We start from the raw sequence: 70390 nt of genomic DNA, 5'->3' as shown, positions 1-70390 counted from the left end.
AAATCTGGAGGTTCTGGTTATCACTTCCCTTCCTGGGGCCAACATTTGCTTGTTTTCCACGGACTCACTCAAAATTTGTGCCTGGGACTCAGGTTCCCCCTTAGACCCCCCCCCCCCACCCGTTTGTTGATGTCTTCCTTGCAGAAGAAGTGCAAAGATACAGAGAAACTGGGAGGATGGGGGTGTCTTTCTGTCTCCCCAAGATGACCAGGTTCTCTACTCCAAGCCTTCTTAAGGAGTTTAGGTCCACAGAAAGCTTGGTCCATCAAGACTGGCAGCTTACAGCGACGGCACAGAACAGGTACAAGATGGGTGTCCACGTTACGGTCATCTCCTCATCAGAGAGATGGCAGAGCTCTTGACTTCCAAAAAGAGATGGATGGATGGCTGTGACTCTGGACACACAAGGCAGACGTGATGGTGACGTGACTTGGGACGTGGAAGAAAGACGTGGAACCGGAACTCCTGAGGGGACACTTGAGGGGTGACATGGATCCCAGGCAGTAAGGTAGGTAGGGTACTCACCACAGGAAACGAGGAGATTTGGTGTGGTCCTTAAGAACAGTGTTAGCTTTCTCACCTCAGAATTGTGTGACCCAGGGACTCCAGATACCAGATTCTCAGTGGCCATCAAAACCAGCCTGGGACCACGCATGCTGGCGACTTTTATGTTAACTTGACACAAACTAGAGTCATTTTTACAGTGACAACTTTGAGAAAGTGTCCCTATCAGGTTGGCCTGTGGGGGAAACTGTGATACATTTTTTTTTAAATGGGTGATTGATGTGCAATGGCTCAGCTCACTGTAGGAGGTGCTACATCTAGGCAGGTGTCCCTAGGTGCTATAAGAAAGTAGGCTGAGCAAGCTGTGTGGAACAAGCCCATAAGCAACGTTGCCCCGTGGTCTCTGCTTTGGTTCCTGCCCTGGCATCCCTTAGTGATGGAGTGTGAACTGAGAATGGCAAGATGAAATAGACTTTTCCACCCAAATTGCTTCCAGTCGTGGTGTTTTATCACAGAAACAGAAACGACCCCCCACCCCTGTGTCTCACACCGCTGACGACCGAAAGTGTAGACATATGGGGGTAAGAACAGCAATGCCGGCTTCAGGAAGAAAAAAAAAAAAAAAAAAAAAAAAACGAAGGAACGGCACAAGACCAGTGTCAGGAGATGGGCTCCTGAGAGAGTTTCCACGAGGGGGTCTTGTAGAGTGTTTTTAAAACTTTTAAAATTATATTTATTTGTGCGTGCATGAGTGGAGGTCAGGAGACAACCTGCAGGAATTGGTTATAGTTTCCACTATGTGAATTCTGGAGATCAAACTCATGTAATCAGGCTTGGTGACAGGTGCCTTTGCTAAGCCACCTTACAAGACTTTTCGTTGGCTTGGGCAGACTGAAGTAATTTCTAAGAGGTTAGTCAGTTTCCTGAACATATCTTTGGTAGAGTTAATCAAACTGTCCGTGACTCTGCATGATCTTCTGGCCCAACCAGGGAGATGGTCACATGCTGTACACCACCTGAGGGTTGAAGTGTCCTCTGTCCAGCTCTAATCCTGCTTTGGGATTGCTGACATTGGCCCTCTGCTGGCCACTAGCTAGCCAGTGACTGACTGCAGGCATTGCTGGTCTCTGGCCTCAGACAATGCCTCCCTGTATGTTAAACTGCGTTCATTGTTCCTCACATTTGCATGGCTAAGTTGTAGTTTTTTAGAGAGACCTTTCCCCTTCCTACCTCTAAAGCCAACCCCTAACACAACTGCCTTGAAAAATTACCCACAGTTCCCTGAGTGCAGGCTATTGGAGGAGGGGGTGAGGGGGTGAGGGTGCTCGGTGAGACGCGTCCCTGGGCTGGTTACTGTGAGGGTGTCCCATTTCGTGCTTTCGGAAGCCCTCTTCTCTGTGGACACGCTGTGAACTGTGGTGCTGGTGCAGTGTCATACACTGTGATGGCCAATGAAACTCCATTTTGTGCTAGACATCATTTGGGGACTTAATAGACATTTGTCTCTGACTCAAGTTCCTGGAAGATAAGGCCCAGCCACCCTGACTCCTTGACTTCCACTCAGAAATGTACAGCCATCTGTTCTCATGATATGTCAAACCACTGATTTTTGGCTTCTGTAACCTACTTGTGCAGACGTTCAAGGACTATTTTGAAGTCAGCTTGACCATCTAATCTTGGCAGAAAAGAACAGCCCTTGTGGTTTTTTACTTTAAAAACCCATCTGTCACTCAACTCAGGGTGAATGTCTCTGATTTGGGTCAGAGACTGTGGCCCTGTTAGCAGCTTTAATAAATTTGGTTAGTTATAACCTGGATCAAGCCTGGGGTCTTTTCCTGGTGGTCTTGAACTCCACAACATCATGAAGCATGGGTGTTATGGCTCTGAGAGTTGTGATTCTTTTCTGCACACATATGAACCCCAAAGATCAGAAGGCTTTACTAAGATGACACACTGGGTGTTTAAGAAAGAGAGCTTGAGGCAGATACATTAGAGCTGGCTGAGATCTTACATCCAAAGCTACCATAGATGCCCAAGTCAGGAAAGTGGGGGACAGAGGACGGCTTTGTGACATCCTTTCTGGATGGAGTGGGGTGTGGGAGAAAAGGGCCAAGACAGCATGACGTCCATGTGTTAATGGTAGGAGGAAAGAGAGGTGGGAAGAGGGAAAAGCAGGAGGGGAGAGGAAGAGGAGGGTCCAGCCCTGTTACACAGGGTGGGGAGAAGGAGAAGAAAGGAGAGGAAAAAGAGAAGAGAGGGGTGAGGGGAGAGGAGAATTGAGGAGAGAAGAGAAAGAAGGAGGGAGGGAAGATAGAAGAAAGGGGAGGGGGGAGGAGAGGAAAAAAGAGAGAAAAGAGGGGAAGGAGGGGTAGAAGGGAGGGAAAGGGAGAGGAGAGGGGGAGGAGAGGGAAGGAAAGAGAGGAGAAAAGAGAAGAGGGGAGGGGAGAGAAGAGAGAGGACGGAAGGAGAGAGAAGAGAGAGGAGGAAAGAGGAAAGACGGGGAGAGGAGAGAGGAGGGGAGGGGAGGGAGAGGGGAAGGGTGGAAGGGGGAAGGGAGGGAAGGGGAAGGGAGGGGAGGGGGAGGGAGGGGAGGGAAAAGGAGGGAAGGGAGGGGAGGAGAGCCTCTGGAGTCATAGAGCTGTCCAGGGAGAATGGACTATGAAGAGAACCAAGAACAAAATGTCATTGAACTGTGATGCCTTCGGGAGAGGAATGAAGAGGAAGCAGAGGAAACCAGCACTGCCCTCCATCTTTCCTCCTCCGAGGAGACCCAGCCATGTGACGGGTGGGGGGGGGTAGGGAGGGCAGGAAGGAGTTGACTGGGGACACAGACGCACACATTGTTTTCTCCTGCCCTGACAGCTGTCATCAGTCAGGGGACCAGATGGAGAGATGAGGTAAGACTCTCCCAGTGTAGAAACTGCACCCTATTGGTGATGCAGGTACCGCTTGATACAGAATTATTCTTCAGAGCCAGTAGAGGACCATTAGTACTGATGGAGTGATTTGCTCATGGAAAGAAGCTTGGGTTCCCTCCCCAGTCACAGCCAGGGTAAGCCTCTTTATAATCACAGACCCAAGTAAAGAGTAAGCGTGGAAGCCCATCCATCAAATGTCTGAACATATTTGCACGCCGTAAATTAAGTTACTTTCACTGCCAGCCTGGGTTCCCAGCTGATGTCCCATCCTCTCCACTTCCAGGGTCATCTCACACTTAGAGCTTTCTCTCTCTTTCTCTCTTTCTCCCTCTCCCTCTCTTCCTCCCCCTTCTCCTCCCTCTCCTTCTCTCCTTCCCCCTCCCCCTCTCACTCTCCGTCTCTCTCTCCCTCCCTCTCTCCTTCCCTCTCTCAGATTTCCTGGGACAAGATAGGGAGGCTGGATCTAGGCTAGGGCTTCCAGCTGCTGCTCTCTGAATCCAGGTCAGGGATACAGCTAACAAGGTCTTTATAAAAAGGCAAGCAGGTACGGGTGTGCCAGCTCACCACCTGAGGATCTCCAGGCAGGTCTCAGCACATCACTCTAAAAGAAGGAAGGGAAAACAGTTATTTTGTGGAATTAGACTGGCTAGACACACGGTTCCGGAGACTTAAAAAGCACTATAAACAGAAGCAGTGTGTCTGGAAACAGCCCCATTTCCTTCACCCTCGGATTATTGAAAATAAAAAGTAGAGAAGATAGTTGCTAAGTAATAAAAAAGAACAACTGATCTGTGCTATACACACTGATGTATCCCCAAACATTCTTTGTGTGGAACCACACACTGACCAATCCTACTCGGGACCTTGAGCGAAGGTAAGCCAAGAGAAAGGCAGTGGCTTCAGCCCAAGAGGGGTAGGTCTTCAAGCAGAGACACACAAGACATCAGAGGAATTTATTTGGGGGATAACAATGTTCAGTCCTGGTTTTGGTGGTGTGTACCCAACTGTGTATTTGTAAAGAGTCATCATACCAAAAGCTTTAAAAATCGGGAAGAATGTCCCAGGGAATTTACCCTCCCAAGCCATGGGTCCGAACTTCCTCAGTTCTGAGGCTATGCCCGTGACTTTCTCCCTGACCCTACTCTCCCACATTCACTAGCCCTGGGCTGTTCCTGCACTCGCTGCCTGCGTGGGGGGGGGGGGCGCGGAATACCCCACCCCGATGTTTCTCTGGCATATTTTGAGTTTGGCTGTTCAGCAATTCCGTACATCTCTGTAGATCCGAGAACAGTTCTGAGAGCCATCTTTTTAAACAAAGAAATCAGTACCTCTTCCTCTGTGCTAGTAACCAGACAGCTGTTTCTGACGCCTCCCTCACTGCCTACGAGAACCTTTGAACAGGAAGGAAGAGGATGAGGTGGATCTGAAGCTGGAGCAGATTCCAGCATGTACCTGCCGCCTTGGGAACTCATGTGGCTGAGGCAACACGTACCCGGCACATGCTCCCTAACTCCCCCACCCCATCCCTATAAGCCAAATACTTTTGTGCCTTCAGCATGGTTTGAAAGGTCAGTCCTGTTCCTACACCTGTCTCCAGTAAATGTACTTCATAGCTACATTATCAAATCTTCAGAGGGAAAGGGTACATTTAAAATTATGCCAAATCCTCTTCCCTCGGTTTACTTAGTTTAGCATTGAAGGGATGCCTGGGGTGGGGGTGTGGGTGGGGATGGGGGTTGGAGGGTGGGGGTGTGGGTTGGGGTGGGGTGCTCTCAGGCCATGGCTCTTGTTGGTAAAGGACTCCTTGTAAGCAAAGGACTCTTCTTTCCAGGACCTAAGGACAGTGTGAGAAGGTAACAGATGGACATCTTGTTTGACAAGTCTGAGGGGACGACAAGGATCCCCTCAGCATCCGGGAACTGCTCTCTCGATGTCACAGCTCCCAGACAATGCGAGTTTTAGGAAACACTGAGATTCAGTTCAAACTCTGCGTTGCCTTTTGAAGCAGGCACATAGGTGCCCGTTTCAGAGCGAACGTTTTCTCCTGCTTTTCTTGTTTTCCAACTTTGAGATTTCTCGTTATAGATATTTTTGTTTTTCTGAAAAGAGGATACACCGGAAAGCCAGGCTATCAATCCCCCTCTTTTGTTGGGCAGATCTGCGGTGTCTCTTTGCTATGGAGGAATAGTTAGAGCAGTCTTCTCTAGTGGAGGGTAGAGCACACAGTACACCTAACCATGTGTGAGCAAACCGGGTTGTCTGTCCAGTCTCTTCTATGTCCCTCCAAGGCCAACACGCTAACCCCCTTTGTGCCACCTACACCTCAAGGACCATGGACTAAAGCACACTTATGCTTACAGGACTACCTCACGTGCAGAGAAAGGTTTGCTGCGGACACCGGTTACATCAAAGGGCTCTTCCTGACTGGGGGCCTAGGAACACTGAAGTCACCCCTACAGGCACATAGCGTTTCTGTGACTCAGTCTATGTTGCTGCAAGTAGCAAGTGGAGCGACCTTCCCCTTCACATAATCACAGGGAGAGTCAATGTCCTCATGTCAAGAGGGTCACTGAGACAGTGTGGGTGAAGCTGTTGCCAGGAGACACCATGGGCAAGGCCATGTGATGCCTTCACAACTGCCAGAGTGCCCGGCCTTTAGAAGAGTCTTTGGAAGTGACTCTGGTTCATAATCTTCTCACAAGCAGCTCTTTTGTTTTTCTTTTTGCCCACGATTTCGTGATCACGGGAACATAGTGTGAAGATATATCTTTCTGTACTTAGCCCTGGGTCCTGCAGTACCAGCCTAGCCAGGGCCAAGGGGCTTAAACAGTGACTCTGGGCAAAGCAGCCAGTGTGTATTCAGAAACCCTTGTGGTCAGCATTACCACCAGGACCCGCCATTGTTCTGGCCCCATGGTTCAATGCGCAGGCTGATGTGGCCTTTCAGTGAACAAAGAGGGACAAATCTCTGCCTGCTGTGTACTTTACTGTGCAAATGCTGGCGGGATTTCCCCAGAAAGCTATTCACTCCACAGTCACCCAACTGTGTGCTCACAGCTGCTGACTCCCAAAGGGAGCCACAGGTACTGGAGAAATAGGATTAACGTTGAAAGATCTGAGATGGTGTCAAAGGGAGCTTCTGGTCCTAGCTGGGGTGGGGGTGTGGGGGAATGAGGGAGATTAACTTTCTATTTCTGTGCAAGTGGCCACCCCCATCAGGTGGCTGAAGTACTTCAAACTCTCCTCCAATCCCCTGGCTCCTCCTTCTCACCAGCTCCACCCCTTCCCAACTCCTCTCCTCCCACCTACTCTCCAGAAAGGATCTGAAAAAGTCATCAGTTTCATTGTTTCAGGTTCCAGGGTAGCTGCCTTTATTCATATGGCCCTTCAGAGTTACAGGCACAGCTAATACTGACGCGGCTGCTTGTGTTGTGTTGAATATGAGGATAATGTGGAGGTTTGTAAAGCTCTGACCTGTGGGAATTCTATAGGCAACCATGTTGGCTTTGGAAACTGCCAGAACCAGAGCCAGGGACAAGACTAACAGGACAGGCAGGAGGCGGCCAGACTCCTGTGACAGCTAGATGTGACTTTTCTCAAGGTTAGGGGATGGGTTAGATGATTCCAACAGATTTCTTCCAACTATGAAGCATCTGCTAAAATTACAGACATGGACTGTGGAGGTGGCTTGGTAGGTAAAGGGCTTGTTGTGCAGGCACGAGGGCTGGAGTTTGGGACCCCAGAACCCACCTAAAAGCCAGGGGGTTGGGCAGCGCTACCTGCAATTCTGGCACTCCAGAGACAGGGAGTGTCTAAGTCAAGCTGACTAGCTAGATGCATGGTAAGCAAAAGACCCTGTGTGTGTATGCATATATACGTGTGTGTGTGTGTGTGTGTGTGTGTGTATGTGTGTGTGTGTATGTGTGTGTGTGTGTGTGTGTGTGTGTGTGTGTGTGTATGTGTGTGTGTGTGTGTGTGTGTGTATGTGTGTGTGTGTGTGTGTGTGTGTGTGTATGTGTGTGTGTGTGTATGTGTGTGTGTGTGTATGTGTGTGTGTGTGTGTGTGTGTGTATGTGTGTGTGTGTGTGTGTGTGTGTGTGTGTGAGTGTTTGAAAGGGAATTAAGGAGGATACTTAACCATAATCTAGAACCTCCAGAAGCATGCACATACATGTATATGTGCACCCCATATATGAACACACATTTGTACATGCACCCACATCATGTACACGTCATACGCATATTTCTGAAAAAACTATGGGATAAAATGGAAACGTGTAAAGCTGGCTCACCACATAAAAGACAATGAAGTTAATCCAGACAAGCAATGGCTACTTAGTAGTAGAAAATAGCGTGACTGTGGGACCCCTGCCGCCCAGTGGCTTCTTACTACTTCAGTCTGTATTTGCAAACTCTAAGCCCCAGACACTTTGTGATCCACAAGCCACTGATCACAGCGGCTTTGAGACTTGAGGATGTGATCAGTGAGGAGCCATGATCGGTGACCCCCGGGGAGTGGAGAGAGCCCTATGACCCCCGGGGGAGTGGAGAGAGCCCTATGACCCCCGGGGAGTGGAGAGAGCCCTATGACCCCCGGGGAGTGGAGAGAGCCCTATGACCCCCGGGGAGTGGAGAGAGCCCTATGACCCCCGGGGGAGTGGAGAGAGCCCTATGACCCCCGGGGGAGTGGAGAGAGCCCTATGACCCCCGGGGGAGTGGAGAGAGCCCTATGACCCCCGGGGGAGTGGAGAGAGCCCTATGACCCCCGGGGAGTGGAGAGAGCCCTATGCCTTTCTGCCTCAGATCTCATACATTGTTCCAGACCCACCGAATGCCACAGTCTTTGTATTCCTGCTTCCCGTTGATTGTTTCACTGTAAAGAAATGTGCCCAGGGACGGCAGCAGTTTATTGTCTAATGTCCCAAGCACTCAAAGGCAGGGACAGAGAAGGCAGGTGCTAGATAACCAACCATCTGGCCCCTGGAGGTGAGTTCCATGTTACTGAGTCAACAACATACACGGTGTCTTAAAACACAGGCACACAGAAGTGGTTTCGTGTCGCCCATTGATGAGACCACTGCCCCTGGAGGCTCACAGGAACTGGATCATACAGCTTTTCTCAGCAATTTGGCATTTGCTGACCAGAGTTTGTGGTGTCTTTACAGCTGCTGAAGTCAAGGCTAACACCCATTACATGTCTTTATATGTTGTCCGATTCGACTGCCCACAGAACAGGTGCTGTTCTCCTACAGGAGTTATCCATGTTAGATTTTGTGACTCTGAACTAATGGGACTCCACTCCCAGAGATGGACGGGACTCTAACTTTTGTGCCAGACTGCCTGTCCTTAGCAAACTGTGGATGATCCTGTAGAAGATCATCATTAAGAGGCATCATTATGTCTTGTGGGTGGAGACCTAGATGGGTAAGAGATAAGGCTGAAAATTGAAAGCTGGAGCGGCAGATGCTGGCTCTGTGTAAGGGGGAGATTGTAGCGTTCAATTCTCTCTGACTGCCAACATTGGAAACTAGTGGTCCACAGCCCGTCCGTGGGAGACACACATGCTTCCAATTCTTTCTTAAATTTTCTTTGTAGAGCCTGTACCCTCATTGCCAAAGCCTACAGTGTCCCCTGTGCTTTTGGCCTCACATAATTTGTTATGATTTGCCATACTCTGATGTAGGTCAGTCGAATATAGCAAATGCAATTAAGGATGACGTCACAGTATCAGACACATGGTCATTTCTTCACGCCCCACACAGAACTTAGGTCACGTTTATATTTATGTGACATTATTTGGTGTTATTAATACTGCTCTATGTTTAATCTGACTGCTCTACTCTGTAGGCTTGGTGTAGGAGCCTTGTTGAGGAAGTGGACTCCATATTCCGGAAATACTCAGTCTTGTCTCAGAAGAATGCTTGGGATAGGAAAAGGCTAACACAGTTTTAGATAGCGTGGCCTTTGTTTTCCTGAGATGCTGTTTCAGAGGAAGCATTAAAGATGGGAGAAGTAAACTCAGGATAACCACTTCATTGTTGGCGAGGGGTTGACAGCAGCCCTTGTCTCTAACAGCCGAGAGAACGATCCCTACCCAAAGGCCTGGGACTTCGGGATAGAGGACAGATTGTTTTTTGACCTTTAGTATCGAGTGCTTGTAAAATTCCTTTTAAGCAGAGTTAAGAGGTACACCCGTGGCTTGGACAGTAACCACTGCCTCTCAGAATCTGGGCATTAACTGACAGGCCTGTTGTTTTATGTTTCAGTGGCCGTCGTTTGCTTCCCCCAGACTGTGTGTAGCCACCATGACAGCACTCTCTTGCATGGCTGCTGTGAGAGAGGAGGCCACTGCCGACTGTCACCACAGTCCCAGTTTCCCCAGCGGAACAAGACTGGCAAGATCTCCGAGGTCATTTCCAGAGACTGCACTTCTAAAAACCATGTCAGTCACCTTGGGTATTGACTAACGTCTTCAGTGTTCTTTCTGCCCCAATGTGTCCAGTGAACACTTGGTTTGGTTGGGGCTCTGGTATGGGAGATAAGGTGAGTTAGCTTCTTGGCAGAGTGGTAAAGCCCAGAACTGACAATGCCATCAACTCTGAGGCCAGGGCCTGTGCAGCTCCTTTCTCCTCCGTGCCGCTCCCTTACAACAACTCAAATTTCTCCAAGTCCTCACTGACTACATGGGAAAAGGAGTTACAGGTGTGTAGTATGCACTGGGCACTCAGTGTCCTCACATGTCATTATGGGGAAAGCCCTAGAAGATATGAGCTTCGCCATCTCTTTTAGTGACAGGTGCTTTGAGCATTTCCCTGAGTTCTCAAATACCCTCTAGCACGCTACGGATGGATGCTGTGTCTGCACCAGGACTACGCGAGGCCGTGGGTTACTCAGAGCCTCAAGGCTCTGTTCAACTTCCTTCCAAATACCGGTAGAGTAGGAACAACTTGCAGTGAAAATCCAAAACCTCCGGATCTTAAATGAGGGGCATTAGGCAGAGGGCAGCTCAGCTACTGGAAAATAACAGCCCTGGCTTTATCGCTTGTTGTCAGTAAGTATCCTCTTTCTGGAAAGATACTCCAGTGAGAGCCTTCACCCCCACTTTTTACATGTTAGGGTCCTTCACCCCCTCACGCTGCACACAGATCTCCAGCTATTGAGTTGAATGGATGAGCTGAAAATTAAACAGTGGCTTCAGAAACATCAATGTCCCCAACAGAATTCAGCTTCTATTGGCCACATGGTGACTGTGGTCCATTTTAAAAAAATTTTTTTTTTTAAGTCTCAGTTTTCTCAATTGTAATGTGTAGACAGACTGTTACTCTTCTAGGGTGGGGTGAGAAGAAACAGATTATTAGTGTATGCTCTCCGTAAAGGGCAGCTCTGACTTTTGTTTGTGTTGAGTTAATGCAAACCGCAAACAGAAAGGGCCCCTATGTGAAAGTGGGATTTCCTGACCTTCAACTCAGTCTTACTTCAATGCACCTTCTTATCTGAAAGATGAACTGCTCCCTGTAATTGCCCACTGTGGAGGGAGCTCAATTGCTGGTCACTAAAAGCAATTAAGAGAAGGCACACCAGTCAGCGATGGGATGCATTCCAATGCTTTTATTTACGTGGCCTATTTGGACCACAAGCCAGCCAGCAGAGTTCAGCCCTCAGGGAGATCTCTGCATCCCACGCAGACCGTCACTCCACAATGCGGCGGAATGACTGGACAGCGGGGGATGCTGCACCCCAATCGATGGGCTTCCGGTACTCCTTCTTGTCCAGAAGGTACTGTCTGCCATGGTAGCTGGGCAGCTCATAGAAAATCCAGGTGCCTTCTAGCACCTTACAGGAGTGGATCTCTCGCAAGTGAAATTGCTCCATGATGGAGGGGCAGTCTTCCGTGGTTTCGTACATCTGGCCGTTGAAGTCACCCTTTTCAAAGATCTGGATCTTATACTGGCCTCCACTGGACTGAGAGCAACAAGACCAACAAACAGAAATGAGCAGCCATTGCTAGAGAGATCGTTAGTACTTCGGGAACTCAGAGAACGGCTTGGCGCACAGTCTCTCATCCTAAACAGAGGGTCACCAGAGCTCCTGTCCCCACCATGTTTCTATAAACATATACGAGGTAGGGAGAGTCTGAGAATATAATAATCAGTATTTAGTCTGCACTTAATCTCAGCCACAAGGCTGAGAAGTAATGCTGTTTAGTGTATCGATGAAGTAAACTAAGATTCGTATTCCATTCAACAGAGAAGAGCTAGGAAGATGTAGGAGAGGGTATGTGGGGAGAGGGGTTTCGATGGAGAGATGGGCCAACAGTTAAGTGCTTGCTGCTCTACCAACAGACCTAGTTCAGTTCCCAAAACCTTCATCAGGGGATTCACATCAGATCCACCTGTTAACTCTTGCTCTAGAGGACCCAGCACCCTTTTCTGGTCTCTGAGGGGACAAAAGTCGGCATGCAAACGTGTGCTGGAGCTCCCAGACTCACCAGATGAACAGCCCTGCAAGAGCCCAGGCGGTCATTGAGGCCCATCCAACGCTGGTACTCGGGGTACTCGCCCTGGGGTAAGATGTACATGTGGCCCGCGAAGTTGGGCCTTTCGTACACAGCCCAGGTGCCTCCTTCTACTCTAATGGAGTTGCAGCGACTCAGGTAGGAGCGGAAGTCTGCGCAGTCGCAGCCGCAGTCATAGCGGCGGCCTTGAAAATTTCTGTCTTCGTAGAAACTAATCTGCAGCACAGAGCAGTTAGAGCTGAGGATCTGGGCAGCTTTGCGCACAGATAAAAGTCACAAGCACAGTGTCACGGTGAAGAAAAACACTCCGCTCTGCTTTAATCTCACTTTTGGCCCCTGACAATCTTGTCAACAATTGGGATGGGGAGCGTTCTTACAATGGAGCAGAATAAAGAGTGTCCAGTAGTCTCCGCCAAGAGGCACTTTCAAGTTCCCATTGCCCTCAATTTACCACAGTATATTATACATGTCCGTCTAGGCGTCTGACCCTCTCAGCAGACTCCCTTTAGATTCTCCCAAGGGTAAAGACCAAACCCCCCTAACCTATAGATCGCCTGGACCCAGCAACAGCTGACAAGATGGCTACATCATGGATGAGCACAGGGCATAAGTACAGACGAAAGCATGTCTTGCGTGAAGAGGGACAAAGGTAGTCTTGCCTTCAAAGTCTTACCAGTTTCTACCGGGTATCTCGCGGCACTGGGAACAAGTTGCCAAGGCGAGCCAGACATAAGCCCGTGATCTGGAACTGCCCCTGCTCAGTCGGCCCCGCTACCTTAGGTAAGTCATTCCTGGAGACTTCACCTCCTCACTGGTCCAAAGTCACGACCCAAATACACTCACCGTATGTGTACAGTGGGGATACAAACCTGAGCTCAGCGTGTTTTCTGGTTGAAATGGGGCACACTAATAGGAATTCTGGGTGGGGTCTCATAAATCATTTCTGAATATCACTGTGAAGTAAAAAATAGATTTCCCCGTCCCGCTTCCCACCCCGCCTTGTCGCTCTGTAAAACCCCAATCAGAAACATCGCAGTTATAAGGCAAGGAAGCAGTGGCGTTATGCTGCCACCTTGTGGCTGATTCGATTTATTGACTTGGCAGACAAGCGTCATCATAAAGGGGGAGAAGCAGGTAGATTTTTTTTTTTTTTTTTTTTTTTGGTAAGAGTAGCAGGGCGAGTAGTTTTCCAGAAACAAAGAAAAGGGGGCAAGCTCGTTCAGATGCATAAAATACTCGAGGCACACAGCCCACCATAGGGACTGGGGACTAGTGAGTGTGTGGGGTTCCCTCTGTCTGTAAAGGCCAAGAGCAAGAGGATAACGCAGGAAGCCACAGTGGGAGAGCATTCTGAAGGGACCCAGGTGTAGGTGACTCATTAGATGGAGAAAATGGACAGATTCCCAAAGGGCACAAGATCCTTTCTCTTTAGTCCTGGGCTTTCCCGCAGGTGACACAACCATAGTCGTTCCATTTTGCCTTAATCTTTCCTGTTCCCTTCCCATCCCTATTTTCTCCTCTGTTTCCTGTTCCCAAAAAAAAAAAAAAAAAAACCAATCAAAACAACACACACACACACACACACACCACATTATTTCATTTTCTCTCTTCAATCTTGTTTTTCTGCTCCCTCCCGCTCTCATTTTAGCAGAGTGGAGTTAGAGGTATGTGATACCTGTTTAAAAATAAATGAGAGGGGAAAAACTTCCAGCACAGTGTAAGCTTCCTGCTGTAAAACAAGGTAAAAGGATCTTTCTGCAGAGGGTGGGCTGACGGTTAAGTGGTAGTCAGTGTACAGTTTAACTCAAAGTTGCCGATGAAGAAGGGGCTTTTACCAGGCTGGAGGAGCTACAGGCAACTAAATGGTTGCTGGGGGAATAAAAGAGTCGTATTTCTGGGTGGAGAAGACACTGGTTTTCAATCTTCCGAATGCTCTGAACGTTTACCGTTCCTCATGTTGTGGTGACCTTCAACCATAAAATTATCTTGTTGCTACTTCGTATCTGTAATTTTGCTACTGTTATGACTCGTAAGACAAATAAATGAGATGCAAGATATCTGCAGGAGGACACACACACACACACACACACACACACTCACACACACATGCACTCACACACTTGCACTCACACACACACACTCACACACACACATGCACTCACACACAACACACACACAACACACACCCACCCACCCACCCACACACACACACACACTCACACACACTTTTAGCATACCCTACACAAAACTAGAAAGGGGCTTGCTGGGAGTGGAAGAGGAATGGGAAATGAACACGACCAAAGTACTTTATATACATGTGCAAAACTGTGAGACACATTTTAAAAACCGTTTAAAATACATCTGGCTCAGTCTGTATGTTAAGTGTTTCCAGGGCTGTTTGGTAACCGACTGGCACGCTCTTCCCTGGGGCAGACTGTTTCTTCCACCTTCAGCGTTCCTTCATTGCCTGTAATTGTTTAGGGTTGAGGTCTTGTGAGCTCTCACCTTTTCTCCTTAACATTTCTATTACGGTTGTCCATCGTCATTTAGGCGGCCAACGATAAAAATTTTAAGCAGCAAGCTGGTTTTGTTCTTATGGACAGAGATGACTTCCAAAGGCCACTACCTCTTCAAGGACAGCTATAAGCCCGAGTACCGTGCAGGTCTCTTGCTTCTCATGCTGACTCAACAGTCTGCAGGACCCCACCCTCAAGAGACTGATTGTGAGTGATGGAAAACCAGTAACTTCTCTAAGAACGGGCAGGTTTCTATAGGACTTCATCTGTATGCTGAATTTGCTTTGGAGCCGTGACTGACTGAAAATGATTTTGTGGGAGCTATAGGAAAGGTATGTGCTTTAATTCATCCATCCCAGCATTTATGCCTTATCTGCACATTACACCAGTGTCTGAGTTGTGAAATATTCATAGGACCACCATGTTGTCCACCCTCCCGCATGGAACCAAGTGTGCACTCGTTTTTAATGGAGTTATTTCTGGCCTCCAGCTCATACTCTGTTCAGTGGATGAAGCTGCTCTGGAGGCACAGTTCCTACTTGTAGAGGAAATGTGAAAGCCACCCCTCCTGTAGCCATTCATGCTACAGCCAGTGGAGAGACTTTGCTCTTCTCACATAAAACTTGGAAGAGAAAAAAAAAGTGCTGGTTTTCCTAGAAACTACTACAAAATTCCTGTCACATTTATTTTTTTCAAAAATAGCCTACCAACCCAAGCAGAAAGAAAACTATTTCGATTTTCCCAGTGGCTAATGAATACATGCTTAACAAACCCTGTTGCTCTTGCTGAGCCTGCGGTGCCTTGGATTAACCCGGTGACAACAAAGGAAGGGCAGGGAGAAAGAACAGGAATTCATTTACACGGATGTCTATGCAACAGCCTTCCCACAAGGCTTTCCAGACTGTTCACCAGGACTTTGTCACTGATGCACATCAAAACACTGGACATCTGTCTGTCTGCTCTGTTAACTGAGAAACTCGGACACTCAACCACAGAACCTTAGGCTAACAGCCACCTCCTGACACCAAGACTGGAAAACAAACATTATCGCCTTCATAACTTCCTGCTCAGTCTAATGGTGAGGAAACCATAAAATGAATCTAGAGGGAGTTTCCACAACACACCTGGCTTGAGCTTTGAGGAGCGTTCATGTCTCAGAAAGGACAAAAGCCAGAGATGCTGCTGTACAGGGTCAGGGAGAGGGGAAGACCGGGAGCAAAGACAAATAATTAACTGGCTGCATGTGCCATGTGACTGTAACATGCTCTATCATACACATTTCTGGGGTAGCTGGGGAGAGGAAGTATGGTCTGGATGTCAGGGATCTGTTTATTCAAGGAGGGAAAATCTTCATCTTTAGGAGATACATGTTAAAATATCTCTGTCATCAATGCAATGAAGTTAGTTATTTTTCAAGTGATACAGAGATAAAATATAACCAGGTGTTACCAACTGGATTCACTGTGCATTTCTCTTCAGTCTCTCAAGCTTAGTAAGTCTAAATGCTTTCAAAGCAAAGAGTTGGAGGGGCCCGGTGTGGGGGATCAGGGGCACAGTGACTCTGCCCTTCAGTTACCGACCCCTACAGAAGCAAACCACCTGAGCAATCCCTTCCCACAAACAGTTGAGTCAAATGTTGGTGAGGATTCTGCCTGGAAACAAGAAACACTTGAATGAAGAAAAACTGTAAGATCTAGTTCACTGGACTGGGCTACCGACCGGCCTTTTGGAACAGTAATGCTGGAGGCTAAATTACAGGTAACAGAATGCCGACTACTGTTTTCTCCTGCAGTCTCCGCCACGTCCTATTCCCGTGAGATTTACATCTCCAGTTGCCGGAAGGCAGCCTTCGTGATGGTTCATATGGTACCTAGCACAGCACCCATTGCTAATGGCAAATCTTTCACATTGTGTTAGGTGATTCTGTTAGGCTAAAAATCAAGCCCTTCTCCATGTCCTGTCCCTGTCCCTCAAGCACTAGCTTAGTCACCTCAGGGCAAAGAAGCAAAAGCTCTGCTTTGACTGTGCTACTGGATGAGAAGCCTATTGGCTAAAAGGTCTGTGTGTGGGCTGCTTACCTTGGCTCCAGGTTTAGACATTGTAAGTGCAGAGGTTGACTCCCGCACTACTGAGAGAGATCCAGGGCAGCTCGGGGGCTCCAGGCACAGGGACATTTATACGGGATGGTTTCAAATCAAACATCTGCTTAGTCATGAGAATTGGATCCAAAATTTGAGTCAGTCATTTAGAGTCTATTGATGGTTACTAGCAAAACAATTGGGATTATGAAATAAAAGAAAGCTCCGTGGCCCTTTTAATGCTCACCCAACCCTGCTGCATTGTCAACTTTGCTGAATCAAGGCACCAAAAACCCAGCCAAAAGTTTTTAAAACTTCAAAACAACTTTTTCTCTGTGCAGTTTGTTTTCACAGCCAACAGCCTCTTGGACATTCCTAACATCTTTTCATCCTTCAACAAAGAGCCTGCAGAAGCCAGAGACCAACCTCTACTTCTGGGTAAGCAAACCCACTAAGAACTAAGGGTCATGGATGCTCATTTTAGAGGTTTGGGAGTCCCCGAAAGTCCACAAAAAATTTTTTTAAAATATGGATTATGTTAGATATATCAATGTTTGGCTGGGATTTTATTACTGCCATAAAACTAGGTAAGAAAATGTCTGTTTGGGCAAATGCCTGCTAATGTTTAGGGGTAAGATACTGTCTGCAACTTATTTTCCAGCTTTAAGGGCAATGACAGAGAGCCGAAGGCTGAGTATGGTGAATGGTAACATCTAGACACTCTCTCAGAGCATACAGGAGTCCAGTGGCCTAGCCTTTCCTTCCTCCCTCCTGCCTTCCCCCTTTTTAAAAGAGTCTTAATCTGTTTTGTATTTCTGGCTGGCCTGAAATCTGCTGTGCAGTTGAGACCAAGTTGACTTCAAGGTCATGGAATGTAGATTGTCCTGAAGCTGTTTGTATTTTAATGTTAATTCCACTTCCCCAAGAAGGGCTGCCCAGTCATGTACTCAAGAGGTGACGTCGTCTGAATCTTCCCATTTTAATTAGTAAAATAAGGGAAAGCCAGTGACTGGGCAGGGCGAGGTCTCAGAGGTCGGAGGATGGAGGAAAGGTTGTGGCAACATGGAGGTTTCCAAGGGCCAGCTAGACCCAGGTGGGATTGATTGGCATTAAATAGCTATGAACATTAAGGATTTTATAGCTCTAAAATCTCATACAGAAGGGCAGTTTGTATCTTTGTGTATTTGATGCAATCTTGTTGTGTAGAGGGTTTGTAAATTGAGAGTTGAATATATAAACCTGTATGAAAAGCTATCGGGCTATAGAGTTATTTATGGGATTTTGGGGTAGAGAAACACCCCAGGACAGAGGCAGAGAACTGGTGGTAGAAAACTGCCAGGGAAGGGAGTTGTACGGACAAGTTGGGCTGTGGTGGTGGCTTGGACTGGGCTCCAGAGGTGCACAAGGCTCTGTATCAGGGTTGGGCCTGAGGAGTGAGACCTCAGAGCTGATAAAGAGATAAATCATATTTATTTTTAAATATTTACTGCGACAATGGAATTACAGGCTTGCCTCACCAAGGTCAACTCACCTTTCCTTGAAAATGCCATTCAATTAGTGTGACTCACAAGAGGAGTGTCATGTATACAGGGACAGAAAGCTGCCCCTAGACTCTAGAACTTTCTGAGGCAGCTCTCTCTGCTCGCTACGCTGGGATTTACTCATCTCTAACTTAGGGAACGAGATGAAGACATCATACAAACTCTGAGAAACACTACGTCAACTCTTCCTCTTTTAACTTTCCCAGCCAAGTGCAGTCCAATTTTCCACCAACAAATCTCCATCTATAAATGTAACACCCACAAGAGTGTTCAGCTCAGGAAAGGCAAACCTGGGGTCTGGGGAGGCTCAGCAGTTAGCAGCGCGTCTGCTTTTGTAGAGGCCTGGACTTCAGGCCCCAGTGCAGCTCACAGCTACAGTGCACACGAACGCGTGCACGCATGCTCACACACTCTCACACATGCTCACACCCACACTAGGAGCGGGTGCTGTGAGGATAACTACTAGTTAATAACCAGTGGAGTGACTGGACTCATCTCTCACACTCGTCTTATAGAACAGAGCTTCCCAGCCACAGAAAACCAACCCTGGCACAGTACCAGATAACAACAGCTTTTATTAAATCTAAAACATCTTTTTAACAAAAGGAGAAAAATTACTTCCTAGAGTTTATTGAAATTTGAAGCAGACGGTAAAAAATAAATGTACACAAGTTCACGTGTTTTGTACATTAAGACCTAAAGCACATTTTATAAAACTATTTCTGCTGTAGTTATGCACCAGCAGACATTATGCCACTCTCCTCAGAGAGAGGAGCAATTTCCGCTTAATTAGTTACAAAGAGCCATACAACTTCCCCCCCTTTCCTTCCTTTGTGTGTGTGTTTGAGACACAGGGTCCTCACCATGTAGACCAGGCTGCCTGGAACTCGAGGATCTGCCTGCCTCCGAGCCCTGGGATTACAAGCCTGTACCACCTCACCTGGTCAACGTTTTTAACTAGGACAAAACCCTTTCACTGTACAAATTAAAATATGAAGTCAGCTTGTGAGCCTGTACTTGGTCACTAAGACACGTATACAGTGTTCCATTTCGGCACGACACGTGACATTCTGGCCTACAGGAAGATGCTTTTATGAAAGTCAGAAGTTTGGCTAAACTTCAACCTAAGTGAGTACAGAACAGGAGCCAGCAAGATGTCTCGAAGAGAGCAAAGCCTTGAGGTCTTGCATGCGGCGAGGACGCCTTTCCAGTGGGCTTCAGTGGAAGCACTCTCCATTCTTCAAGTTTCCAGAGCCCTGCAGGGAAGCAGAGGAAATCTATGTAGGTAAATTAATGTTCATGCTCTATGCAAATAAGAAAACTACTTTCACTTATAAACTCATTAAATTATGTAGATCGTGAGAATTCAGAGTGCTAAAATAAACTTTGTATCCCTTTTGGTGTTAGTGAACAGGGAAAACTATTAAGAACCCAAAATTGGTAGACTAGGGACTGACATGTTGGTCCTACCCCTTACACTGTTTCTCTGAAGAATCTCTGTATTTCCAATCCCAGCCCCACAATTGCTAACTATATATTGTGAAATTGTGCTTATTTTTAAAGTTTATTTTTATTTTATATGCATGAGTATTCTGCATGCGTGTGTGTATGTATGTATGTATGTGTGTATATGCACCACATACACACAGCACCGTTGGAGGCCAGAAGAGGGCATCAGATCTTTGAAACTGGAGCTATAGACAGATGTAGGTTAACATGTAGGTGCTGGGAATTGAATCTGGGTCCTCTTAAAAAGCAGCAAGTGCTCTAACCAGTGAGCCATCTCTCCAGCCCCTCCCCCCACTAGGTTTTGGGCATGGTAGCACACAACTACAATCCCAGCACATGGCACTGAGACAAGAGGACGGCTACAAGTTCAAGGCCAGCCCGCACTACACAGGAAGACCCTGTGCCATGAACAAATGAACGGAAAGAGATCTACACTTTAGAAAGGCGATCATTCTTGTCTGCACTTTGGAAAACTGCAGTCCCCTAAGTAGGTAAGCATATGTCCACGCCGCCCACTCCTGAGAATAAAGGCATCTCAGGATGAGAGCACGTGCTGTGCAGAGCCCTGTGATAAACAGGGGGCAGTGTTATCTGAAGCAGGTGCAAAGTGGGATGAATCTCATGAACGTATGTCCTCACAATGGACTGCTACCTAACCATAAGAAGGAACAGTCTTGGGCTGGAGAGATGGCTCAGAGGTTAAGAGCACTGACTTCCAGAAATCCTGAGTTCATTTTACAACAACCACATGGTGGCTCACAAGCATCTGTAATGAGATCCTATGCCCTCTACTGGTGTGTCTGGAGACAGCTACAGTATTATATATATATATATATATATATAAAGAGCAGTCTTGACACAGCAGGAAGGCCCCTAACAGGAGGGCGGACTGTTTGCCAGGGCTTGGAGGTAAGGGAAGCTGAGTGGTTAAAGGTTAGGGAACAACTGATGTGGGGCAGGGGAAGCTTTAACTATGTGCTTTGAGATACTCTGTTTTTAAAAGGTGGCAGTTGCATACATTTAGGAACATAATAAAATGCAACGAGACTTCACTCGCCCACAGTTGTAGCTCTTGGAAGGACAAGATAAGATTATTGCAAACTCTAGGGCTGTTTGGTTATGAGGCAAGTTCAAGGCCAACTTAGAAAGTTAGCAGACACAGCCTGCTCAGATAGAATGTTTCCCTAGCACGTGTGAGGCCCCAGGTCCCACCTCAGTACCAACAAAAGAATGAGAAAAAGAAGGCCCCAAACATCCAGGCGAATTTCAAGGTATATGAATTCTATCTCCAAAAATAAGCTTTCTCCTACCTTGGGTCCCCAGTCCCATCTCTGAAGACAAATGCTGTTTACATTTTTTATACTCTTTCTTTATGCATATGAGCAGTGTGACGGAGAATCTCACTGTTCTGGTTGGACCTCTAATGAGAATGCTTATCAAACACCCAGCACCCAGAGTTGCCAGTGTTTTCTAGCCACTGCACTGAGGAGGTTATTTACTGGCACAAAGGCAGCTTAGCAATGGCTAGACCACTGAAGAAAAGGCTAGACCACTGAAGAAAACGACACCCTCCCCCCAGCACCCATTAGCTTGCCCACAGACCTGCTGGGATGGGGGTGGGGTGGGGATAGTAAATCTTTATTATTTATTACTTATTACTCTGGAGTGCATTCATAATGTGTGTTTGTGTGCATGTCTGTCCATGCAGTGTGCCTGTGGAGGACAGAGGACAGCTTTGTGGGATCACTTCTCTCCTTCCATCTTATGTGGGTCCTAGGGACTCAAATCGGTTACCAGGCTCATGATACAGCAGGCCCTTCGCTCTGAACCACCTCAGCTGCTACATTCTCTATTTGTAAGCGAGTATCTCTATGTAACTGAACATCTCTGTATGTAAGCGAGCATCTCTGTGTAATGTAAGCGAGCATCTCTGTGTGAAAGTGAGCATCTCTGTAAGCATCTATGTGTAAGCGAGCATCTCTGTATTTAAGTGAGCATCTCTATGTAAGCATCTCTGCATATAAACGAGTATCTCTGTGTAAGCATCTCTGTATGTAAGCGAGCATTTCCATTTCTATATTTCCCTATATTTTTTACTTTTAGTCTTCAAAAACTTGAAAGCAGCAAGTTAATTTCTATTTTTAAAACAGTGTGTGGGTTGGGGAGTTGGTTCAGCAGTTAAGAACACTTGTTGCTCTTGTAGAGGACTCAAGTTTGATTCCAGACACTCACATGATGGCTCACAAGTGTCTGTTACTCCAGTCCCATGAGATCTGATGTCCTCTGCTCTCCGGACACCAGGCATACATGTGGTGCACAGACATTCATAAAGGCAAACCACTCATACACACATTTTTTTGAAAAATCTTTTAAAATATGCTAAAACAGCATTTGGACTAAGTAATTCTCAGCAAAGCTACCTCTAAATTCTCTTCTACATAGTTAATTCATGACTTTCTTTTAGTGTTCAGTAATAAACTATTTATTTGGATTAATTCTAACTAACTTATTAATAACACTCTGTGTGTGATTATTAAAGACCAGTTTTATTAGTTTTAGGAGACAGGAAAAAACACTAGAGAGGAGGAGTAGAACTTGATGCCTGGGCTGGAGAGAGAGCACCCAGCAGTTAAGTGCATACACTGCTGTCCCAGAGGATCTGAGTTCAACTTCCAGCACCAAAGCGGGTCAGCTCACAACCACCTCAAACTCCAGTTCCACAGACAGGAGTGGACACCTTTGGCCTTCTCTGGGCTCCCTCATTCAGGTGTACACATTCACATACAGACATACACATACCCATAATTAAAAAACAAAAACACAATTAATGAGGAAAATTATAAATTTTTGATGGTATACAAATTGCAAAGAAAGATGAAACTTGGTCATTATATTTGTCCAAATTTCTGAGATAGGCACCACTTGAACATTTAAGCTTTCTCATAAAAAAACATGAGGGTATGTGTCTACACGAGGGCAGGAGAAAAGAGAACACTGGCAGGAACATACACTGTGCCTCCTGTTCTGTATGCCATCAGAGTTCCCAGTGCCTACCCGTGGATCCATGTGGAGTCCTCTCCGGCCACTTGTTTAGAGGCTGCTGGAGGTGGAACGAGGCTGTCCAGCTGTTGCCGATGTCCTGTTCTGACCAACCACTCATAGAACTTGTTCTCCACAAGGGCCTGGAACTGCTTCCTCTGCTCCCTGAAGTAGAGCAAACAGAAGTAAGGAGACAAGCCCCAGCAGCCTGACTCCCACGGCTGCGCAGTTGCCCTTTACTTCTCCCTGGGTCAGGGCAGTGACATGATGTCTAAAGTAAAGAACACTGCAGGTTCTTACTGAGACAGAATGAACGAACCAGCGAGTGGCTGCGAGGAATACATGCATAAGGAAAAGAGACCATCCTGCTGTCCAGTCAACGAACTGTGATCTCTGTGGATGTGTCCCTGTCAACTATAAGCCCTGTGGGGAAGACAGGAAAGAAGCCAGAGAAACATACAGCATGAAGTTAAGCATGGAGAAGAAAACCCCTGGGAGAGCAGTGCCCTGTCACCCGAGAGTGCAGCATTACTGGGAGTGTTACTGTAGGAGAGTGACAGACCCCGCTCTAATGTGACAGTTGAACAGAAGCTACATGAGATGACGAGAGAAGCAACAGGACTGTGTGGAGCTACCTGACAGCTCAGTGCAGGCAGAATGAGAGGCGCATGAGAAGCGTGGCCCCACGGCTGGGGACAACTTGCACATCAGCCTGGAAGGACTCAATTCCACTGAACCCGTGGGAACAGCAGACAGGGCCCGCTGCAATGACTACTGCCCAGAGCAAGGACAGGGACCCACAACCCATGCACAGTTCCTCTCAAGTCCCGTGGTGAGGCTGTAACAATCACTGGCAAGCCCTGTCTTCTGGTGAGTGGCTGCTGACACTTGGTACCTTGAGATGCTCCTCATCCCGACCTGTATTTATGACAGATAAAAAACAATGTATTTGCTCTGCAGGAACTCTACTTCAAGTGTGTGTGTTCTTCAGGCCAGTAATCTGCAGTCCGATACTATTTAATGCTGCGCAGCAGATGTGAGGTGCAGGCCTGCAAGCTGCCATAGCTCAGGAGAGTGGGTGTTCTACCGTGCTCCCACACTGCAGAACCAACTAGGTACAGTAAGTGAATTTTTGACTTGTACTGAGTTTTGCTTTGGATGTAACTCTAGTGTAAGCTAAGGTGTATCTTTATTCCCAAAGTTACACTAGCTATTTTTTCAGTGTTTTTAGTATCATTATATGCTAGAATATACTTGCTCACCCACATTCCAGACTCTACAAATCTCCCTAAGCCTTTCATGTGTCTAAGAGAGTCTAGGCATTTAAATGATGGGAACATTTACACAGCAAGTGTTCTTTTTTCAATGAAGATTCTTTTTATACACTCTAATTCTATTACTGTACTCTGGTATCATACTAACGGAAAGGAACAGTAAGGGCACAGAGACAGTAGGGGCACTTCTAGAACAAGGCCAACAGGTAGTACTCGAATCCTGTGTGACTGAGTAAAGTACTTAATCTTAGTTCTCCAGTCTTCATCTGCAGTGGTTACAGCTATCAGAAACAATCAGTGAGTCAGCAAAGAGCTGTCAGACCAGGGCTTGGGACATCCTAAGTACTCAGCCTGTGAGCATCTCCCTCTCTACTGTCAGAGTGATGACCTCCTACCCAGGAGGCTCTGAGTACAGTGAGTTCACCAATCTGCTGACATCATCCATGGGGTGAGAGTCATATCCAGTGTTTCCACAGGTAACTGTAGTACTTTTTCGTGGATCCCCAACTAAGGCATAAGTTGTGAGTTGTCGATGGTATGTGTGTATGTGTATGTGTTGTATATATAGGTATGATGTACACACACCACACACACTTCAGTAGGAAGTGTAGATGGAGATTTACAAAAAGAACTTGGCCCAGTGCTCAACTGGAGAGATGAAGTGTTCTGCTGCTGTAGCATTTCCTTTTTCCCCTTAGAATCTCTAACTAATGAAATTTGCCCACCAACATATTTTTAAAAATGATTACTTATTCTAAGCATGAGTAATTTTAAGTTATTCACAGTGGTCTGTTGAGAAGAAAACTGGCTAATAAAAAAACTTACTAAACTGAGACTCAAGTTTTAGAATCATTTTTCACTTTCTCGTCTTCACAAACTTATACACAGAGCCCCACCTGCAGCCCAAGTACTTCCCGTCCTCTCTGCTCTCGCCCAGACACTGAACCACAGTCTGTCCCCTCTTCCAATTAGCTCTGACTGCCTAGGTACCAGCCCAGAGTTCGGTCTATTTATATCTGCCATGGCCTCTAGTGAGCAGTCTATGTGCTGTAGGCTTATAGATGCTCCCAAATCAACTTTCTGGACTTCATCCCACAGCTTAAAGCAAATACTGAAAGGCTTCTACTGCGGAATTCTAATGGAATGTTCATGGCTTGATCATCAAAATATGACGTAATTTGACTCAGGTCACTTGTTAAGCTTAGGGCCCACTGTGCACTCTGAATCCCGCCTCAAGGTTCTGTTTCTCAGATATCTGCTCCCCCGCTACTCTCAGATATTCAGACTAGTTCTCAAATGCTATGCAAACTTCTCACTCTGCAGGACCCATTACAAATTCTATCTCCTTGACACATCTTTTAACAGTTCATACCAGTGTCTTTGGACTCATTGTAAACTACTTGCCATGACTCTGGCTTCTGGTGTTCAAAGACCAATACACCTTAAATAAAATCTGGGCATAACATAATGCCCACAGCTGTGTGTTATCTCAGACATGTAATTTTTTAAAAAGCCGCTTTGGTGCCCCCTAAGTAAAATGAAACACAGTATTTTACACTGAAAGTCTAGCTTTAAAAAACACACTTTCATTATTTCTCCCACTTTAGCACGGATTAAGGGAGTAAGTGACAAGAACTAGCAAGAATCTACAGGTCAGCCTTGGGGAAACCACTTCCAAAAATGTGACCTGTAAGTCTGTGGCATGGTGGGAACCATGAAAATCTGTATTTTACACAAGGCAGCCACCAGTATAGAGCAGTCAGAGGATGCTAATAGCTAAGTCACTAGACTGAGCCATGCACCGCTTTCTAGACTAACTCACTTTAATTCACGCAAGTCTTACCTCTGCCAGATGAGTAAGCTGATTGTTACTGTGAGTCTTACCATGCACCTCCCACTAACCTTGGATTTGTCACAGGCTTGTGCCACAGAGCAATTTCAACTTCTTTAAGGAAGGGAGCCTAATACCTAGTACCTACCTACTCGCTACCATCTTCTATCCAGCCACACAGCATCTAGAAATCTAACCTGGGACCCAAGCCCTGAGAAGGGATGCACAGGTCGTTTTAATTTGTGGCTGGATACTATAAAGTACCCGAATTAATTTGTCTTCCCATCAAGTTTTGACAAATAGCAAAACACTGACTGTAGAAAGCACCTACTTCGTCAAACGAGCCTCCTTCACAGTCTTCTGCCAGGCATGTATCTTCTGTTCTCTTTGAGCCAGTGCTTTCTGGTAGGCAGAGGGGAGACCCCCAGGTATCTCCGCCGTGTCCCCTTCCATCTCAAAGGGAATAATAAATATGTAGAACTCAGAGGGAGGCAAGAGCAGGAAGACTTCTGTGTCATTTCCTTCTCTGCACACGACCATCGGGCTATCCCAATAGTTAGGCACTGTGGCGAGGCCAGTCCTGGCCATGTGGTCCTCTAGCATTGGGTAATGGGTATGAAAGGGGGCAAAGGTTACTGTCTGGTTTCCAGAGAGAATAAGTGGGCGTGAAGGTGTCAGAATGTGGAAGGTGCAGCCTGCGGTGGAAGAGATGGACACTCGGTGGCAAACAGCGATGACTTTTAGGTTCTCACAGTCATGTAGGTGAAGAGCCGTCTCCACAGGACCCAACACAAAGGTAGTATTCCTGCATTTTTCAATTGTCATCGATCTGAAAAATTTTAAATGAGTTAAATTCTTCTGAATGAACTACCTAGGATAAAATTGTTTCTTAAAGCAAAAACCCCAGTTCAGAGAAAGTATCAAAATATTAGGAAGCTATGCTTACCGTAAGGGGGAGAGCAGATAGATAAAAGACTCGTTGCAGCGGTGAGCCCTGACATGTGCTCCTACTAGAGTTTCTGAGCTCTTGGCCAGTGTCTGATTGTAAACCTGGCTCATCACCACAATTCGGTGCAACCGAGGGGCCATGTGTGCATTGCAAGCGATCTTAGCTCTTCTGGTCGAACCTTCAACTATTTAAAAAAAACAGAAACAATAAGGTAGTTTCAAATCACAGAAAACATGTGACCATGAGACTGTGCGTGTCTACACGTGTCCCTGCCTATAGCCCATTACATGTACAGAAATGCATTTGAGTTAATGATAAAGTAGTGTTTACTATTCTTTTTCTACATATTTGTAATCTTTCAAAATCCTCTTTAACAAATAACAGCCTCAAGATTTCCGGTAGAGCTAGGATGTGTTTTCTCGTTTACCTGCTAAGTTAGGTAACACGCCTAAGGTCTAATACTGGTGACTTCCAAACAGCTCCTCCTCCGGATGCCACTGTCATCGCAACCATAAAGGCCTCCTCAAACTGCCACACTACAAATTCCCCATCCCTCTCAACTCACTAACAGCATCATCCCACGACTCCCACTTGAGCTCATGTCTTCTCTCCCCAAATTATTACTGCTGGGAATGCATCTCCCCCACAGGGTCCCTGCGGACACAGCGATGTCAGCACAGTCTTGGTGCTCTGCCTGCACTTCCCACTAGCCACAGGACAATGTTTACTGCTGCAGCAGGATGTGGAAAGGATACACCAATATGCTAAAACTCTTTAAAAGATCTGGTTTTTAATTTCGCATGTATCATATACATAATACATGGTTATGTAGAAAAATAACAGTAAAAATTTAAATATTAATTTGTCAAACTCTTCGAATTTTAGTATAATCTTATGAGATTAAACTGTGTTAATTTTCCTAGCAGTGCCTACCCTATAAAGGTTAAAAAGCTCCCTTAAGCCTAAGTGTTTTTTATGAAGCTAAAGATTACATAGTTTCACCCACGTCTGTAGGATTCCTGACTCTCAAGGAGACTCTGAAGCATGGCAGAATGGCTGGGCTGGATATACACTTCCTGGATTGCTTAAAAAAAAAAAAAAAAAGACTTCAGACTCTGTAGATAATGTGCAATCACTCTGTTTTACAGTGCCATAAAAATATGAAAAAAAGTGCTTCTTTCTGGAGTTGCTGCTCAATGGCAGAATGCATGCTTAGGATACAGGAAGCCCCAGGTCTAATCCCCTAGCACGTCCTAAAATAATCTGAGAAAGATTCAACTTTCTGGGGGGCAAGGGGGTTGAGACAGGGTCTCAATATGTAGACCAGGCTGTCCTAGAATTCACTCTCAGAGACCAGGCTGGCCACAAACTCAGATATCTACCAGTCTCTGCCTGCTGAGGGCTAAGATTAAAGGCATACAACACCACGCCCAGCTAAACCAATATATATATTTTTAAAATATATGGATGCTTTCTGTGGGACTATTTTTGCAATTCTGAGATTGTGAAAACAATTCTACTTTATTTTTCCTCAATAACTTGGCCTGGCACCTAGCTTAGGAGCATAGATATCGGAAAGGTTTTCCTGACACTTGCCCAGGGGCCCACAAGTCTACAGCAGTAGAGCTATCTGCGAGCCACAGCTGGACTGCCAGGGACAGTGACACAAACAACGCTGGTCTCTTGTTACTATTCATGCAATATCTAGTTTAGAACAGAAGGAAGTCTATTCCTTGCTTGTGTCTATGCAGCTAAAAGCCACACGTCTCTACACCAACTCTGAGGTGCCTTGTTTGCCAAATTCTGCTGCTAAACGGAAACAAAAAGGCCTCCAGCAAACATCTGACAGCAAAGGGAAGAACTGGGAAAGGACGGACTATGGCTTCTGCCCCAGGTCACCTGAGGAAACTGCTCCACTGTGCAAGGCACATACAGAAAACAGATCCTCTTTTATGTTGGAAGTATTTTTGCTTACTTACTGTGGTGGTTTGAATAGGAATGGCGCCACAGACTCCTGTGTGTGAATGTGTGGCCCATAGGCAGTGAGTGGCACTATTAGGAAATGTGTTACTAGGGGATGGGCTTTTAGGTCTCAGACGCAGGAGCCAGTGTTTTTCCTGCTACCTGAAGATGAAGATGTAGAACTCTCAGATCCTTTCCCAGCACCGTGTCTGCCTGGATGCTGCCACGCTTCCCACCACAATGATAAGGGTCTAAACATCGGAAACCGTAAGCCAGCCCCAGTTAAATGTTTTCCTCTATAAGAGTTGCCATGGTTGTGGTATCTCTTCATAGAAATAAAACCTTAACAAAGACATTTACTTGTTTTTCTCCCTTTATTTTTATCTTATAGATGTGTGTTTTGCCTGCATGTTTGTTGAGAGACAAATGTGCTCTGCAGAGACAGAATCTCGCTATGTAGCCTACTTTGGCCTTGTACCTGTGATTCTTCCGCCCTGCCTTCCAAGTGCTAGATTACAGGCATGAGCCACACTGCACCAGGCTAGAAAACATCTGACCATTCAGACACCAGCAAACAGTAGGTTTCCCCGCTGTTCAATTTAACCTTAGGTAAAGCATTTTTCTTTAAATACCTTGATGAGCCCAAGCCAATTTCTTCCCAGACTTGAGGCAAGCAGATGGACCAAATGGATTTGTAGTCAAACAGGCTCTCAACCATGCTTCCAGCTTATAGAGAGAGAAAGTCTTGGAGGTCTTTGAGAAGCCACTTGCTGCGTGCAGTGGTTGCCACAGCGCAAGTTCATGAAGGGGATAGACCTTCTTGGCCCTGCTCATGGTGCCTTCAATGAGAAAGCTGAGCGCCGTGACCGCTTCTCGTGAGAGCAGACTGCTCTGGGTGGAGTGGAAGGATTCAGAGAGCTGTTCTGGGTCTAGAAGCAGCTCGAGGAGCTCTGACAGATGATCGCAGACAAAAGCCTGGTGACTGCAGTCATTCCAATTCTAAAGCAAGCAAAGGAAAAGCACTCAATTGAACGGAGGTGCTCTGTAAAATAAACGCTTCACATTTTAGTTACATTGCATTTGTAGGATGCCTCATTCTACAAAAGAAAGTAGGTGGCTATGTAAAAGTAACCTTGGTATGTGTAATATAGGCAAACTGACTCAAAGGCACCACAGGTTCAACATTCCTATCTAATATGTTGAGACCAAAACTGTTGTGGAGTCTTATCTATTTTTTATTTTATAAGTTCAAAGCAATAGCTTCTCTATCTTTCATCCCATATGTCCATTATATGCTCAAAGTAGTAGTTTTTATGTCAGAGGTTAACAGGAATTATGCCAACAGGCCATCTATCTTATAACTTATTTTTGAATAATTAAACTAGCTAATTTAGTCTCTGTTCTCACACGCATAATAGAATTACCCAGTCCTTGTTCATGACCTTAAATACCACGGTGCACACCAAGACCTGTGGCCTCACTCCTGGACCTAACCAGGAATCGATGTCATCTGTGATCATTAATTTGTTCCAAGCCTATTGTTCTTTTGAGTGCAATTTACAGGCTTATAACGAATGAAAGCTCATTCAACTTTTTGTTTATGACATATGCAGCCTTTACTATTTATAGGAGGAGGCACATTCTAATTTTTATTCTAACCTTAAACTTTCTATCAACGATCTTAACTTCTTAAAATTATTTGAATCAAATCAGAAATTCTGTAAAATCATTATCAGGAATTATAAAATCATCAATTCATTCAAACAACATTATTTCATGAAAGTCCATCTTCATGGGATCTGCAGGAAATTTGTCCAATAGAGCGGGCTAATATCCACGAATCAATCATAACATACTATAGGCAGGAAGGGTCTTTTGTTGCCCAGTCACACCATGTCAGAAAAATGAGGAATACAGCAATGGCACACAGGAGAATGTACATCAGCAGCAAGAAGCAATCCGGAGATGAAGCCCCGGACCATGTTTCCCAAGGTACACCCATCACAGCCATGCAATGGTGGGCTGACTCTAGGAAGGAAGCCAGCTTGTCCATCGCAGCTCCCCCTGCATGACATCTGCCAAGGGCTCACTAAAGAGCAGGAACTGAAAAGCCATCTGCTCCTCTTTCAGGGGCCATGGTCTCACACACGCCTGTTTTCCTTCAAGAAGACGCCATCTGTACTTGAGTTTCTAATCTCTCATACTTGCAGGTCGCTTGTGGGCTAGTCTAATAGGCCCCAATGCCACATAAGTACCCATCATTAACTACTAAGTTCTTCAGTCTAAAGGGCTGACAGCTTGAGGTCTTCATTCGGAAGCAGGCCAACCTGTGCACGGTATACATGCTGTCACTGCGATTATTCCGGACACACAGGCTGGAGGATCTCATATACCCAGGAGTTTGGGACCAGCTTTATTAATATAATGAGCTTCTGTCTCAACAAACAAAGTCAAAAGTGTGACAGTGAGTAAGTGACTCAATTTCCCTTGAGCCTTAGGCATAGGGACCATATTCTAGATGTACCATTTGGGGTGGACACTCCACAATCACTTATTTCTTGTATTCTGACCCCCTTTGAGTCTCTACAACAGCCTGCATTTGCTGCAGGATGCTACTCTGATGAGGGGCTAGAGATACACTTATCTGTGAATATAAAGGTAAGTGTTTAGAACACAGTTAAACCACACTGCTTTAGGATAATGCAGAGGTAGCTTCTTTACGGTCTGTGACCTCTCCAGCCACAGGAATTTAGTTGGCTTGGTCTACAGTACCAAGCATGACTTCCCTCCCTTAAATCCAAAGACTGGTTACTTCCGAGATTTAAGTCCCACTGTTGCACCGCTGGAGATGCCCTGCCAGTCACTGTTGGGGTTCACAGGCTCTGCACTGTGGCAGAAGGGAAGACCAGGACGCCTGCCGCTCTGAGGTCTCCTGTGTTCAAGCTACACTGAGTATGGCACACAGGCCCCTTCTGCTGCCTGCAGATCAAGTGTGACTATGGCAGACACCCTTACACACTGTGTGCCCTCCCTTATACTCTGGGACTGTGACAGACAGTGTGCCCTCCCTTATACACTGACTGTGACAGACAGTGTGCCCTCCCTTATACACTAGGACTGTGACAGACAGTGTGCCCTCCCTTATACCCTGGGACTGTGACAGACAGTGTGCCCTCCCTTATACACTGGGACTGTGAAGGACAGAGTGTGCCCTCCCTTATACACTGTGACTGTGACAGACAGTGTGCCCTCCCTTATACACTGACTGTGACAGACAGTGTGCCCTCTCTTATACACTGTGACTGTGACAGACAGTGTGCCCTCCCTTATACACTAGGACTGTGACAGACAGCGTGTGCCCTCCCTTATACACTAGGACTGTGACAGACAGCGTGTGCCTTCCCTTATACACTGACTGTGACAGACAGTGTGCCCTCCCGTATACACTAGGACTGTGACAGACAGTGTGCCCTCCCTTATACACTAGGACTGTGACAGACAGTGTGCCCTCCCTTATACACTGACTGTGACAGACAGTGTGCCCTCCCTTATACACTAGGACTGTGACAGTGTGCCCTCCCTTATACACTGACTGTGACAGACAGTGTGCCCTCCCTTATACACTAGGACTGTGACAGACAGTGTGCCCTCCCTTATACACTAGGACTGTGACAGACAGTGTGCCCTCCCTTATACACTAGGACTGTGAAGGACAGCGTGTGCCCTCCCTTATACACTAGGACTGTGAAGGACAGCGTGTGCCCTCCCTTATACACTAGGACTGTGACAGACAGAGTGTGCCCTCCCTTATACACTGTCAGTGGGAGCATAGACTTACAGACAATTGAGGTTTGTCAAAAACTAGAAAGTGGGCCAGGTATCATGGCACAAGCCTCTAAAACCATGACGTGGTAAGGAGAGAGACAGGCAGGTATTGCTGAGTTGGAGGCAGTGTGGTCTACATAGGAAGCTCCAAGCTATAAAGTAAAACCTAGTCCCTCCCACCCCCAAACCAAACAAAAACAAATTATAAAGTAAACCAAGAAACAGATCTGCAATATGACGCAGCTATACTGCTCCTGGGAATATACACAAAGGACTTTATGTCCAACTAGAGAGACACCAGACAGCCATGTTCTTAGTTGCTCTGTTCACAATAACCAGGAAAAGGAATCAACCTAGATGTCTATCAACTGGTAAACTTATAAGGTAAATGTGGTACACAATGGAAATTTAATCAGCCATTAAATAAACGGAATCATAAAATCTGTAGATTAATGCATGGGACTGGAAAATTATGCTGAGTAAGGTAATGTAGGTCCAGAAAGATTAGCACATCCTTTCACCTAGCTTCAAGTCTTTTGTCTTTTGTGTGTAACTTGGAGCTTCAGTGGAAGCCAGGAAACTAGAGAGGGGTACAGGATATCTCCCAGTGAGATACAGGTCAGGGAGGCCTCAGAAGCCTCCAAACAACACATGCCATCGCTGCTACCCTTGGTGACTTTGGGTAACCATCGCTGCTACACTTTGGCTAACCTACAGAGAAACCAATCTCAAACTGACCAGCCCCCCAGCTCACTGGCTTTAACAGTGCCTGAAGGTGCTGAGTATGCTGTTGGGAAAGAAACAACTTCAGTGAACCAGACCCTGAACTCTGAAATACTGATTAGCCAGGCAACATGTGCCTGAGGCCAGCAAGATGGCTCTACAGATAAAGGTGCCTTCCGCCAGGCCTGAAGACCTGAGTTCAGTCCCTGGAACCTGCATGACAAAAGGAGAGAACCACCTTTACAAGTTGCCCTCTGACCTCCAAAATGCTATGGCATACCCACAAGTGTATACAAGAGCTTTTGTATGGTATTATGGTTTACATTTTCAAATTTTTCAAAGTAGTTTTTACACACACACAACAACAACAACAACAACAACAAAAACAACAACAACAGATGAAAATGTTTCTTCTTCTTTACAATAGGAAAGAAAACCCAGTAAGACCCTTTCTAAGACTGTGTTTGAAAGGTGTGGAGAGCCGTTTTGGCACCTCTGGTCAGCTGGTGGTAGAGAAATACTAATTTTTCAGGACACCTAGAAGCTGACCGTAAGCAGGAAACTGGCTTTTGTGTTGCACCCCTTAAGGGCTAGAATTAAGCACAGGTGCATCTGAAGTTCAGAGCAATTCACTTAGGACTGTAACCTAGGGAAGTACATTTGCATGTGAAGCTCCTAGAATGCAGCTCTGGACAGGACAGATTCACCAGATGTAGGCTCAGCAGTCTCTGTCTTTTGAGACCCTCCTATGTCCCTGATCCTCACACCTGGCCTCCAGAAGGACGTTTACAGGATCTTTGATTGTTAACTTGCTTGATCCCTGTCTTAGAACTGATGTAATCTTTCTGCATGCAATTAAAGTGGTATATAAAAAGACTAATAAACAAAGGTTTTGCTTTGGCCACAAGGCTTAGGCCTCAAGTCAGGCTGAAGTCATGTTGCAGCTTTAACTAACCATGACTCCCTTTTCTTTCAATCCTCGCTCTGGCTCTGGGGGGAAACAAGTTGGGTGTCTGAGGTGGTCTCGGACAGAAAGGTTGTTAAAACACATAAAATTACTTAAGCAACTAAGCAACTTAAGGAAGGAAAAAAAGTTTTTTGTTTTCTTTTTCTTTCTTTCTTTCTTTCTTTCTTTCTTCCTTTCTTTTTTTTTTGAGTCTTACTCAATATCTTAGGTTGGCCTTGAATTCATAATCCTCCTGGCTTAGCCTACAAAGAACTAGACTTATAAGCATGCTCTAGGATGCTTGGCTTCATTTTTTTAGTGAAGAGGAAGCATTTCCTTTATAAGCTATGAGCAATACCTTATTGTGACAACTGGGCCTTTCAGTCAGGCTAAGAGACCGAGGTCTGCTCCTGGGACTGGGCCATTCTTCCCCAATCAATGATGTCCGCAGTGAGATCTTGTTTAGCTGCTGGATGTACAGGAAGAGCAGAAACTGCAGCGTGTCCACAGAAAGCTGTTTGGAAAAGAACAGATGGAAGGACAGCTCAACCAAGCATCAAGGTTAACCTAGATTCATAGGCTGACCACAAAAACTGTGGGGCATCCGTGTAACAACTACAGCTGGTCAACGTGGCAAAAGGAACTATGCAGTTTCCTCCTGCATGTGTGTTCTGGAGGGAAATGAGCCACAGGCTCTTGTAAACCTTAAAAAGCTTGTCTGGTAGCACATGTCTATAACCCCAGCATTTGGCAAGCTATGCTGGAAGGATTGTTGGGTTTGAACCCATCCTGGGCTACAGAGTGAGACCCTTTTAAAACAAACAGAACCATACACAACCACATCTAAAACCACTACCGTTCTGTAGCTGTCATCTCTTGAAGAAGGGCGGAGCTTGAAGCTCATGCGTTTCCTACTCCAGTCAAGTAATGGATCTGAGTTCACACTTGGCTCTTGAGTGTCCAGCCCAATGTGCTGGCTAGCCTCTGTCAACTTGACATAAACTAGAGCACCTGATCTGAGGAGCTGCCTTCATCGGCATGACCCATGGCCATGTCTGTGGGACATCCTCTTCATTAGTGAGTGATATATGAGGCCCAACTGGAAGTTGTGCCAGCCCTGGGAAGATGGTCCCAGGTTGTATAAAAAAGCAGTGAGCAAGCCAGGAGGCCAGGCAGTAGGTCACACTCCTTTCTTGTCTCTGCTTCAGTTCTGGTCTCTAGGTTCCTACTGAGTTCCTGCTCTGACTTACCTGGATGGACTGTAGCCTTTCAGTTAATAAACCCTTTCTTCTCCAAGTTGATTTTGGTGAGTGTTTTATCACAGTAATAGGGAACAAACATACCCAAGAAGCTGAAAACCACAAATTCCCACGATCGCTCAAATCCACTCAGCCAACTGTCAACTGTGAGTATGTGTATTTTAAAAAGTCAGGTTTTCGTATACCCAAGGCTGGCCTCCTTCTTTACTCCCTTAAGCTTTTTGCAGAGATGTAAGAAACCATATAAACACCACATACTCCTCACCCAGCTTTCCACCTTTAAAACTACAACAATATCATAGTTAGATATCAACATTCAAACAATCCAGAAGGAGAACACTTCCATCAATGCCACCTGCCTTCCCTATCACCTTGGCCTTTCCCCTGACCCTTGGCCTCCACTTGCCAACTCTTCTCAGAGTTGTAAGAGTGTTAAACAAGAGGAATCACACTGAGGCAGACAAGTGTGGGAGCTAGCGTAGCTCGGGATCATGTAACAGTATACTTAGCACGTAATTCCTTCAACTGCACACAATATGCACACACAACCCTCTTCACACGATGCACCCGGGCAACCTCAGGCCTCAACTCCCTCTGCACCAGGTTACTCATGCTCCCATATCTGAACAATACTGTTTCCCTGCCCTTGGTAACAACGAAATTTACAGTTTCTATTCAAGCATGTCCCCAATGTATACAGGTATAAATAATAGAAGGGCTGATCCAGCCTCAACTGGTTTTGGATGTATGCAGCATAAGGTAAAACTGTTCTCTAGCAACCTTTTAGGGAGACTCACCTATTCACCTTCTTATGCCTAAGCATACTTGGGCATGCATATGGTCAAGATCAGATTCACTGTGGGAGGTACATGTACAGTAGGAAAAATGAATATATGATCCAATCTACCAATCAAAATAAAGGACCACCCTATTCCCCTTAATAACCAGACCTTCCTTCCTTCACAATCCATAAAAAGCCCCCAGACTACATTCCAGGGCCCCTAATGTCTTCACTCAGATGACCTGCTGTCTATCTTGACAACGTTCTCTCTCTTTAAATCTGTACTATTGCTTTGCGCCAAATAAAATTACCTTGCTTCTTTTGTGAATCTTGGCTCTTATTTTCAATTCTTAGCTAAAATACCAAGAACTTGGACATAGCCAAGCTGGGCCTTGGCCACCAGTAACAATGGGGTAACTTGTCACTTCCTGTAGAGGACTGGCTTTCATAGCACAGATTAGTTCATCTTCTACATCTATTTTAATAGTGTCTGTTAGCGTTTCATTACAGCTTTAGCCAGTGTCCACCAGACTGGAAAGTCTTGCGTTTTCAGTTTTTATATCCACAGTAACTAGCACAGAAGGATTGTACATGATAAACACTCAAAAAACATGGAAGTTTCTTAACATGCTCTTCATCTCCACATTCAGACCCTACTGCTGCAGCTAGCATATGTCAGAGACTGAAAGACTCGTGTGGCTAAGGACTGACTGCAGTGTCCCCCGACTTGGTTGTGGGACAAACTTCTTTTCAGTTTCCAAAACCTTCTTTAGGAATGTATTATCACGATGCTGCAGACACCGGTTAGATGGTGAGCCTTCTCTTCTCTCGGGGCTCATATCCAGTCTCTGCTGCAGCCAATGTGCTCTGAGTTACAGTCAGTGGAATAGAGATGAATTCAGATTTGCCATGTGCAAGACTGATCCACAAAATGGAAGAACAGAAGCCAAAGCCTCAGGTCCTATTTGGCAGGCTAGGGCAACTGTACTGTTATTTGTAACTGTTTGATTTTCATCTTTCCAGAAATCTATCCATCCATGGAAGGGAAAAAAAAAATACGCTAACTAAGCCATACATAGAAAGTGAAATATGACTTCCTTTGTATCTTAGTGTACTTTTATTAGTATAATTAATATGCATGGTAACTTTGTAAAAGAAAAAGATTTTGGGCTCACAGCTTTGGAGGTACAAGGTAAAGGGGCATCTGTCTGGTTCTGGTCTCTGCTAGCAGAATCACAAGGTAGCCTGGCGGTATCAAACAAGAGTTGGAAGTGGCATGTATCTGTCTGCTCTCTCACAAATGCACCAGCATTACGTCTACTCCAATGACCTCACCTAATCCCAATCACCTTCCAGAGGCACCCATCTCTAAAGACTGTAGTTAGATTAGATTTTGGAGTGTTATTTAAAAATTTTTTTAATAGCACATACTCATTACTGGAACAAATGGACTTTGTTATGACATCATTATACACATAAATCATTCACAATAGTAAGAGATATCTAATTCCATTCTTCCTTTACAGTTCCATTAAGCATATATACATTTTCTTTACTCATTCATTTGCTGTGGACAACTAAACTGATTCTATATTTTGGCTTTGCTATGCAGTATAACCATACACATGGTCCTCAAGAATCTAGATTACTGTCTAGATACTAGATATCAATCCATTAGATGCATGGCTTGTATTTTCTCTCATTCTGTGGTGTCTGCTCGCTCTTCAAATCTCATGCAGTCTCCATTAGCATATGTCCTGTGCTCCCAGAATCCTTTTCAGCAAGTCTTTGGCTCTGTCTGCATCTTATGCTTTTCTCCTGTAACAGTTTTAGAGTCCCAGGTCTTTGGTGCATTTTGGATTGGTCTTGTTCAGAGAGAAGAAGGTCCACTTACTGAAGACAAGGGCAGCTCCAGTGTGCTTTCCACATGCCTGTTGAAGACGAGGAGGCTGTAGCTGTGCTTGCTTTGTTCTCTGGGTGCTCTATCCTACCGTCTACTGCTGGATCTGTCACTGTGGCTCCTTACTATAACTTAAGGTCGGGTATCATGCTATCGCCAGCCTCGCTCTTTCTCCATAGAACTGCCTGGTCATTCAGGGTCGTTTGTGCTTCTATATGACTTCTAAGATTACTTTCCCTCCTACTGTAAAGAATGTCATCAGAACTCTGATCACTTTTGGTAATGCTGTCATTTTTTATGACATTGCTTTGGTTTATCTGTGAGTGTTGGTACCATTTTTATTTTCTGTGTCTTCTTCAGTCCCCTTCTTCAGTGTTAAAGTGTTGATTATAGAGGTCTTTCACCTCCTTGGTTACATTTATTCAAAGGTTGATTGGTTGCTTTCTTCTTTCTTTCTCAGCAAGTTCACTCTTAAGATAAATAAAAACTACTCATTTTTGTATGCTTTTTTTGTATCCTGCTACTTTTCTGAAAGTGTTTGTCTGATGAAGTAATTAGAACCTTTTATAGATAATATATATGCATTTTATTTATTTATCATTTTGAGACCAAGTTGCCCAGGCTAGACTTAAACTCACCCTGTAGCCCAGGCTGTCCTGAACCTAGAATCCTCCTGGATTATCAGCTGAGATTACACCTGTGCCCTGAGACCCCACTCAGACTAAGTGTGTAACCTCTCAGTCCTTCACAATGAGAATTAAAACCTAACACGGGATACTGTGGAAGACGCTCTGAACATATTCCAACCACAGATCCTATGAATCTAAAACTCATTTAAGTGCACAGAAGCACAGTGAACAGTGACCGTCAAATGCTGGAAGGCAAGGAAAACAGGCAATGTCAAAGTTAACAATGCCTCAATCCTACAAGGTAATTTAGTTCTGTGGGTATGTAATACAGAACCATGCCTCTAGCTAACAGTACTGCAATAAATATATAAGGTTCTCTTAAAAAGTTAGAATGCGTGTGCTCTTAATATATACACTAGTAAAATAATAACATATGCGGGAGAAATTTAGGCAGGTGGCAGACAGACCTGTGGCCATTACCGTGGTGACGGCTTCAGAGTAAAGACCTGTTCTCCAGCTCATCAGGGGAGGGAAAGGCACCAGTTCCCCCTACTCTGTTGCTCTTCCTGTCTGTGACAAAAATAAACATGCTCTACAAAGAAGCTATTTCTTCCCACAGGAGATGTATACTGTCAAGCACACCCTGGAGGAGAGCCGTGGCTTAAGTGTAGCCTCTGTGTAAATGAACAAGAAATAAACTGTTGTTACCATAAGCCTCTGTATTTCCCTGTTTTGTTCCCTCTGCCCAGCAAAGCCATTTAACACTAAGTGCCTCCAAAATACAGAAACGTGGTTTCTTGAGTCATTGCTCACACAAGAGCCCAGAGATTCACCCTATCAAGTGCAGCTGTGTAGGATTGTTGGCCAAATGAGAAACAGTTGTTATCCTAAGCCACCGTTACTATAACTAACCTACTACATATAGTAATACTCTACCATAAGAATGAAAAACTCTCAAGCCCGTTTCTGAACTTGTATTCTGGCCTTTGTGCACACCAGTCATTCCTACAAGCAATAGAGTTCACGATGGCAGAGATGCTGGCCTCCGCGGTTTGGGTGAGTCATGAGGTGAAGCTGGTCACCAGCATGGCAATGCGAGGAGACAGTGGATCTGTGAGAGGTCTGTGGGCCCTAGCAGGAGGTCTCTAGGTCTTGCTGAGTGCTGCAAGAAGAGATGCAGTTCTCCCAGAACTCTTTGAGGTAGCTCTTGCAAGAGGGTTGTGCCCATAGCCACCGGGAGATCTATGGAAGGCAGAATTTAAAAGTAAACTGGAGGGCCTGGCAGAAAAATATTAAATCAACAGAGCTGCCAACAGAGCTTGCTTATCTCTGAACTGCAGGAAGAAGGGTTTAAAAGCACCATCTAAAAATAGAATCCTAATTTAAAAGAAACAAAGCAAAAGGATTTGAAAAATTTACAGATCCTCCAGGAAAGGAGCAAAGAAGTATCAAAGAAGTAGGGGTGCATCCAGTAACCTAGCAAGAGATCAGCGTGGATACAGTGAGGCCAGATGCATCAGCACAAGAGGAAAGCGACTTGGAGCTTGGAGGGCACCTCAGAAGTCTGCAGGGTTACCTCTCCCACCACAGGCCCAGGGCCTTAAGGGAAAGAACTGTCTCAGGAACAGGCCCCATGCACTCTCCATAAACTCTCACCTGCTGCTCCCTGCTTTCCAGAACTCTCTTTGGCCACCTCAGCTGTATCAGGCAGGCCCAGGTACAGCTGATAAACTCCTCCAAAGGAGCAAGCATCAGCATTTAGTGTAATGTATGCTGCAGGCATGTGTAACATTAGGGCAACAGAAGAAACACAACAGCTTCCACACAGATTTCAAAGTTAAGCAGGAGGGGTCCGGTTCTAGAAGGCCAACACTACTGAAACAGAAATAATGGGGCATCCACAGACCTGTAACTGGGAACTACCAGTCTACAGTGCTAACCCCGGAAGGCTGCAGTCAGACTCTAAACCGAGAGCTGAAGTATGTATGGGCTGAGCCTCGCAGAGTCATGGAGGAAGAGCTGCTTGTGGCTTTAGGGTGCATCCCCAACCCACCACAAGTGGGTTTTAACAACTAACGTCTGCTCTGTGGGTGTCAGGATGTGCTCTGGGCTAGTCACAGCTTTCTGTTTAACTATTCCCTCTGGGATAGCAACGTTCACCCACAGCACAGCTTATCCCACTACATACTATGAAGAGAAAACTTGATTTTACCATCTCATAACTGAAGAGTTTGCTGTGGACCTCCAATGAGTGACTACCATTTTAGTAAGTTAAGACTAGGGACTATCACAGAATCTGATTCTGTTAGCGTATGAGCTGTGTGGAGCAAGAGGCTTGACTATGGCTTGACTATGATTTGTCCACTCTGAATATTCATATTGAGATTTAATCCTCATGCTGTGAGACCAAGAGGGGAAAATGGGGCTATAGTACTGAGTGGAGGTTAAACAGGGCATCAGATCTCAGGACTGAGATTCAATACTGATAGCTTTCTAAGAGAGACATCATACACACACAGGCAAACACTGTCTCTTGCCACGTAATGCCTTCCCATACTGCTGCAGGTCTCTACCAGCAAGAATGCTACAGCCATACATGTGGCTTCTCAACCTCCGGTCTCCAGCACCATGAGCTACACTAAAGCTCTTTAAAATTGGCCCAGTCTGTTGCTTTATCTTATTAGCAACAGAATATGGGCGAATTACTAACAGTCCGGATAGTTATTTAGTCTAGCATACAGCAGATGTCATTTTCAATCAGTCTGGTTAGAATGAGGTGGCTGAGTAAGGAGAAGGCAGCAGACTGCTAAAGAGACTCCTGCGCGGGTGCCGCTGCCTGTAACATATCAGCCATTCATAACAGTCTCTTACCCCAAACATTATTAAAGTCAGTAGAAGAGTTTCCAGTTCACGCTTCTTTTAGGAGTGGGGAAAGACGGACGAGTAAGTAAGGACTAATTAATCAAACACATACATCAAAATACTTCCAAACTGGAAATGCTAAAATTCAAATGATATTTTAGAGTCACAATTGCCAACAACCTAAAACTATGCTGTTGGTACAAAAAAAACTAAAAATGGATTATTTCTTAGAGTAAATACACATAGATCAGTCCATACCTGATTTCTTTGCTTTTCAACTTCATCTTCAGTCGCACAATTGGACAAAGTTTCAGACCATTCCAGGCGTTCCTCAGGTGTCCTCACAGAAAGATTATCAAATATTTCAAAGTAAAGCCATGCTAGCTCCTTAGCCAACTGCAGCTTTCCACACGCAATGTGCCTCCAGGTAGGCCAGTACAAGCGGGGATATCCGCCTTCTGTGGCCCGAGTTCGCACATAGGTGGCTACCTTCCTGAGGTAGTGAAGACTGAATTTGGATGGAGGTGGCTCCTGCAAGGCACCCACTATAAAAGGTTCTGCCTTTACCCAGAGGAGAACTCCGGACTGATTCATAGTCTCTCTGAAGGCATCAGAACAAACGGGCTTCTTTGCATACCTAGAAAACAAAGTTTCTTTACAGACATGAAATAAACATCATTTACCCATTTTCTTAAAAAGTGATCCTTCCTTAATTATCTTTAAATAGCTCATATCCTCAGTTTAAACAACAGCTATTGGCTCTCATCAGAAACAAAAGACTTTTGGTCAAATTCTATTGCCATCTATTTGAGAAAGAAAAAAAATGAACACCTATACAGAAATTTATCTTATTAAAATTTGTTTGAAATGGTTAAGTATGTAAATGCATAAGTTCTGGGTTACATCCCTGCCTAGAAAATGAAGAAAAGGAGTGGGGGTGGGGACGACGGTGGCGGTAGCAGTGAAGGAGGATGTCATACTGTCACGGGATACTGTGATGTATCCCGGCTCTAAAGCACTAGTAGACACAAGTGTGACCAATGTTTACAGCAATATCACTTGCACACACAAGACAACTGGTTACTCGTGATTTGGATGTATAGGGTCACCTGGGTTCAACCCTCCAGATTCACATGCTGAGGAGGGAAACCCATTTCTGACCGCTATAGTTCCCCACCCCTCCCCAACTAAACAAATACAAGGAATTAAAGTTTAAAAGTATTCTCAAATATTTGAACAGGTGAGGCAGTCATACGCTCAGCACCAAGCAGCATGCATAATGTTTACAACAGCAGGTGGCACCCAAGACAGTGTAAGGGACCAGGGAGAGCTGGGGGGGGGGGGGATATCAGTGGACGATCAGTGAACTGGCTCTGCTTCTGCGGTGCTCAGTCCTGGTACAGCCAGCGTGTGCAGACTGGTTGCACACAGTCATAGGACACAAATGGGGTCACTCATGCCCACCCCAAGGGAAATTAGTTACCGGCTTCTGGTACTTCCTTGTCTTTTTTTCTAGATTTCAATTGTTCATGGCTATGATACATATATACAATTCTGTAGTTTTCAAGGTAGCCTGGCATTCCTAATATATTCCAGTTTACTTTCCAACACTTAAATAGTTCCCAGTTTTTCATTGGTTGTTGATAATGGTGACCAGAGGGACCTATTTACCTCTTATTCACCTTTATCTTATTTATATATTTCAGCTATTGCATATGATACTGATTATCATCTTCCTGCACATCATGTACTATGAACAGCTTCACAGTGATTTTTAGACATGCACTTACAAAATGACACTTCTGGAACTCCCGACATACATCCCCCTTCCGAAAACATCATGGTTGTTTTTGTGGCTGCATCATGGCTTAACAAAACACCCATCCTAGGCAACACTCCTTAGCACTGACATCTCTTGGAAAGGACTTTTCATATAACCAATGAGAAATTCTGTATTTTGAAAAGAAATAATCCAGCAGCAGAGAGGGCTCAGTGGTTAAGAGCGCCGACAGTTCTTCCAGAGGATCTGGATTCAGTTCCCAGCAACCAGGTGTATAGTCATACAGGCAGACAAAACATCCACACACATAAAAATAAGCATCGATTTTAAGAAACGAATCATTGACAGAGCACTTGCTTGCCCTGCAGGGTGCTTCTGTGGTCCACAGGATGCTAAGTGCTAAGGCCTTTCACCCCCTTTCATTCACACAGTCACCTACATCTCCCTCCTTCAGTCAGGAAGATATAAGGATTTAGGGAACTTGTGTAAGTTCGTGTATTTAGTTTGGCACACTTTGATTGAGGACTCTGGTCTACTTTGAGAAATTCATGGCGACAAAGGTACTTTGGGAAGTCGTACAGGGAGGATTTCTAAAAACAGTGGGTCTAGAAGATGATAACCTCAGGCACGAAGCCCTCAGACACCAGATGAAGGGACAGGGAAAGGTCAACTCAAATGAGATATGAGCGCAGGTCCAGTCCCATCCAGGAATGAGCACAGCTTCATGAGGAAGCTCCCTCGGTTTTCTACAAAACGGAGACAGGGTGTATTCCACGCACTGAGCACAGCGTGCTGACAACCCGCTATGACTCAGGGATAGTTGGTAGACACAAACCCGGGAGCTCCGACCTGGCCGCTGGCTCGGGAGGGCAAGGCAAAGGCCCAGGGACATTCCCCCGGGGTCTGCCACTCAACCGCTGTCCTGTATGGAGGCAGAATGGCTAAGGGCACTACTGAGTCCATGGGCTTCTGGACAGCCAACCGACTCTCCCCGGGAGGCCGCGGGACCGTTACCAAGACAGCACTCACCACCACCCTTCTCTGGCAGCTGCAGCAGGAGCATCCCCTTCACCCGCTCAGCTCAGCAGCTGCCACCTCTGCTCAGTGCGCAAGCGCCAGGCCCTCCACCACAGAGCCCTGGCTGACGGGGGCTAGAGCGACGCCTGGCTTGCTAGACCAGAGGCTGATTCCTGGGGCTGGGAATTTTCTGGCGCTCCCTTCATGCCAGGAATAGGAAGTTTTCTACGGTTCCACAGAATTGTGGTCCTCAACGCGGCTAGAACTGACGGATAATTATAACTCGAACGGCAATTTATAGCTAATTTGGGCTGGGTACTTGTAAAGTTCCTGTAACTAAACCGAGGGTGCAACCCAATCCTAAGAAACGTCCTCTTAACCAGCTTTCAATATTCCTGCTTTCCTAGTTCTTCATAGCTTCTCTAGGTGTGATAGGACATAAAAAGTAATAGTTCCCCTTACAAAAGAGAAACAGACCATAAAAAGTAGTAGTTCCTCTTAGGTAAGCTATCTTTTTCCCAGTAAGAGGGGCCCCAGCATAAAACAGAACTTCCCTATCCCCTCCAAGTACTCTGAGAAGCAAACGTTGAAGGGGGGGGAGGGTGAGAAAGAACACCATCTGCAGTAGTTAATTTTTGTCAACTTGACACAAACTGGTCATCTGGGAGGAAGGACTCTCAATTGAAGAACGGCCTCCATCAGACTGGCATGGGGACATTTTCTTGACACATGGAATATGTGAGGGTCTAGCCCATTGTGGACAGTACAAGAAAGCAAGCTGAGCAAGCCATTAGAGCAAGCTTGTAAGCTGCACTCCTACACGTCTCTGCTGTGCCTCCTGCTCTGAGTCAACCTTATCTTCCCTACAGAAAATGGACTGTTACTTGTAAACCAAATAAGCCCTTTCCTCCCCAGGTTGCTTTAAGTCACCATGTTTTTGCCACAGTGACAGAAAGTAGACTAAGACACCAGAAAACCTCTCTCTTCTGGGTATTCAACAAGAGCAGAATCCATCTTAAGATCTCTGCTCCAAACACTGTGGGAACCCCAAACACGTGTGCTGACACCTGGACAGTGTTTTTCCTTTAGACTGTAGGGAAGAACTTTGTGAAAGGCCTATGCGGCAAGTGGCAAACGTAGTCAGAGCCAGAGTTGGCCTTGTTTCAAGTGCAATGCCCAACATAGGGAAGAACCTGACAGTATCTGCCCCTTGGCCCCCGAGGGGCAGCCCAGCACTTGTGGCACCTCCTGACAAGGACAGCCAACCGACAGGCTCCATATCTGTAGCCCAACCCTGCAAATAGACTGTCTACGGGTGTGCTGGCATCTGAGAGCCTAAGGGACCAGAGGATCCAGACTGACACTATCCATCAGCCAAGAGACCATGTTTAGACTGTGCCTCACCAGCTCTCTCCCCTTTAGTCAATAACAGGTCCAGTTTACAGGCCAGTACTGTTTTCTCATCCTGGTCTTTTTTTCTCTTACTTCCTTTTCTCCTTTGAAGGGCTTTCTCAACACGGGCTGACCTGTGTGTTAGGGAATTGATTTGTGCTTACATGGGAACTCTCACATCTGTTGCAGGACTTTCAACAGCTGGTTTTTTGACTGGTTAATAAAGAGCCAGTGAGTGGCCAATGGCTGGGCAGGGGGATAGAAGCAGGACTTTTAGGATTTCTCAGCAAGAAACACAGGAGAGGAAGAAGGATTCTGTCATAAGAAGGGTGTGGGACAGACCATGCTGGTTAAGGCAGATTAAATATAAAGGTTGCTTGTGCAAGTCCTTCATTTATGAATCCAGAGCTCTTGGGCAGGTTTTAGAATGCCTGAAGTGTTGTGCCAAAATTTCCACTGAGTATTTTTTTCTAGTGTACAGAGTACATGGAGTGTTTTGAAACTGACTTTACTCTTCTACCAGATCAGAACTTGTTGTAGTCTCACATGTTTGTGTTTCTGTGCCTTAGTATTATCACCTGTGTTTTCATTATCCCCTCAATTCACCTTTATATCCTAGATGACAACTGTGTGTTTGATTGAAAACATCATTATGCATTTTACATTTACTCTTGTAAGAAAAGACACACCTTTGAAACAAACTGTAAGGAAACAGGTTGGCGGCATTTCCAGAGCCAGACAATTATAGGAATTCCGTGACAGGAACTCACTGCCAGTCCACCAGCTGCTCTTAAGGTTGGTAGGCAAGTGCAAAAGTTTCTCCTTCTTCAAGTGTTATTCTCCTCTTCTGGTTCAACAGACGTTTATTGCTCCAAACTTCCCCCATCCCACAAGCAAGAGGCTTCTGGACAAAAGGGAAAAGGCTGCTGGACATGGAGAAATCACGCTGGGGTTAAGCTGAAAACTTCCTCCCTGTTGGCTAGTTTGCACAGTGCTTGAAAGGTGCTGTGTCTTACCTACCACATGCCTTCTACTACAGCAACTTCTTTTCAGTTAGGCCTGCTCTACAGAAGGAAGTGGAATAAATTCATGGCTGGCATTGTCAGTCCAGTTCTTAAACTCAGTCAAAAGATTATGGCCCTAGAGAGAAGCTACTGCTGTGGATGTGCCAACTGAACATGATGTGCCTTCAAACGGCCTTTACACGTTTATGCTTATGCCCACATTACTGCTGCTGTCATCTCTGGACCACAAAACTTCTTTCTGAAGTGGACAATAGTTCTGTAAAAAACAAAAGTGGCCAAAATAGAAAAGAGTGACTGCTGAGTGCTTAGCCCTAAAAAGGCAATCTGTATCACCAATATCTACACCGTCCACACCCACATCATCTACAGCACCTACTCGCTCACCCAAGGCTCCAAGAACGCAGAGGAAGAAGACTGGGGAGAAAGGGAGTGTTAAGTTGTGGTATACCGTCTACCAAGTATGACGAGGCCATTTGAACTCTTGAACTCTAGACAACTATGATTAACTGCAGGAGATCTTCACACCCTGTGATTGGCCTGTTAGTGTTCTGTTACAGAGTGTGCCCCTCTGAGGGTGTATGGCAGTTAACTGTTGCTAGTGGAGGGGCTCACCAGGCTGTGCGCCTCCCAGGGGATCTTCAGGCAATTAACAGCTGCTAGGAAGAACTTTTCCTGAGTTTTTTCGGTGGCAAAACTGCCCAGTCCTCTGAGTAACTCTAGTTAGAAACACACTGGGTAGAACTGTGCCTTCGGTCGGGTAAAAAGCCCCCAGATAAAGTTCACACACACTAACCTTACTCTGCTTTTCTCTTTCCATTCACACCCACAGCAAACATACCTTGGGGAACTATCTTAGTTCTTACTTAGTACTATTAGTACTATACTTAGTACTAGAAGTGCCCCATTGCATCTAGAATGACATGAGCTGCTTTGTATTTTTCTGATTATTACTGTATTTTCATAGTGAACCTGCACTTGAATAATGGTTGTTTTTACAGATAACATTTACTCTCAGGAGTTTCAGTATTGTACCCAGAGCCCAAACACATGGGCCAAGACTTGGAGTCATTTATTTGAAGCTTTTGAAGGATGACGATTCCCAGACCACAGACACTCAAGCTATCTGTCACAAGAGAGTAAGCAAGGAGGCCTTCCATGAAAAAAAAACAGGATGATGGAGTTTATAACCAAAAGGTTACAGAAAATATCTGAAGGAATCTGTCATAATGGGAAAAAAGATAAATATACCCAGAAAGCCAACAGAAAGAATAACTATGAACAGAAGCTAAGTAAACAAGAACTGGAAAACACCACCACTACAAACCAACAAAATGATTGAGAATAATACTTATTTTCATTGATAATTGAATCTTAATTATCTTGATTCCCCAATCAAAAGACACAGGCTAGCAGATTGGACTAAAAAGGGGTGGAGGAGGGGATCTACTGGGTTTTTTGTTTGTTTGTTTGTTTGTTTTTGTTTTGTTTTGTTTTATTTTGCCTCCAAGAAGTGCATTTCACCATCAAGGACAGATACTACTAACCACCTCAGGGAGAAAGAGTGTAAAAGAGTATTCTAAAAATATGAACCTAGGAAACAAATGGGTGTTGCTGACTTAGTATCTGACAAAATATATTTCAAACCAAATCTATTCAGAAAAGATTAGGTTGCTTCATATTGACTAAAGAGCAATCAATCAAGATGTTACTATTCCAAATCATATATTCCCCAAACAGACCACCCAATTATATAAAACAGATACTTCTATAAATAAATAAGACCGATCTGAGAAGATGGCTCAGAAGTTAGGAGCACTGGCTGCTTTTCCAAAGGACCCAAATTCAATTCCCAGCAACCATATGGCAGCTCACAACTGCCTATAACTCCAGTTCCAGGGGATCTGACAGACATATATTCAGGCAAAATACCAGTGCACATAAAAGAAAAGTAAATAAGCTTTACAAAATGAATATATATATATCTTTAATAAAAGAAAGACATAGAATAGACGTGGACACAGATTAGCTCTAGCACAATGGATGAGTTTAAGACCGCACTCTCAACAGTACACAAGCTATCCTGACAACCAAGAAACAGAGGCATTCGCAGCATCCTACGCCAAACAGACCTACCAGACATCTACAGTCTCCACACCTCAGAGAACATCTAAGATACAGCACATAACAGCACACAAAGTACAAAGCAAGCCTGAACAAATACAGGAAAACTGAAATAATCTCATGTATGTAATCTGTCAACAATAGACTAATACTAGAAACTCAAGAGGAACTACAGAACACACACTAACTCACAGGCATTGAACAACAATGGGGAGAGGACAGTCCCAGAGCTATGGCTCAGCTACAAAGAGCATACACTGCTCTTACAGAGCACCAAAGTCTGGTTCCCAGCACCCATGTAGGTGGCTGACAACCAACTGTAATTCTAGCTCCAGGAGATCCCACAGTCTCTTCTGAACTCTAAGAACCCCTGTATTCACACACATACAAAGACACACGCATGCACATATAAGTTTAAAATAATAAACCTAAGACAATTTTTAAATTAACAGACTAGAATAATATAAATACAACATACCAACTAAGACATAATGAAGGCACTGTCAAGGTGGGAGATAAAAATCTTTTCAAAGATTTTAACTTACATTTAGTTTGTGTGTATGCACAGGCCATGATGTGCACAGGGAAGCCAAGGACAACAGTTCTCTCCATCATTTGCAGGCTGAAGACTGACCTCAGGTAGTCAGACTTGATAGCAATCTGCCCGAGCCATTTACTAACTCTCTCCTGTTGTTTGTCTCTTTGTTTTGTGCTACACACTAGCGGGCCTTCAAGCTTTGTCTGATTCCCCTTCTCTGCCTCTTACCTTGAAGAATGCTAAGATCACAGATGCCTAGCTCTCTATGAGGGTTTCAAGAACTTAGCTCAGGTCCTTGAGTTTGCATGGTAAATGCTTCCCCCCACTCCCCACCAAGCATCTCCCTGTAACCAGGAAATAAAATCGGCACAGTGAAGTGCCTACCTGCATTTTAAAAACCCAAAAACATCACACATATTTTAAAATTCACTTTAGGGTCTTAGAAAAACATAAGACAACCCTCAAATCAGCGGGTGGAAAGTAAGTAACCAGACAAGAACTCAGTGGCAAGATGGCTGCAATGGTCTGTTTGTAACTGTCAACTAGCCAAGCCCAGACTCAGCTGAAGCAGTCTCAACCGAGGAATTACCTAGATCAGGTTGGACCTGTGGGCATGAATGAGGAAGACTGTCTTGATTGTTATCTGACCCTTGCCCTGGGCTGGGCTCTGTCCTGTATACAAGGAGAGTAAGCTAGCAGACTTGTGAGCAAGCAGGCAACATGGGTACTTCTGTTTCCACTCCTGACTGTGGATGAGATGTGACCAGCTGCCTCAAACTCCTACCTCTGACACCTTTCAAAAACGACAAGACTTTTTAACTAACCTGGAACTGTAAGGTAATGAAACATTTCACTCCCTTATGGGTTTCCCCCTCCTTTCAGGTAATTTTTACTATAGTAACAGAAATTAATCTAGTACAAAACCTCAGCACCACTTGCCACCAAGTCTGGATTCAATACTTAGGACTGACAGGCTGGAAAGAAAATGACAGCAGCTGTTCTCTGACCTCCAAATGCACACTGTGGTACAGGCATGTGTCCACACACAAAGAAAAATGGAAACTGAAGGGGCATAGGAATGAATAAAATAGGAATGAATAAAATTGAAATGAAAAAATATGGAGACTCCACAGAATGACAAGATCAACAAATGCTTACCCAACCCAGAGGGAAGCCCCAAAAGAACAAACTCAGTGACAAACAAAGGAACTATGATATCAAAGAAATTCACATCTTCAGGAAAGCTTAAAAGAAGTGGATAATTCCTAGAAGTATATGACCTGCCAGTTAAACAAAGAAGAGATAAATAATTTAAACAACTGTATAACAAGCACCAGTGCCAAAACAGTAAAAATAACTCAAAACAACAACAAAAGAGCCCTGTGGTGGTTTGAAGAAGAATGGCCCCCACAGGCTCAGATATTTGAATGCTTAGTCACTAGGGAGTGGAACTCTTTAAAAGGAAAGGATTAGGAGGACTGTGTCCTTGTTGGAGGAAAAGTGTCACGGGGTGGGGGGGTGGGGGGGTCAACTTTGAGGCTTCAAAAGCCAAGACAGGCCTAGGTGCACAGCACTCCCCACCTCCCCCACCCCTCTCCCTCCCTGTGTGCCAGGGTGTATCTCTCAGCTACTACTCTAGTGCCTGCCTACATGCCAATATGCTCCTGGCCATAACATAATGAACTAGGCCTCTGAAACTGTGAACCCCAATTGAAGGCTTTTTAAAAATAAGAGTTGCTTTGGTCATGGTGTCTCTTCACAACAAGGGAACAGTGGCAAGCCCAAATATCCTAGATAAAATCATTGCAAAAATCCACCAAGCCTTTAGGGAAAACAGCAATATTTTTCAAAGTATTCCATTAAATAACTTCTTAAAAATAAAGTCAGTATTGGCCAGTCTCAGAGAAACAAATACATGTCTTATCTCATTAGTGGTTCCTAGATTTTATATAAAATCACACGTGTGTATATGGCAAAGCCAAACTGCCTGGAGAAACAAAAGGAATAACAGGACAGAGAGAAAAGGGTAAGAGGACATAAGATATACAACATACAGTTTGCTTGTACAACAAAGTACCATATACAATGAATATACACAATGAAAAATTTAAAAGAAAGAGGGTTGATTATTCTGAAACATGCTAAGATATTTAATAGGTGAGGATATGTATCATTAAATTAGACAACTTTGTAAGTTACCATAGTATTTTACTTGGAGTGCAATGAAAAACCACTGGAAGTAAAACTGCGCGGAGAGGCTTTCCTAAACAACTGGTTTTCTGAGATAAACAAAACTGGAGAAAGGAACAACCAAAGAACAAGCTCTACTCCTAGCAATAATAATGCTTTTTATTGACTGCATGCTTTCTATGTGCAACTCTGCTAAGAAACTTACAGGAAAAAAAGTAATTAATTCCCAACACTGCCAGCGAACGCTTTCTCTTAGTTCTGTCGAAAACTGGGGTGGGGATGGGGTTGCCTCACCGCTAAGGAGTGCTGGAAGCCGAATCTTAGGTCGGTCTCCACGACGGCGTCTCTACAAGGCACCAGGCCTCTTTTCGAGACTGTAATAGGTTTGCACTGTGACAGCCTATCCCTAAGCAAGACGCCCCACGTACTTTGACACCTCCTGGGGTTGCACCTCCGTAAGCAAGCGCGGGTCACGTGTGCACATGGCGTAGTTTCCAGAGTGGTAACCCCGTTAAGATCTCTCCCAAGCAATTGGTCGAAATCGGGAAGAAGTCTAGTGATTGGTGGACATTCGGGTTCCCTACAGCAGCGCGCTCTTTCTCCGCTCGTAACTCTCTCCGGCTCTCCGGCACTTCCGGGTGGCGCGGACCTCTGACGTTTCGTCTTCCCATTGGCCGGCGGCCACGGCTGCAGTTTCGTTGTCTGACTGGCTGCCCGCGCCGCCTCGGAGGTGAAGTGTACCGCTCTGATTGGCTGCGGAGTGGCGGCCGCGTGTGATGTCCCAGGCAGCGATTGGCCCACGCCTGGCTGCTCGCCGGCTCTGGGGCTCCCGGAAAGTGGCAGCTGAGGAAGGGGCGCGCTACCTGTCGCCGCGGCCGGGCAAGAGAGAGACCCGGGCGTGAGGCGGCCTCCTTCGGCCGGAAAGGCTGGTCAGCCGACACAGCGGCACGGGAGGTTGAGAGGGTGGAACCAGGGGACACTATGGCCCCTCAGAACCTGAGCACCTTCTGCCTGTTGCTGCTGTACCTCATCGGGGCTGTGATCGCCGGGTGAGGATGGGGGCTCCCGCGCGGCACGGGGCGCGAGCGGCGGCCTTTGCTGATATGATGCGGGTGACATCGAGGAGTGAGGGAGGGGCACTGCCGAGCAGAGAGACACGGGTAGTGTGGGTCAGACTGGCCGTGCAGGGCCAGGTTTCCCCACAGAAGAACGGGAGTAGGTTGCAGAGCCAAACATTGTTTGGGGATCACAAGGAGTTAAGTGGCTGTGAGCAGAAGTAGGGACACGGACGTCTGAGGAAAGGGGCTCCTGATGGAAATGAAGGTAATGAGTGCCTCGCTGGGTTTGAAATTATGGATACGTCCTTGACGTCCGAGTTCCAGAGTGGGACGGTGGGTTACCCAGTTTGTGACAAGCCTCTGAGAGGCTGACACTAAAGTGGTTGGGCCATGATGCCAGGTCAGATGAGGAAAGCAAGTAAAGAAACCACGCTCAGACTGAAGAAAGTTTGCCTGAGAGAGCAACCAGACACTTCAGAGTCCTCGTACTTCCCATCGTCTTGGGCACGCGAGCCTGAACTGTCTTCTTGCCTCAGTGTCTCTCTCTATGGTTCCTTCTGGAGCTGGATGGTATGAGTGAGAAGAACAGTTCTCTAACAGGCAAATAAAAACTAGGTAGTCTGGTTCCACTGTGAGGTCTATTACAAGCTTGACGGAACTTACCAATTTTCTGAAATCAGGGGAAACAGTGTGACAACCTTCAGGGAAAAAGAACAGGCTTAGAGTCTCTCCCAGCATTTAAACACACAACTCTATAGTTCTGATGACTTAGGATATGGTATATCAGACATGTATTCTGGAATGCTTGCACCCTTAATCCCTGCTTTGGGTGGGTGAAAACAGGTGGATCAGAACCCAGGGTCATTTTCAGCTACCGACTGAGTACCAGGCTTACCTGGCCTATATCACACCCTGTCTCAATAAACAAGTAACCACAAAAATAAGAACATACCAAAAGTTCATAGATGTCAGATTTTGACAATTTATAGATTGCTCACAATGGAAAACTCACTGCTTATTATAGCTTATAAAGTTTCATTCTTTATGGGCTTTTTTCTTTTTGTTTAAATTTTATCATTATTTCCTTGTGACATATTTTAAATTTCTAAAAGTTAACATTTCTCACTTTGTTGTTGTTTTTTTCTTTGTTTGATTAAGCCACAAGTCCCCAAGGTATTTAATACAACATCAACATAAAGTTTTGCAGTTAGGAGTTGAGGTATGCTGGTCTCTTGAACTCCTTCATGATCCTTCAGCCTCCACTTCCCAAGTGTTAGGGTTGCAGGCATGAGTGGCCATTCTTGGCAATTACTAGTATTTTTCATACTATAGCTTCACACTTCAGTCATTCATAAAGCAGCCTCTGGGAGAGTAATGTCAACGCTGAATTATATCTGCCCTCCCCCCCCCCTTTTCCTTGTATTTTCCTGAGCTGTCATTTAATCTTTTCCCTCTTAAATCTTTTATTTATTCTCTGACAATTTCATACACACACACACACACACACACACACACACCTACCCACAACATCCCCCCCCCCAGTACTTTCAATACTTGCCCTGGGCACACCCCAATAAGTTCCCTTCCTAACTAAATGTAACTCTCTGAATCCATCTGTCTGCTGGCATAGTGACTAATTGTACTGACTTGCTCACATGAAGGTCTTGTTCAGGTAACCATAACTTGAATGAATTCACGAGGACCATTTGCAGAAGGCAGACTTTTGCAACCCTCCTCCCCATCCTCTGTGTTTACATTCATTTTGTTCCTCCTTCCCCTGAACCTTGGGGAGTGTGGGAGAGGGGTGGAAGGTTGAAATACTTGTTCCATTGAAGACTAATCTCTCGGTGCTCACTTATTCTCTGTGCTTTGAACAGTGATGCTGATGCATTAATACTGCTCCTGTAGAAAGAAGCCTTTGTCCAAGGTGGAGAGTGGCATGAATATAACCTTATATTCTGAATGTAACGTGTGTGTGTGTGTGTGTGTGTGTGTGTGTGTGTTATATTCACACATAATCTATATGTATAATATAAATATTGATAAGGTAGTTTGAGAACATGTCTATTTAACAAAACAACAGTGACAAGTTCCTCCCTCCCCCAGGACCCGTGATCCCCTAGCCATGGGCTTTCAGACAGTTTTATAGTATCAGGTATACATTTACTCCTGTGGAGCAGGCCTTAAACCCAATGAAAAAGCAGTAGGTTAACTCCATAATCTGTGCCACTATTGCACTAAAGGTGAGTACATCTTGCCTAGCTAGTCAGCACTGGTGACTTTTCTCCCCAAGCAGCCTGCATAGCGCCTTCCAGCACTGTAAGCTGGCCAGGAGGGAGGAAGTTTTCGAATGATCTCTGACTTGATTTCTCAAGTCCTGTGGCCACAGTGTGCGGGTCATTGGCAGTAGGGTCTTCCATCTAGTCCTGATGGACAGCCAAGAGCAATAGCCATGGCCTCTGCTCTATTGTTTTGGGGGCCTCCCTGACTTATAATTCATAGGGAGGTTTCTCACCTGGCACTGAGATTTTCGCATTATACATGCATAGATTCCATGTATTCTAAGGGAAGTGTCCACTCATGAGGGTACTTAGGTTCAGAATCCTCTGTGTTTGTATGTCCATCTGACTCTAAGGTTTTAAGTACATGTATCTGTGTATATATGTTTGTGTGCATATGTGTGGGCATAGACCTATAAGTACAGATGCCCATGGAAGCAAGAAAAGGGTGCTAACTTCCCTTGAGCTGGAGTTATCCAAGTGCATGTAAGTCACTCATCATGGGCGCTGAAAGCTGGATTCAGCTCCACTGTAAGAGGGATATGAACTTTAGGGGTCGGGAGTGGGACTTTATTCATGTTTTGAATCAGCTTTCAAAGCAGTGTCTATCCATAAGTTTTTTTTAAACATCTTTAGTTTTGTTTAACCCACCCCTCTCCAGAAGCATATTCCTAAGAGTATTGCTTAAGTAAGCCTCACTCACTGTATAGTTAGCCATGTCGTTATTAAATTACTGGTTCCTGTCTCATGAGGTATCAAGACTTTAGGGATGAGGAAGAGACTTCCTATGGGTGATAAATTTTAAAAATGGTAGAGTTGAGCTGGGCCTGATGATGCATGCCTCTAAATCCAGGACTTGGGAAGCAGAGGAAGGCAGGTCTCTGAGTTTAAGGGCAGCCTGGTCTACAGAGTGAGTTCCAGGACAGCCAGGGCTACAGAGAACAACAAAAACTTGGGTATAGTTGAGCTGAATATGGTTTTATATACCTGTAAATTCAGCATTTGAGAGGTAGAGGCGGGAGGATCAGGAGTTCAACATGAACTTAGTGAGTTCAAGGCCAGTCTGAGCTACATGAGGCCCTGTCTAAGAAAACCAACTGAGAAACCTAACAGAATGATTAAAAACAAGATTAACTTTCAAAAGCGTTACTAGGAGTTTATAGAATAACCCCAACCTCCTGAGTGCTGAGATTATAGGCATGTGCAATCATGAATCCAGGACTTCATGAATTTGAAGCAGGCACTCTAGATGATCCACTTGCCAGACTATGACACATTTTTAATACTTTGTCTTATGTCTTGGTTTCCCATATTTTTAAAAATATTTCCCCCATATATTTTAAAATTAACCCCCATACTATGTCAGTGACTATTATATGACTTCCCTAGCCCAATTGTTAAAATGTTTTCCGATTCTGTTCTAGTTTCAGATTCTAATTCTAGTGGTTAAACTCCCGGCAAAAAGAGTAGGTGTGAGCATTCAGATGGGCCTCTTCAATGAGCTGGATACGGCCCTTACCTGGAATGCTTTTTGTAGTCTTACTCTAGCTTTCTTTTGACACTTCTAGCAGAGAAAGAACCCTTTATGGCTGATTGCACACACCTCCTGGCAATATTCTCCATCTTAAGCCTCAGTTTATATCATAGGCACATTCTCAGCTGTGGTGATGTAGAGGCTCCTGCATGTGGACTGTAGGCGACGTCTGTCATAAAGACTGGATCTAAACTAGCGTAGTTACCAGCAATGGATGCATGAAAAGTACTTTCTCTCCTCCAGCAAAATAAACCACAATCCTTACATCCAGATGAGTGCAATTTTCCCTTCAGGTTTGTTATTTGGAGCTTGCTTAATCTTTATTAACTCCTTAGGTTAGTCCATCTTTAATGTTCCAAAAGTGCTACTGTTTAGGACATGTATGTGATGTAATCTTTGTGAATAAAGATAACTATTGTTGGAAATTACTTGACCTTTAGAAACAGTCAAAAGTCACTGGGGTGGGCTGGAGAGACGGCACAGAGGAAAGGGCTCTTGCTGCTTTCCGTGGAGAACTCAGTACCGTGTGGTGCTTCGCAACCACCTGTAGCTACAGATCCATGAGAGCCAGCTTTAACTGACACCAGGGTACCTGCACTCACACACACACGAGAGCAGACATGTATGTTCATAATTAAAAAGAAATAAATTCTTTTTTAAAAAGTATCTAGAACCAGTATAGGGAGTGAAGAGGGAGTTAACTGGGTTGTTTGGTTGTTAGCTGGAAATGGCATGGAGCCATAGAGATAGGACAAGTTTCTCTGCTGAAGGTAATTCTAAAAGAAGAATGTCACCTGTCTTTTACTTATTTTTGAATTGTCTCCAACAAATCATGGTACCATTATGGTTATTTCAGTACCTACGACTGTAAATTCTGGCATATCTCTTTTTATTTATTGTTTATAAATGTGTACATGTCATATATACTTTTGTCTTTATCCTTACATGCTTATATAATTGGACCTAACTGGAAAGAGAGAAAATGTGGTACATCCTGGGAGATAACTCAGCTGTTAGGAGCACTTACTGTTCTTACAGTGGATTTATATTCAGTTCCCAGCACCCACAGCAGGCAGCTCACAACTCCCAAGGTTCTTTTCTGCTTCTACAAGCATCTGCATGTGGTGCACATGTAGATGTGTGCGCAAGCGCGCACACACATACACACACACACACACACACAAAATGTCTTTTAATGTAATAGGGAGCTAGAGGGATGACTAGGACAAACACATGAATTAAAAAAACAAAGCAAAAAAGCCATTCGCCCCTTCCTCCCCAAGGGAAGAACTGCTGACAGTTAATGGTTGCTGGGTCAGGGGAAGTCATTTTTAGGGATGCAGGCACTGGTGGGTTGCCAGGATACCTCCTGACCCACACTCTAATTCAGCTCAGTGGGTCACAAACAAAATGTATGAACACGTGGGAACTTATTGTGAAGAAGGAGGGGCTCGGTGTGAATGGGGAGAGAGTGAAGGAGTCATGTTAAAAATGACCAAAGGATGTTACGTACAAAGAGTGAAAAGGCAAAATTAAAAATGTAATAGAGAACTCATTGATGAAGTCTTACCTGTTTGTCCTCTCAGGCGAGATTTCTATAAGATCTTGGGGGTGCCTCGAAGTGCCTCCATAAAGGATATTAAAAAGGCCTACAGGAAGCTGGCCCTGCAGCTTCACCCAGACCGGAACCCTGATGACCCCCAAGCCCAGGAGAAATTCCAGGATCTGGGTGCTGCTTATGAGGTGAGTCGTAGAAACAAAAATGGGAACACCGTCTGTGGATGTGGAAAAGACCAGCATCAGGGAAACACCCCCCTCCTCGGGTCATTTCTGTTTGCCTTTCTCCCAGGTAAATTCGTGTGCACAAATCAGAATATTAATAGAATACAAAGACTCTAGCAAACAAAAGATTATTTTCCCCTCTACTGAAGTAAGATTGATTACTGTTAGCATTTTAGCCAGTTGAGAATTGCATGTTAGTTGACTAATTGACTACCTGTGCCGCCACCCCTGCATACACATTCCCCTCTCTCTCTCTCTCTCTCTCTCTCTCTCTCTCTCTCTCTCTCTCTCTCTCTCTCTCTCTCTCTCTCTCTCTCTCTCCTCTCTCTCTCTCTCTCTAAGCTTGGTATGGTGGAAAGCACCCGTGACTATAGCTCCCTGGAAACTGAGCTAAATTGCACATGTCCAGTGGAACAGTTAAAGCAAGTACCTATGTGTGCATATACTTGAGGTTTCTAAAACAAAAGAACTCTGTTATTTTAGTTTCAACCTTTACTTTTTATTTGTCCATGTTTGTGCATATGAGTACAGGAGATGCCCGTAGAGGTCCAGAGGCATCAGATGCCCACAGAGCTGTAGTCACAGGTAGTTATGAACACCCAGCATGGGTGCTAGAAATCAATCTTAGGTCCTCTGCAAGAGCAGTGTGAGCTCTTAACTAAGCCATCTATCTACTCAGCCCGAGTTATTTTGTTTCATAATAAGTTGTTTGGTTTTGCTTTCTATATAGATGAACGTTTTGCTTGCTTGTCTGTGGATAGACTTTTGTTCATGCCTCTTGCCCATGGAAATCAGAAGAGGGCATTGAATTTCCTTGGAACTGGAATTATGGATGATTGTGAGCCACCATATGTGTTCTGGGAATCAGATCCAGGTCCTCTGCAAGAGCAACAAATGCTTTAGCAGCTGAGCCATCTTTCTAGCCCCTTTCAAAATTAAGTTTTTAACTTAACAGAAAGTAGTGGATTTCGTTGTAGGAATTTCATACATAAATTTTTTATACTTAGTTTTTATTAATTCCCTATATATATTTTTTCTTCTTGCATGTTGAAGGCAAATTTTTACATGCTTAGAAAACAGTTTTTTCTGTGTTCTTTGGATCATACAAACATTACTCAAAGTTCTTTTAGGCGTGAAATTGACTGGAAGGTACATTTATAGAGTAGTGTTTGTTAGTATTTTTCTCAACAGTTTGAACTCAAGATGTCACAGACTTAGACACTTCAAGGCAGACAGCACTCTTCTACAAATGGATGTCTACACATACAAAAGCATGGGGAAAAAAGTATGAAAACATAGCTCTGGAAACACAGCCCTGGATTTTCCCTCAGGCCCATGATCCTGTTCTCTTGGTGTGCCAGACTTCTCTGTACAGTGTGTGCAGAGGGCGGGAGAGGCAACGTTTTAAGACTGCTGATTTAGTGCATCTGTTACTAGTGATAACCTGTCACGATTATATTCTGGTTACAGTTTAGTGACATAGTACAGCATGGGGCTTACAGAATAAGCCCTGGAATTCAAATACCCAGAAAACCAACCTGAGCAGTCCCTCCCCCTACTTTCCTGGTACCTTCTTGACCATCACAGTCCCGTGCTTAAATGCTTTTTTAAAGTGCTCAATCAGATTGGATAACATGAAGTTAGAAGAATGAGTTGGGCAGTGTGAAATAGGCAGGGCCAGAGAATTCAGTCTGTTCAAACAGCTTCCCAGACTCAGGAGGCTAAGGCAAGAAGAACATGAGTCTGAGCCCATCCTGGGCTATATTTGGAAGTCTGAGCCAGCCTAAGTCACACAGACCTTAACACAAAAATCCCAAATAAAAGAAAAACAACTTTAAGCAAGCCTTAGTACCATGCACAATGAAAATCACACTCTGGAAAGCTTTAGAAACTCGGGGTCAGCGTGGAAAACAGCTATAAACGGGAATGTACCTTAACCAGCCTTAGAGTATGACATTTTCTCCACTGGCATCTGTCCCAGGTTCTGTCAGACAGTGAGAAACGAAAACAGTATGATACATATGGTGAAGAAGGCCTGAAGGATGGGCATCAGAGCTCCCATGGGGACATTTTTTCACAGTAAGTAATTTGCCCATTTGCAGAGTATTACACTCTGGGACTGGACCACTGGGCACTAACTGACTTGTTCTTGGAAGCAGAGAGCAGAGTTGCCTCTGTGTCGTCCTGTGGACAGAAGGGGGGTGGCTAGAATTGGCACCATCAGAGAAGGGATTCATAGGTTCTCTTCATCTCCTGTCACACTAGGCTTTCTGGAAATTTGGGTTTTAAGTACTTCTCACTTTGAACCCCTCCTTTTCAGACATTTGAATCTCCAAATGTCTTAACTAGGAGATCTAATCCAGAGTTCAGCTCTGTAGTTATAAACAGAGAAATGTTTGAGGCTGCACTTGTACACCATGAATGTTCATTTCTTCATATTCCCAAAGCCTCTAGAGCTTCCCTCTCAAGTCAGACTGCAGTTAAAACAGCTCTATCGGGGGGGAAGTGCCTCTCCCCTGGCCTTCGAAATGATGCTGTAGATGTCAGAAAGAGAAGCTCCCTGTCCTGCTCTGCCCTCTCTTCAGCAGGATGTTCAGGAGTGTGTGCACCTGGGTGCAGATTGCTGCCTGTTCAGCAGAAAGACTGTTTCCATCCATCTCAAAGTTGGTCTTTGGTTACCTTCAAACATTCATCACCCCAAGGATGGGGACTGTCCTGAGGCTTTGCTTGTCAACTTTAAGCACATGCTCAAGGTTTTTATAGAGTGGTAGCTTCTTCATTAAGGCTAATAATCTCCAAAGCAGATACAGTGAACACATGCAGTACGTTCAGATGTTTAGAATTAACCTTAAGGAATTTCTTAAATTGGCTGGGCATGGTGTGCACACCTTTAATTCTAGGCAGAGGCAGGTAGATCTCAGAGTTTGAAGCTAGTCTGGTCTACAGAATGAGTTCCAGGACAGCCAGGGATACATAGAAAAATTCTGTCTTGACAAACAAACAAAAAAAGAAATTTCTTACATTAACCAAAAAGTTCAAATTGCACCAGATTATATATATTATACCCTTTTTCAACATGTCTATTATATCTGGATTTTCCTCAGTATTTGAATGGATATTTGGATACAGTATATTAAAAATATCTGGTTTGTTAGTGTGCTGGTAGGAACAATATTTTATCAAGGAGAAGAAAGTCAGCAATTGTGAGACAGGATACGAGTCCTTTCTTCTGATGAATTAACTGTATTTATAGCTTCTTTGGAGATTTTGGCTTCATGTTTGGAGGAACCCCTCGTCAGCAGGACCGGAATATTCCAAGAGGAAGTGATATCATCGTAGATCTAGAAGTCACTTTGGAAGAAGTGTACGCAGGAAATTTTGTGGAAGTAAGTTCTCCAATACACCTACTCATACTGACCCGCAGAACTTGTACTTCTGACCACAAATCAGAGACTTTCGAGTACTTTTTGTTTTTAGAGTATGAGAGGGAGTGACTGACACACAGTTGAATTCATCAGAACCCTTAGTTCATAGCAGTCACAAACCAAACTCACTATCTAGCCTGAGAACTCAGAGAAACAGTACCACGCCTGTGCCTGTCTCACTGCAGAGAGAACTTTCACCATTCACCATTGCTGTCTGGCACCTCAGTATATTGAGATGGACTTTTGTCTCTGTGAGTCCTTGCTGCCTACAGCTGTTGGTCTGCTGAGTAGAGTCTCACTGTGACCATCAGTGGGGTCCTGTACGTGAGCATCCTGTCCATATTCTAGTCACAGATGAGCAAGGATGTCCCCTTCGTGGGTAAGTGCGAAAGTAGAATTGCTGGGTTGTGTCAACACCTTTATGCTTTACCCAAAAATGCCACAGGATGTTTGAAATTGTCCAAGCCAACAGTCAGCATGCCACGGCAGTTCACGTGTGCTCCGCCCCGTCCACGTGGGATAGTCCCTGCTCCCTTTAATGTTTAGAATTCCTGGAATGAGTATGAGATGTTATCTCACTGTGGACTTGGCTGTGCTTCTTAATTTCCGACTAGGCTAAGCATCTCTTTCTTTGGCTCTGTTTCTTGTGAGATGCTCCTTGCCAGGTGCCCTGCTTTGTCTTTCTTTTGTTGGTTTGTGACACTGCTTCATTTTGTTCTTAAGTTTTTGTGAGCCGTAATGCAAATGTAGCTGTCCATTTATGACTTGTCTTTACATGGCATTTAAGATTAATTTTAACTAGTATAAGTGTTCATTTTAATGTGAAAGAGTCTGATCTTTAATTGTTAATTTTTGAGTTTTAGTCTCTTCTTCCCTCTCCTCTCCTACAGCTTCGGAATGAGATCAGAGTCACTTAAATATACACTTGCTTCCGCCCTGTGTGGGGCTTGATTTGTACCCTAGAGAAGAAAACTAAAAGCTGTTTTATGTGTTCCTAGGTAGTTAGAAACAAGCCTGTAGCTCGGCAGGCTCCTGGCAAACGGAAATGCAACTGTCGGCAGGAGATGCGAACCACACAGCTGGGACCAGGGCGCTTCCAAATGACTCAGGAAGTGGTTTGTGACGAGTGCCCTAATGTCAAGTAAGTGAAAGGCTGGACATGTGTCTTGCGTCTACATGTGACAGATGTTTGTTTCCCTCCAACTCTGACCTCGAGTACAAACCTTGATATCTGTGTGATGCAATCCCTTTGCTCTGAGTGTTAGCCTCTGGACACTCTAAACAGGCCCAGATAGCCTTGGCAAACAGCAGGGGGCTGTCCCAGGGAGCACAGTGGTAGAGCAGATTGTATGTAGGCTTCTGTTACTGTTTCCTTTCCTCCTTTAATTCCCTTTGTCTCAGACTAGTGAATGAAGAGCGAACACTAGAAGTGGAAATAGAGCCCGGGGTGAGAGATGGCATGGAGTACCCCTTTATCGGAGAAGGTGAGATGCTAGTGTTGAGTACCATAACTTACTTCTTCTGCCTTATCCCATAACTTAATGGCTGCATGATGTGTGGGGGGAGTGAAGGCAGTGCCTTCCCAGACAGACTTGACAGAGACATTGCCTGAGGCATTGAATTTAAAAGTTGCTCCGAGTGTCACGTAAATCAAGTTCAGCTTGTGTAATTTCTGTTCTTCTTTGGACTGACCTGACCAGGTGAGCCTCATGTGGATGGGGAGCCTGGAGACTTACGGTTCAGAATCAAAGTTGTCAAGTAAGTATCAGCTGGGAGAGGGCTCCCAGCCTTGCGTTTTTGCTTGAGTGATGATGCCCTGGCCTTGAACCCGTTATTTACTTAGGACTTAAAAATTCAAAAGATGCTGGAAGGAAAGACCGGGTAAAATCAGAGAGGGAGCTGGGCACTGGTAGAGTGCTTGTAAGCGTGCATACCGCCCTGGGTTTGGGCCTTGGCACTCTAGGCCACACTGGCTGCTGCATGCCCGCCGAGCCTTGCAGGTGGTAGAGACAGGCAGACCAGTAGTTCATGGCCATCCAGCTTGGAAAACGTGGTATCTCAACTCAAGACAAAAACAAACAAACCACAAGAAAAGAAAAGAGCTGTAAATGAGAGGCAGGCTGCAGTAGGAATGAAGGCAGGCTGCAGTTCTCCATAGAAAGGCCGTTCGGTCATATTAATACTCAGCCTATTCTTTATAGGCTTCCTCCAGTGCCACTTAAACAGTAATGGCAGCCAGTGCTCTCGCTTTCTAACTTAGTGTTCTCTCTTACTAACTAGTTGGAAACCACTCTGTGTTTAGACTGGATGATAGACAACTGGCCCTGCTTCCTAGATCTCCCCCTCTCGCACTCTGCATGCAATGTCTCCCTTGGAGCTTCCCTTAGAAACTAGAGCAGTTGCTGTTCCCTCTGTAAACCTCGTACCTTTGCTAAAGTGGGGATAGGGAGTTGAGAGATTGGATCTCACTCTGTAGCCCAGGCTGGCCTTGAACTTAGTGGTCTCAGCTCGACCTTTCTTTTCTGTAACTTAGTGATTAATGATTTTTCCTTACATTTGTGTACTTCCGCTAATTGTAAGTTACTTAGGAATCGAGTTCAGTAAGACTTACACAGCTCTGTAGTCTCAGAAAATGCCATATTCAAAAGCTAGTCAAATACTCTTTGAAAATGGTGTTTATTTTTCCCCCAGATTTTTCTAGCTCTTTAAACTCTGATGGTTTTTGCCATTTTCTGCTTCAGGCACCGGATATTTGAGAGGAGAGGGGATGACCTGTACACAAATGTGACGGTCTCACTAGTTGAGGCTCTGGTTGGCTTTGAGATGGACATAACTCACCTGGATGGTCACAAGGTAAACACTCCACGCTTACAGCTTTATAGCTCTGTGGTCTTGGGTCATCTCAGCAACTTGGTCATCAGAGTCAGAGGCTCCTTCCTGGCCATCTCCCACTGACTCCCCCTGCTGCAGAGCCTCCCACTGTATTTTTAATTCTCTTATGCCTGTCAGCCCTTGCCCTTTGACCTTTCTTCTCTGCTGAGCTGTGACCATAGCTTTGTCCCCAGTGCCCAGTAGAAGCTGTGCTGTAGACTTGGGGTGTGCCTGCCCTACTCCATTGTACTCCTTTTGCTTTCCAGGTACATATTTCCAGGGACAAGATCACCAGGCCAGGAGCCAAGCTGTGGAAGAAAGGGGAAGGGCTGCCCAACTTTGATAACAATAACATCAAGGGCTCTTTGATAATCACCTTTGATGTGGACTTTCCAAAAGAGCAGCTGACGGAGGAAGCAAAAGAAGGTACATGATGTGTGTGTGTGTGTGTGTGTGTGTGTGTGTGTGTGTGTGTGTGTGTGTTTGTGTGTGTGTCTGGTCTGTGTGTGTGTGTGTGTCTGTCTGTGTGTGTGTCTGTCTGTGTGTGTCTGTCTGTGTGTGTGTGTGTCTGTGTGTGTGTGTCTGTGTGTGTGTGTGTGTGTGTGTGTGTCTGTGGTCTGTGTGTGTGTGTGTGTGTGTCTGTGTGTGTGTGTGTGGTGTGAGTGACTGAAAGGAGAATAACAAAACCCTTTGTAGTGTCACTGTGTTCACTGAGGGCTGTGTGAGCTGGGCTGTGATGTGTAGTGGGAGGGAGGGCTGGAGGCTCAGGGTGAACTCTGCACTAACTGAACATAGCCCCTGGTGTAGGTGTTCTAAAATGATAAGGAAATGGGTAGAAAGGGTGAAAGCTGGCAAAGGGGCAAGGAAAGAGAAGTGGAAGATCTGCTGAGGGGACTTTCTTCTCCTTTTCTACCTGATCTCATTTCTTAGGGCTTCTCAAGGTGTACGTAGGGTAGGGCTGGGGAGAAAGAAACAACAGATCCCACATGTATGTTTGGAGATGTCCAGGTGTGAAGTTGGGAACTCTGGGAAGTCACGTTTCTGTTAATACAGTCATTTGCTCGTTCCGACAGGTATCAAGCAGCTTCTCAAACAAGGACCAGTGCAGAAGGTGTACAACGGGCTGCAGGGCTACTAGGAGGAAGAAGCTGGACTTTGAGAGAGGTGGATCAGCGATATTTATTATCTGCAGGGGTTTTGTGTGTGTGTGTGTGTATGTGTGTTCCATTATTTTCAGTATGCAAGTTTGACTTCATCCTTTTTTCCTGATGATCGTCATGACATGAACTAGAGGTTTGAGAATCTGTCTACTGCATTCAGACAACAATGACCAGCAGAAGGTTACCTAATACCTCTCCCTCTGGGGATTTAACGTCTGGTGCTGCCGAGGTTCAAGGAGTAAAGTCTCAGAGGACTCCAGAGCAAAGGAAACCAGATGAGCATTAGAGACAATTGTTAGCTATTTCAAAATGCCAACTGGAGAAGTCTGTTTTTAAATACATCTTGTTTTTTTTTTTTTTTTTTTTTTTTCTTGACTCCTGTTTCTTTTTCCTGTGAGCCGATGGGTAGTCTTCCCATCAGGCAGGATGGACACACAGCATGCAGAGGAACGACGAGCGCCCGGCTCCCAGGCCCACTAAGCACTCATGGTGTCCATAGCAACAAGCTCGAAGAAACTGAATAGATTAGAGACTGAGCTACATGAATTCAAGTTACACAAAGACCTCATTGTCTTTGAGAGAACATATTTTCCCGTTTTCTTTGGTAATAATAAAATCTGATATGGGTATTTTACTGTTTAGAAAGTACTTTTGTGTATCTATCCCAGGTAGCCTTAATAGTTTAGGAGCTAAAATGGCCGGCTCTAGAGAATACTTACTGGAAATAGAACTGTAAATGGCTTTGTCTTCCAGTGGCACCAGATGCCACTTGACACAGGACATGTTGCCACAGCTGATGTATTTGAGTGCAGTTGAGCAGATGCTGTTGCAGTGTGTGGGGGGCTGCTCTGGAAGCACCCCACAGTCTCACTGCCCTTGCAGCAACCAGTGTGGTTTGAGAACAAAGAATCCAACAAACTGCAGAAACACAGACTTAGATTCAGCCGGCTTTCTATACACTGTACACACATACAGGGTCCAGTATGCTTTTTGTACATTTGTAATCACATATCTAGATCAGTGGGTTTTCACACATTTTATACATATGTGCAAGTTCAGTAGGGTATTTTTACATTTTCTGTTGAATGCTGCCTATGGTAGCCCAGGAGAACCCTGGTACTTGCTAATGCTCTTTTTCCAGGAGCCAGTCCACTCAGGCTGAGGCTAGAACACCCCACACAGATCTTGCTCTCGCTGTGAAGAAATATTACTGGGGGTCTTTGCTGATTTTTAGTCATTGCCTAAACTGTTGCAATTTAAAGAGTTCCTTCTATTGCTGGACTCCGAGCTTCAGTTCACTGAATTGGAAAGGTTTATGTCAAAGTGCATAAACCTTATGTTAAACTGTAACATGTCATGGTGGGAATGGTAGAAAGGTCATAATGCCAGGCTCCAAAGCTCATGATTTTTACACAAGAATTAAGTGCCCTTCAAAGGCACTGTGATCCCTGAGACTGCAAGTTCCCACCAAAGACTGACAATGTTGCAAACGAGTTCTAGGCCAAGGAGGTTGTAGTAGTCATCACAGAACTTTCCTTCAAGCCAGAAAGTTTCCAGCGTGGTGAACCCAGAGCTCTTCCTGGGGTTGCTAACAGGGACACAGGTGAGGAGGTACAGCTGCAGGGTACCTCAAAAAAGCTGCATCAACAAAAGCTCACCCCCACACAGGTGACAGTTCAGGAAAGCTGCTATCTGCTACCCTGGGACTGTACAGCCTGCAGACCATCTACAAAAGCCTGAGGCGGCCTGGTCACTTCTGCGTCCCTCCACCTCTCCCAACAGCTGTTTACTCCTCCAAGTCCGAAGTCTTACGTTTTTCCTTTTACCATGTGGCCTTTTGTCTCTCCTGAGCCCTTTCTGGAGGGTACTGGGTGGGGAGAAAGCCGCTGCACAGCACAGCTGCAGGCTAGGGACAGTGAAAACCGTGTTCTGCTCATTGACATGGACTTGTGAAGGAACTACTGTGAGCTAACTGGGTTTTGTTCCAAGGCCTTTGTGTGGATACACTCAGCTTTAAATTGGGGCTAGAATCTGAACCTAGGCAATTTGCTCCTGAAAATGTACTTAGTACAATGAATATGTGGTCAGGAACAAAGTTAGAAAACAGGCAGTAAAGGCCAGGAGAGTCTGGCTCTGGTGCCGCCGAGCAGTACAACCTGATTTCAATCCCTGGGTCCCTTAGGGTGGAAGGAGGGAACAGACTTCCCAGTGTCCATGGGAACATCATGTTGCACGTGTGCGTGCCTGCAAACAATAAAAAGTTCAAAAAAGGAAAATGGGTGGTAGATAAAAACGGTAGGAGAAGAACGGGTATTATTTGCAGTTCAGACCTGACAGGAGAAATTGGCATTTGAGGGAACTTTATAAGGCAGATTGGATACCTGGCTTGGAAACAGAACTAACCTTGGGTCATGTAAGCCAGTTAACCTGTTGTCTGAGGTGAAAAAGGGCAAGGCATTTGGTTTTTGTTTGCCTTGGCATTGGTTTTTCAAGATGGTTTCTGTGTGGCCCTGGCTGTCCTGGAACTCACTATTGTAGACCAGGCTGGCCTTGAACTCAGAGATGCACCTGCCTTTGCTTCCCAAGTGCTGGGGTTAAAGGCATGTACCACCCCACCCGGCTAAAGGGTAGTTTTTAACCTAAGCTCTTGTGCATTTCTTAACATCTAGTTTAGCTATTAGACGCTGTGTTTTTTTCCTCCTCCTCAGTTATTGGCTAAGTGGTTAGATTTCTATCGTAAATGAGTGGCGTGCTTGGAAGTCAGGGAGATAGCTCTACATAGGCTTACCTACTACCACAAACCCGGTGACCCTGGAGTCCACAAGCCAGACTTGTGGCTTGTAGTCATATGCTCCTACTACGAGGTGAGAGGCAGAGACTGGAGAATCATAAGGGACGGCTGCAGGCCAGCTACCCTGAAATACGAAGCAGGGCCCACACAAGGGGAAGAGAGAATGGACTTCCAAAAGTCACCCTCTGGCCTCAACACCTGTGCCATATAGTTCATTCAGGCATACAGCCACACGAGGTATAGTTACAACCCATGGCCCAGTTGAAAGACTTAGTTCCTTTGTCAAAACTCAAGTGGCCATAGGTCTGTGGGTTCATTTCTGGGTCTTCGGTTCTATTCCATTGATCTACCTGCCAGTCTCTGTACCAACACCATACAGTTTTTATCACTGTTGCTCTATAATATAACTTAAGGTTGGGGATCATGATTCCCCTGGAAGTTGAGAATAGTTTTTGCTATCCTAGGTTTTTTGTTATTCAAAATTTGCAAATTGTTCTTTCTAACTCTATGAAGAATTGAGTTGGAATTTTGATAGGAATTGCATTGAATCTGTAGATTGCTTTTGACAAGATGACCATTTTTACTATATTAATCCTGCCAATCCATGGGCATAGGAGATCTTTCTATCTTCTGAGATCTTCGATTTCTTTCTTCAGACACTTGAAGTTCTTGTCATTACAGATCTTTCACTTCCTTGGTTAAAGTCACACCAAGGTATTTTATATTTATATTATTTGGGACTATTGTGAAGGGTATCATTTCTCTAATTTTTTTTCTCAGCCTGTTCATTCTTTGAGTAGAGGAAGGCTACTGATTTGTTTGAGTTGATTTAGTTGTTTTAATTGCCATTTTGATAAAGTTAACAGCTGTAGAAGTTCTCTGGTGGAAGTTTTGGGGTCACTTAAATATATTATCATATCATCCGCAAATAGTGATATTTTGATTTCTTCCTTTACAATCTGTATCCCTTTGACATCCCTTTGTTATCTAATTGCTCTGGCTAGAGCTTCAATTACTATATTGAATAGGTAGGGGGAGAGTGGGCAGCCTTGGCTAGTCCCTGATTTTAGTGGGATTGCTTCAAGTTTCTCTCCATTTAGTTTGATGTTGGCTATTGGTTTGCTGTATATTGCTTTTACTGTGTTCAGATATGGGCCTTGAATTTCTAATCTTCCCAAGACTTTCATCATGAATTTGTGTTAAATTTTGTTAAATGCTTTGTCAGCACCCAGTGAGATGACCATGTGGTTTTTTTTTTTTTTTTTTTTTTTTTTTTTTTTTTTTGAGTTTGTTTATATAGTGGATTACATTGATGGATTTCTGTATATTGAACCATTCTGTGTCTCTGGGATGAAGCCTATTTGATTGTTTTGATGTGTTTTTGGATTCAGTGAGTATTTTTGTACCAATGTTCATAAGGGATATTGGTCTTTCTTTATTGGGTCTTTGTGTGGTTTAGGTATAAGCATAAGTGTGGCTTCATAGAATGAGTTGAATAGTGTTCCTTCTGTTTCTATTTTGTGGAATGGTTTGAAGAGTATTGTTATTAGGTCTTCTTTGATGGTCTGATTGAATTCTGCACTAAATCCATCTGATCCTAGGCTTTTTTTTTTTTTTTTTTTTTTTTTGGTTGGGAGACTTTTAATGACCGCTTCTATTTCTTTAGGGGTTATGGGACTGTTTAGATGGTTTATCTGATCCTGATTTAACTTTAGTACCTGTGGATGCTTCAGTCCTTAGAAAGGGGAACAACATACTCAACCAAGGAAATATGGAGACAAAGTGTAAAGCAGAGACTGAAGGAAAGGACATCTAGAGACTGCCCCACCTGGGGATCCTTCCCATATACAGCCACCAAGCCCAGAC

The 70390-nt window shown here is 45.0% G+C and overlaps 3 protein-coding genes across 7 annotated transcripts; 1 reads left to right on the top strand and 2 right to left on the bottom strand.

Annotated features, from left to right (window-relative positions):
• Positions 1-11111: 11111 nt before the first annotated feature.
• On the bottom strand, positions 11112-16552 carry CRYGS (crystallin gamma S; the record flags this gene model as incomplete). The annotated part of the gene is made up of 3 exons (XM_080919423.1): positions 11112-11384; positions 11911-12153; positions 16532-16552. The coding sequence occupies 3 exons, from the start codon at positions 16550-16552 to the stop codon at positions 11112-11114; spliced, it is 537 nt and encodes a 178-aa protein (XP_080775549.1).
• A 2153-nt stretch (positions 16553-18705) lies between these two features.
• On the bottom strand, positions 18706-52129 carry TBCCD1 (TBCC domain containing 1). 4 transcript variants are annotated; one of them, XM_080919651.1, is made up of 8 exons: positions 51830-52129; positions 41820-42198; positions 34489-34644; positions 29269-29635; positions 26672-26858; positions 26057-26554; positions 22636-22785; positions 18706-19328 (listed from the first exon to the last, which is right to left on the bottom strand). In XM_080919651.1, exons 2-8 carry the CDS (start codon positions 42153-42155, stop codon positions 19313-19315), a joined length of 1710 nt encoding a protein of 569 aa, XP_080775777.1. In that variant the 5' UTR covers positions 42156-42198; positions 51830-52129; the 3' UTR covers positions 18706-19312. The 4 variants fall into 4 exon arrangements, with proteins under 4 accessions (XP_080775777.1, XP_080775778.1, XP_080775779.1 ...); XM_080919652.1 differs by having other exon boundaries at positions 51919-52129; XM_080919653.1 differs by lacking the exon at positions 51830-52129 and adding an exon at positions 44371-44432.
• Positions 52130-52428: 299 nt separating this feature from the next.
• On the top strand, positions 52429-66362 carry DNAJB11 (DnaJ heat shock protein family (Hsp40) member B11). Of its 2 annotated transcripts, XM_080918879.1 has the most exons (11): positions 52429-52673; positions 58082-58238; positions 60259-60356; positions 61531-61663; positions 62701-62843; positions 63104-63186; positions 63403-63460; positions 64444-64555; positions 64840-64999; positions 65647-65737; positions 65865-66362. In XM_080918879.1, the coding sequence occupies exons 1-10, from the start codon at positions 52606-52608 to the stop codon at positions 65709-65711; spliced, it is 1077 nt and encodes a 358-aa protein (XP_080775005.1). In that variant the 5' UTR covers positions 52429-52605; the 3' UTR covers positions 65712-65737; positions 65865-66362. The 2 variants fall into 2 exon arrangements, with proteins under 2 accessions (XP_080775005.1, XP_080775004.1); XM_080918878.1 differs by having other exon boundaries at positions 65647-66362.
• The last annotated feature ends 4028 nt before the right edge of the window (positions 66363-70390 follow it).

This window comes from Micromys minutus (genome assembly GCF_963924665.1).
Source record: "Micromys minutus genome assembly, chromosome: 7".
In the NCBI taxonomy this organism is placed as follows: domain Eukaryota; kingdom Metazoa; phylum Chordata; class Mammalia; order Rodentia; family Muridae; genus Micromys; species Micromys minutus.
This window is presented reverse-complemented; position numbering and strand designations above follow the sequence as displayed.

What these genes read in the sequence shown, in the direction of transcription:
- TBCCD1 (XM_080919651.1), bottom strand. Translation starts at nt 42,155, where the DNA reads ATGAATCAGTCCGGAGTTCTCCTCTGGGTAAAGGCAGAACCTTTTATA. An exon ending in GGCCCAGTTGTCACAATAAG is followed by an intron (nt 29,636 to 34,488) that starts GTATTGCTCATA and finishes TGCTTGCTTTAG; the next exon opens with AATTGGAATGACTGCAGTCA. An exon ending in AAGGAGGCTCGTTTGACGAA is followed by an intron (nt 22,786 to 26,056) that starts GTAGGTGCTTTC and finishes GCTCTACTTCAG; the next exon opens with GGAGCAGAGGAAGCAGTTCC.
- DNAJB11 (XM_080918879.1), top strand. Translation starts at nt 52,606, where the DNA reads ATGGCCCCTCAGAACCTGAGCACCTTCTGCCTGTTGCTGCTGTACCTC. An exon ending in CATGGGGACATTTTTTCACA is followed by an intron (nt 60,357 to 61,530) that starts GTAAGTAATTTG and finishes CTGTATTTATAG; the next exon opens with CTTCTTTGGAGATTTTGGCT. An exon ending in CTCACCTGGATGGTCACAAG is followed by an intron (nt 64,556 to 64,839) that starts GTAAACACTCCA and finishes TTTGCTTTCCAG; the next exon opens with GTACATATTTCCAGGGACAA.